Source organism: Anopheles gambiae, chromosome 3 (assembly GCF_943734735.2).
Source record: "Anopheles gambiae chromosome 3, idAnoGambNW_F1_1, whole genome shotgun sequence".
Classification (NCBI taxonomy): Eukaryota; Metazoa; Arthropoda; class Insecta; order Diptera; family Culicidae; genus Anopheles; species Anopheles gambiae.
Window position 1 is genome coordinate 51,265,077 of NC_064602.1, and position 72,089 is coordinate 51,337,165.

The window sequence follows — 72,089 nt, forward strand, 5'->3', positions numbered from 1 at the left end:
ATTTATTATTATTTCCCTGTCCTATCTCAATCCCTACACCGATCTCTCCTATTTCTTGGCTTCGCGGATGACATCGACATCATCGGCAGGACAACGGCGAAGGTGTATGAGGCGTACACGCGAAGCAGCAAGAATTGGATTGAGTATCAATGCCACGAGGGGTGGTCCCGTGGTACAGTCGTCAACTCGAACGACTCAATAACACGCCCGATATGGGTTCAAACCTAGAATGGACCGTCTCGCCGGAGCAAGGCTGCACGGTAATGAATAAAGTCTCGAAAGCCTGTATAGGCCAGCATGTCCGCGTAGGACGTTACGCCAAATAGAAGAAGAAGATCAATCCCAAATAGCCAGCTCGAACTCCATAGCTGATTTGAAGCTGTTTAACGAAAAATCGTTCCGATGTCATATTTTGTGGGTGTTCAAGAGATGAAACGGTACTTGGTGGAACCATACAGCTTTTTAAGAAACACACGATACTCTTTGGAACTTTGCGGCTGATTAGTACTATCTGTAGGGTTGACGATGGAACTTTAAGGATTTTTAAGAATGTGTACCGAACTTGGTGAAACTTTGTAGCTTTTTAATGCATGACATCGGTACAAGGTGGCTCTTGTCAAAGTGTCTGACAATTGAGTGAAGTGATGTTGATTGTACAGTAAATTATGTGAAATTTTATGTAATTCATCAATACAAAGGTGTTGTGGGCAGCCGTGCCGACCCCTGGACCTGCCGTGGCAGTTGCGCTGCCACCGGTCAACGTCCAGGGGGACGACAGTGTGTCACGCACACTGTCGCACACACTAAGCAGCGCAAGGCTTAGAGTGTGCCGAGCGCACAATTAGAGTGTGTTTGCGAGCCGATCGAGCAGGAGCTCTCGGCAGGGGCGCTAAGTGCGGCTGGTGCGCGGCCTCCGCACTTGTGGGTTTTAAAGTGTTGATTGTGTGTGTGTCATTTATATTTTATTTATTATTGTACAACAAAAGGATTAAAAAATATACTTATGTGCTTAAACGAAACAAATCTTGTTGTTTATTTCATCGATGTCGCTTGCTTGAAAATAAAACACAAAGAAAAATAATCCCTGGCGTTGGGGCAAAAGGAAGCTGCTTGAGCGCTATTTGAAAGACCCATCTGGAACTTTGATGTTGTTCATCTACTAAAAAAGGCGAATTCAAGCAGGGATCTTTAGCATGCCAAAATTAGCTGCTTATACTACTAGAGTCATTTTACTGTGAAAATTTTGTAAAGTACTGAACAATGTTGTATGTTGTGTTATGTTGTGTATGTTTTATATTTTGTAATTTTTTTTTTTTCAAAAAAATCTGTCAACTTTGAAAAGCTTTAACTAAAAAAGGTAGCGAGTTGAACCAATCTATGCACAGTTATAGAAACTGCACTAGTTTGTTTAATTTTCAATATTGCATCGATATTGGATTGCGCATTCAAAAGTTATAAGCTTCCAAAGTAGCTGGCTACCAGGGCAGCCCGGTTGCCTGGAATATGATGTTGTTTTGGTTGCCAGTGACAGGGTTAAATGTGTCCTGCAGTCAGTAAATACGTCTAAGTCAGGGGTCTCCAATCTTTTCAGTTGGCAGACTCCATTGCTTCACAAATAACTTTGTTGAGGACCATTATGGCGTTACCTTTAGAATGAATGAAAGTTCAAATCTTATTTTGATTAGAAAATACTAACTGCTTTCATGTTCAAGTGTCTACAGCTTTCTTTTATTGAACTAAAATCATGTTTTGAACGATTAGTAAAAAAAAGCTATTTATTTTAACATTTACAAAGCCATTACGGGCCGCATTACAGGCTCTTGAGGGCCGCATGCGGCCCGTGGGCCGTAATTTGGAAACCCCTGGTCTAAGGTTCTGTTACGAAAAATCAAATTAACTAGTTTACAAAAAAAAACACATTGACAAACCAAATGTACAACGAAACCCATAGCTTATTTTGAGTATAAATAAAACCAATTCCGATCATGGCAGGTAACATTCGTTCGGACTTCCAAGATAGGACGTTACGCTTTCTAAAAGTTCGTGTACCAACTTATTTCAAGAGTTAAATTATGTCCCCCTACCCAAGGTAAGGCTTCTCAACACCAACATTTCGAGTGAGGGAAATTCCTTCCGGGTTTCGATGATTGCCTGGACGATCAAATGCCGGGTTCAATGCAAGCATCCACACGTGAGGTCCAAAACAACCGAAGTCATACAAAATCGTGAGAAGTATGAGAAGATATAATCGCATGCTATCGGCTCTGCATTCGGGCATGGGCAGACCCGTGGGCGACGTCTGTACGCGGGCAATCAGTCCGCTTCGAACAGTTCGTTCAACCCGGCTCATGTCAGTTAAAACTGACACCCCGCTAAAAACGGTGCTCGACCGCCTCGCGCGCGTTCGATCACATTTCAATTTCGCAAAATGAACTATCAGTCGTCATCGATCGTTCATTGGAAACTGTACCTGAGTCTCTGATTAATATCAATTTAAAAGCTCTGGACAGAAGTGCATGTGCAGTGCATGTTCCACTAAAGTTCAAAAAGCTGGCATTAAACATTAACAAAACTTGTTACATTATGATGTCTGTGGGTGTACTGGACGAACCTCCCTCTATCGTAATAAATTCTGAATGCATCGAAAGAGTTGAACAGGCTAAATACCTAGGGGTAATCTTAGGTGACAGGTTAACGCTCACATTGACTGGGTTATCACTAAAGTGGCAAAGAAGTGTGATCTCGACTTCTTTGGGAAAATTCACCTCTACAAAACATCGGTATCGCCACACTTTGACTTTTGCTCGTCCATTCTGTTGTGAACTGCACTATTTGCACCTTATTTATACACTTAAAACTTTATTCACACATATTAAAACATACATAATAAATATTGATGAAACGTACAACACTTTAATACGTAGGCCGCGCGCCAGCCGCACCGAGCGCCCCTGCCGAGAGCTCCTGCTCGATCGGCCTTCGTGCACACTCTGCCCGGCGCTCGGCACACACTAAGCCTTGCGCGCTTAGTGTGTGCGACAGTGTGCGTGTACACACTGTCGTCCCCCTGGACGTTGACCGGTGGCAGCGCAACTGCCACGGCAAGTCCAGGGGTCGGCACGCACGGCTGCCCACAACATCTCCCCCTTTATTTATCCGGAGGGGTCGAACCGACACGGGATATTCCACTGAGGGAATACCGGTGTGGTGACACCCCCCGGCCGATGCTGGTGTATTCGGTGGATGCTGTGGCGCGGACGCTTCTGCTTGCCCTACGGCTACCGGCACCCCTTTTCCGCCCCGCCATCACCTTTAATCGCGCTCGATCATCATCGGCTACGATTACTTGCGGCGGCGGTGATGCTCCCATTCCAACCTGCGATGCTGCATCCAGGATTGCTGTTGTTGATGCTGGGCGGCATGGACCCTCGCCCTACCTTTACCCGTTCCTGCTGCTGTTGCTGCTGCGCTCTGCTACTGATGCTGATGCTGGGCGGCATGGACCCTCGCCCTTCCTTCACACGTTCCTGCTGCCCGTTGCTGCTGGTGCTGATGCAGATGCTAATGATGCTGCAACCAGGGCGGCATGACACCCTCGCCCTCTTGGTCACGATGCAGCCAGGGCGGCTTGATCCTTCGCCCTTCCTTTGCGCGTTGCTGTTGTTCGTGGTGCTGGATCCAGGGCGGCCTCCTTCCTTCCTTCGCCCTCTTTTAGACACTGTGGCTGTCTCCGGGGCGGCATGACAACCTCGCCCCCATAATACAGAGCAGCACCCGGGACGGCATGAGTCCTCGTCCCTTTTCCACACTGCATCCAGGGCGGCTTAGATCCCTCGCCCTCTTAAGACACAGTGGCTCGACTGCTGTTGTAACTGCAGGGCGGCATTGACCCTCGCCCGCTGAAGCTGTGGCTGCAGCCTGGCGGATGACGCTCTCGCCCATAGCCCGGCAGCAAGGCGGAAAGCTTCCTCGCCGATGACGCTGCCGGCGTTGCTTGGACTGCAGCCTGGCGACCTTCACACGTCGCCGAGAGTGTGCAGCGCTGCCCCTACGGTCCCCTTGATGGGACGGCAGCTGGGGGCCTCGGTCTTGGCGGTCGCGGCGGCCCAATCCTTCCCGGACCTTTGCCATCGCGATGGCCGCTACGATGATGCAGCGAAAGACGTGCCCAATCGCGATGGCGTCCGCGGGTTCGTACTGGGATCCCCCTTACGCAGGAGGATCCCATCCTCGTCGCCACTGTTGTGAACTGCACTATTTGCACCTTATTTATACACTTAAAACTTTATTCACACATATTAAAACATACATAATAAATATTGATGAAACGTACAACACTTTAAAACGTAGGCCGCGCGCCCCTGCCGAGAGCTCCTGCTCGATCGGCCTTCGTGCACACTCTGCCCGGCGCTCGGCACACACTAAGCCTTGCGCGCTTAGTGTGTGCGACAGTGTGCGTGTACACACTGTCGTCCCGCTGGACGTTGACCGGTGGCAGCGCAACTGCCACGGCAAGTCCAGGGGTCGGCACGCACGGCTGCCCACAACACATTCTATTTCTTGGCAACAAGGGGCAAATTAAAACGCTTCAACGGTTACAAAACCGCATTACCAGGTTAGTTCTGGCCCAAGCTATTGTATTTTTGATGCAGTACAAATGTTACACGCGTTTTCTTTATTCAGTTCCTTGTATGCATGACATTTCATTCGCTCCCTTCCTGTTTCGAGCAGTGCTGCTCGTTCGAGCAGTCGCAGAGCTGCCAACATGCCATAGCTGTCAATGTTGTATATAACAGCTCTTCCCCCGGAAATAAAGCACCTACTTCCGCTCTGCTACAGATCCAATCGTTGAGGAGGTTTGATGGTTCTTGTTGATCGACGAAGTCCAGAATCCGCTGTCAAGCCTGACGAACCGGAAGTCCCCTCAAAGGTGGCACACTCAGTAGATGTCGACGACTGGATCACCTTTGAACGCACAGGGACAGTTTGTATAGTCGGATGTGCAGAGTCAGAAACGTTGGTTGTTGAAGACTGTGTGTCCGTTAACGGGGTCTGGGTCGAGGGTAAGTCAGAGGTCACAGTCAAGTCTTCAGTGTGGCTATTGGGCTCTTCTGCGCGCAATAAAATTGAATCCTCGGTAGATATGGGAAGATTATCGCCCACACTACACAGTTGATCAATGTGCCGTTTCCAAATTCGACCGTCTCCAAGTTGTACTAAATAATGTAATTTACCCAACCGTTCTTTTATAGTGCCGAAGCTCCACTTGTTGTTATGTAGGTATTCTCGAGCAGCAACTTTTGAGCCAACTGTCAACTCTCGAATTTTATTCTGAATTTCACTCCTCTCAGGGTCATCCGATGGAATCATAAGATCCAATCTTGAACGAATCTGTCGACCAAACACCATCATTGAAGGAGAGAAACCAGTGGCAGGATGAATCATTTTGCGATAGTTTAAAAGGATATTGCATATTTCACTATGGACTTGAGAACGATCGCAATTTAAAGATTTTAATTTGGACTTCATTGTTTGTACGAACCGTTCAGCTTGTCCATTAGTGGCCGGATGGTATGGAGCAATAAGCTTATGTACTATTCCATTTAGTTTTAAAAATTTTGTAAAATCAGCTGAAGTGAATTGGGGCCCATTGTCACTAACAAACACAGATGGGATTCCAAAAGTACTGAAAAACTCCCTGCACACTCGTATTGTTGTATCAGTAGTTGTGTTGTTTACTACATAAACCGAAGGCCACTTAGAATAGGCATCGATTAAAATCAGATAGTAATATCCCATAAACGGTCCTGCGTAATCTGCGTGAACTCTTTGAAATGGTTCATTTGGAGTATTCCAACAGTGGAATGATGTTTTAGGAGGATTAGCTTTCGACACTTGGCAGGATTGACAATCCTTAACCACATTTTCGATGTCTTTATCAATGCCCTCCCACCAACAATAGCTCCTGGCTAGAGACTTAATTCTGCAAATCCCGAAATGTGTCGAGTGAAGTTCTTTTAAAACATTTTTACGTAGAGCAGGAGGTACATAAACACGAGTACCGCGGAGTAAGCAATCCTTCTGTAAACTAAATTCATTCTGATCTATGCCAAATCGGAATTTAGCATCAATGCTCTTTCCCATTCTTAAGGCTCGAAGCAATTCACGGACAGTATCGTCTGCAATTGTAGCTGAACTTTACTCATCAACAGTGAGGGGTAATGTTTCGATGGCATTGACTTCAATAAAATCAGGTTCTTCTATTTCATTCATGGGATCAGTCGTGCATGTCGGTAACCGAGACATGGCGTCGGCATTGCAGTGTTCTGATGAACGACGATGTCGCACGATGTAATCATAACCTTGAAGAAATGCTGCATAATGCTGCATACGTATAGTTGACATAGTAGGAAGTCCCTTAGTTTCCGAGAATATTTGACTGATCGGTTTGTTATCGGTTATTAAAATAAATCTACGACCATAAAGGTATTGATGAAATTTTCGAATACCAAAAATGATCGAGTACGCTTCTTTATCGATTTGCGAATACTTTTGTTGTGTTCTATTGAGAGTTTGGGACGCGTATTGAATTGGCCGTTCCGTACCATCTGGGTATTGATGACTAAGGACCGCTCCCACTCCGTAAGGCGAAGCGTCCGTTGCTAAAGTCACTGGTAGTGAAGGATCATAATGAACGAGAAATCGATCAGATTGCATTTCTTTTTTAACGGCTTTAAATGAACTTTCGCATTCCTTTGTCCATTGGAATGGAACATCTTCTTTTAATAAGTTATTAAGTGGGTATAAAGTCGTGCTAAGATTTGGAAAGAATCTTCCATAATAGTTTATCAAACCTACGTATGATCGTACTTGATCCCTGTTCTTAGGAATGGGCATATTCTGAATAGCGTCTATTTTATTACGAACTTTGTGAATGCCATCTTTATCAACCATATAGCCGCAATACTCGATTTGCTTGGCGAAAAAATCGCATTTATCCCTATTCACTCGCAAATTGTACTTGTCCAACCTTTGCAATACCGATTCCAACCTCTGTAAGTGGGTTTCACTATCTGGCCCAGTAACACGGATATCATCTATAAAAACTGTCACTCCTTCTATTCCTTGTAACACCTCCTCCATCAGACGCTGGAAAATAGCTGGGGCAGACGCAACACCATACATGAGCCTTGATGGCTGGAACAATCCTCTATGTGTACTAAGGGTGAGAAATTTTCTATCCTCTGGTCGTACTTCAAGTTGTAAGTATGCTTGGGATAGATCTATTTTAGAGAATGTCTTACCCCCAGCGACAGTCACAAAAAGTTCCTCAATTGTAGGGAGAGGGTGCTCATCCACCATTAAATTTGGGTTTAAGGTGATTTTATAGTCTCCGCATAACCGTACCTTACCACCAGCTTTTTTTTACCACAACGACAGGAGTCGCCCACTCAGAATGGTCTACGCGCTCCCATACACCATCATTTACAAATTGATTAATTTCTTTATCAACTGCATCACGAAGCGCAAACGGCACCTGTCTTGCTTTAATATACACAGGTTTTGTATGTTCCCGTACTGTTAGTGAAGCTTGAATTCCTTTTACTTTTCCAATTTCCTTACTGAATACTGATGGATATTTCTGAAGTAAGGCATTTAATGCACTGTACTTGCATTCATCATCCCTATCGCAGTATGAAACAGTGTGTGTGCCAGATTTGAAAATGCGATTAAAATCTAAATTTAATGCACGTAACCAATCACGTCCCAGCAAGGGGTGTTTGTTGGACTTCGTTACATACAGTGGCAATACGAGTTTTCTTCCCTCTACCACTACTGTGACCAATAATTTTCCCAACACACCTATGTCATTGTCCGAATAGCTTACTAGTCTTAAGTCCGTTTGCAAAATTTCTATGTCTTTGAGATGTTTTTGTTTGTCCTTTATGTTTATCAATGATACCGGCGATCCAGTGTCGACCTCGAATGTTAGTACACCTTGATTGACCCTCAGATTCAACAAAAACTTACCAGCATGATTCTGGACCGTGCTCACATGAAGAACATCCTTTGGGTCGTTTTCCTCCAAATAATGTGTGTTCTCCTGACGCCTGTTGTTGTGGCGAGACAAACACACTTTTTGTAGATGTCCTCTTTTCCCACAAGCGCTGCAAACCGTTTGCTTGTGCTGGCATCTATTAGCCATGTGATTTGTATCGCCGCATCTGTAGCACTTTCGCTGTTGACCGTTGTTTGTCGATGATATTTTCTTTGTATTGGCCGTAACTTGTTGCACTTCACATCTCGGGCTGGTTCCATGCATTTCTTCGGTCCCACGCAATGACATTTCCATTCCAAACGCAATGTCCTTGGCTTTGGATAGTGTAAGATCGCGTACTTCCAGCAATCGTGACTGTATTCCACGATTCCGAATGCCAAAGACAAATTGATTTCTCAGCGCTTTGTCTAAGTACGAATCAAAATTGCAGCTTTTAGCCAGCTTCTCTAACTCCATTAAGTATTCGCTCAATGATTCGTTCTCCAATTGCTTACGGCTAGTAAACTTGAAGTTTTCTAGGATTTCTAGCGGTGCAGGGTTGAAGTGATTTCTCAGGAGTGCAACGATTTCGTCGAATGACTTCGTGTAGGGATCGGCGTTTTGCAGCTTGTTGCATAATACGTCGTACGTAGGGCCGCCCATGTAATGTAGAAGGTAGTCCTTTTTATCGCTATCTCCAATTTGGTTGATTCTAAACCAAATTTTTAGCCGTTCCATCCATCTATCGAACGATAATGACACGGGGTTGAAAGGCTCGAAAACACACATATTAGCCATTTTTGCGTTGGTACCGGAAGAAGAAGAAGCAGTAGGTGTGGAAGATCCAGCGCTCGCCACGGTTTGTGGTTGCATCGATATACAAGCAGTAGCAGTCACAGCAACAGTAAGAGTAGTAGGAGCAGCAGTAGTATCTCCGGTAGTAGCAAAAAAATGGTAGCAGCTCGTCCCGTAATCAATCCAGCTGACGCTCCGGCAGCAGTAGCAACGCCAGACGTAGTACCGCCAACAGCATCAAAATTCACCGTATTCGTAGCACCGATAGAAGTAATAACGGTAAATGCTCCTTCTCACCAACGTAGGGAACTGTTTAAGTAACTGAAAACGTATAATTCCCTTTTCTCGTCGCCAAATTATTGTATTTTTGATGCAGTACAAATGTTACACGCGTTTTCTTTATTCAGTTCCTTGTATGCATGACATTTCATTCGCTCCCTTCCTGTTTCGAGCAGTGCTGCTCGTTCGAGCAGTCGCAGAGCTGCCAACATGCCATAGCTGTCAATGTTGTATATAACACAAGCGGAAATTTTCGGACGATAACTCATACACTCTCATAATTTGACAAACAATATATGACTGTATGTGTGGTTCTTCCATTCGAACCATTTCGCTCTCCAAGCCAAGCGTTGAAGCAGGTTATGTGTATTTCTTTTTGACTATTATGTTTAGTTTGCATTTAAATCAGTTGTGTTCTTTGGTATCGTATCATTCATATAAACACCAACAATGTAAAAACTATTTAACCTCAAAATGTCTAACGCTAGACGTGCAATGAAGATAGCAAATATGCCATTGCACGCGGTTGTGGTTAAGTGCCGAAAAAAGTCTGAATCTCGTACACTGTTTCGTTTGTCAAATCGTGCACGAAATGTCAATCGAAAACACAGCCGAAAAGTGATATTTTCACTCGCTTGGGGGGTGCAGTCGACGTACGCCGACCTTTATAATGCTAGATATTCCTTTGGGATTGGATTGGGATTGGGATTGGGATTGGGATTGGGATTGGGATTGGGATTGGGATTGGGATTGGGATTGGGATTGGGATTGGGATAGGGATTGGGATTGGGATTGGGATTGGGATTGGGATTGGGATTGGGATTGGGATTGGGATTGGGATTGGGATTGGGATTGGGATTGGGATTGGGATTGGGATTTAGATTGGGATTGGGATTGGGATTGGGATTGGGATTGGGATTGGGATTGGGATTGGGATTGGGATTGGGATTGGGATTGGGATTGGGATTGGGATTGGGATTGGGATTGGGATTGGGATTGGGATTGGGATTGGGATTGGGATTGGGATTGGGATTGGGATTGGGATTGGGATTGGGATTGGGATTGGGATTGGGATTGGGATTGGGATTGGGATTGGGATTGGGATTGGGATTGGGATTGGGATTGGGATTGGGATTGGGGGAAGTCGAAACCCTGGGCCGGCATAAAATACAACGCAATACCAACAGATAATATTTTGGTACGTGAAACGTTCCACATAGACACAATTTATTTATAAAACAATCAGCATTTGTATGCCTCCTAATATGTTATATCTTTTAATCGTTGTTGCTTTATTTATTATTTACGTTTCTTAGCGCGTAACACCTAGCTGATATTTAGATATTCGATTTTTTGTTCGATTATTGATTTTTCATAACATGCTTTTACAAAACATTGCTTGCACATCAAACATTCAAAGCACATACATACGTAATACTAGTTTATGCAATGTTTCACATTTTTTTAAATCTGTTAAACTTTTTAAACACATTTTAAATCATCTACCCTTTGTTATTCTGTTTTATTATGATGAAAACACGTAAAATCGTTTTTCACTTAGCTTTCCTGAAAAACTGACAACCATACGTGGAATATCACTTCCTAGTTAACCTTTTTTTAATGGCATCATTATAATTCGAATTATAAGATATAAGATAAGTTCGAATCAGACTCGTTGTCGCATTGAATGTTGCTTTATCCATCTGCCAAACCTTGTAATTAAAAAAAAAGAACAGGTCCTGTATTTGATTAACGAACTCACTAACTTTAATACATGACAGCATCTCAATTATCTCATTCTTTATATGAGTGGATTGTGTTCAGGATGTTACGAATTGATCATTTATACTTCACCGATTACTGCTGGCCGTACATACTCTTTGGGGAAAAATCCAACCTAAAAATATGAACAAAATAAAAGAATTCAATCATGCGTATAATTTTGCAGTTAAATAGACACATGATTTGTAATAATATATTAATTAAAAAAAACATTGTGTTCTGTAATACCTTTTCTAATGTTTTGCCACGCCACCAGCCTTTACTGTCTCCTTCTTTTCCAATTACAATCACCTGGCATCCCTGGCGCATTGGTAGTTGATTGAGCTCATTGGGTGCAAAATCATAGATGGCTACAACAATTTCCTCTTTAAAAGGCCATTGGAGAAGTTGATTTAGGCTGCAATTCATAATTATTTTTATTGAACTAGTTGAAAACATTAAAAACAGATTCTAATCAGTCTTTTACCCAGCAAAATTTTCGCCCAAATCGTTCCTTTCATAAAAAGAAACCAGTTCTATTATAGTTTTAAAGTATCTTCTTGTCGAAAGATAATAAAACACATTCTGGTGCTCTTTTTTCTGATAAATTTTCATATGCTTGATTATTTTCTTATCGGTTCTGAAAATAAATAGAAAATATTATTCGCGACATGATAAAATATCTTCCTCGTCTGAAAAGTACTGTATTTCGGTTGAAAAGTTTCGGTTTGCGGTACAAAAACAGTAAGTTTTTTTTAATTTTTACTGAGTTTTTGGGAAGCATGCGGGAAGTACAAGGTATTTTTTTTTAAATCTGGCGGAAAAGGTAAATATTATTGCAAGAAAGAAAATTGTTATACTATTACGTACATATTTGATGCCTTATTTAAAAGTCAATGAACTCATCAAGAATTGTCTAAACGACAATGGACAGTCATTTCGGAAATTAGCAATTGCAACGTCAACCTAAACTCTACTCGCCCGGATTCTACCAAACTCTACAGGACTCGTTCCGACTCATCGACTCTTCCGGACTAATCCGGACTAATCCGGACTGATCGCAAACGCTTCGCAAATAACGTGGCCCTCAGATTTTATCGTTACCTTTAGCTAATGGATGAACGTTAAATGAACGGAAAATACTAACTAAATACATCAAATTTAGACACAGCATTCTCTTATTGGAGCTTGATTTTCGATTTTTTAAAAGTAGATGTTAAAATTCCGATTGAGTTACTCAACAAAAAAGATAATTCTTTCGAATCTTTACAAAAAGCATCACGGGCCGCATTGGAGACTCTCGAGAGCACACTATGGTGCGACCTCGAAAAAACCGGGGCCATAAGTCATTTTTGAACAAATTGTGATATACTTGGACTGTACATACTGATATACTGTACAGATCGATTATTGTTTAAAATCTGTCACTGTACACCGTTTTTACAGGGGTTTTCATTTGTAACAAACACAATATGTTTTGCAACACAATATAGAGACATTCGGCCCAATAGCAAGGCTGAGCAAGAGAATCAGGGTCTTCATACTATAGAGAAAGTCTATATTTCTTGTTGAACACAATTAAGAGGGGGTTCAAAGAAAAATAAGAAGTGTACTTAACTTTTATTTAATTTATTACCAAAGATAAACATATTGTTTTTAATCCTAGTTTTTGCAGTTACAGGCGGTCCCCGAGAAGATACACGGTATCTTTTATATGCCGATTCAGAGATACGCGGTTTTCTAAATTTGACAATTCTTTGAGCAAATTGCACTGATTTGACACATCCATTGTCCATTTCAAAAGATTTATTCAGTCAGAATCATATCAAATAATTAAATAAGAGGTTAAAACAACCCCCTACTTACGAAATTATAGGAAAATTTGTGACATTTTGGCTGGAAATCCCGAGATTCGACTTACGCGAAAATTCAAGATACGCGATATTTTGCTGCCGTTTTCGGTCCCCATTAACTGTGTATCTCGAGGACCGCCTGTATATTATATTGGACATCGATAGTGAGAGCAGAAAGTATAATATTACTTACTTCAGGCTAAGCGCATATATTGTTTCACTTTCATGAGAGGCACCTTGCGGACGGACACGTAGCAGATAGGTTCCAATCTTTTTGTTTTCTAGACGCTGGGTAGCTGAATCTCGATTCATTGTACCAACAAACCAGTTGAACTCCGAAAGCAATCGGTCACATACCGGCGGCGGTGTTTGTTGCAATTGCTTGCATCGACCAGTTGACGAAATACAACCTCTGTGTACTACTATTTCACATACTTTGCATCGATAGCCTTGATGTATTTTTCCCTTCAAAAACTTCGAGCAATGGCGACAGATGACAGGCGTATCAAAAGTGTGTATAACAAATTTATGATCAGTATTCTTGCATCCTACGGGTTCCAAGGTTTCCCTATAGAAAATTTCAAATAAAAATAACAAGGGGTTCAACATAATACTAACTATGTCTCATGGGCATAATTATGCCAATAAAATGAACAGCATAAATGTCCTAAGCATATGATTATAAAATTCCCTTGGACTGAAAGATTATATTTCATACAACTAGTAGTACATTAACTACTTATTGTCAATTGTTTGGTTATCATAAAATAGCAAATTATTACCAAAATATAATTTTTATTTACTTTTTTATACAAATTTACTATTTGAAAATTTACTTACATTGCTGTTTCAAATGCTCTCTTCCATTTTTCGCGTTCTTCTTCAGTTTTCATATAAAGCGTGAAAGCAGTAGCTTGCGTTTTGCGTGCTAATAGCAGAGAATACTTCAAACGACCATCACGACCTAAAGTGCGACGAGAATTTAATATTTCTATCCTGTAATCCAACAAATTGTGAGCTTCTCGGAAAGAATATTGTGCTTCCTGTAAAGATAGGTAGAAATGAAGAGAATATTAATTCTAATTTAGTTCAGTGAAAAAATGGCCATGCTTTTAACATTTCAATCAAAGCTTACCCCGATCTTAGTATTGGAATTTTTTACCAGAATCATAACCTTTTCGAAGACAAAAGCATATCGATGCTTCATTTTTTGGTCTTCGTGTGCTTTTATATTAAGATCCCCGTCAAGTAATAACCGTCCATATTGCTCGAGATTGTTGCCGTTGGGAAGGTTCAGATCAGAAATACTTTCCTGTTGTTAATATGACAAAAATATTAAAAATTTATTTTTAATTTGAGGTTAGAAAAACGTATAAAACATCCAAACATATAAACACGTATAAAGTTAAACGTGTATTGTGAAACACAAACCTTTACTTTTTGTATCACTATAAGATGTTCAGAATCACGCTTTACTTCATTAGAATACTGTGCAACATCTACCATTGCTTCTTTGGCCCGTTCCAATCCTCTAAAATCGTCATGCGTCTGAAGTAATCGTAATAGTATATAGATATAGAGGTTAATAAAACACGAAGTAAATTGATTTAACTTTTAAAAACTTACTGGCACCGTTTCTTGTACAAGCTTATCTAACAATAGATGATATTTTAAAATTCGTTGCATCGGAACAGATAAAATGTCTCGAAGTTGTAATCTTCCATCGCTATGTTCTTTTTGGCTTTGCTGAAACATATATGTATATGTTTGAAAAAGGTATATCATTACCAATAATTTAATTTTAATTAAGGTCAATCAAATAAGAAGCAAGCACTTTTTCATTTATTTTGGAAATCTGGTATAGAAACATTTTAACGCGCCAAGGAGCGTTAGGCTTTAGCATTGACACCGTGGGAAAATTTAGCAATTGCATAGTCTATAACAACCACGCGCTTAGCAACGAAAGCGTGGTTGTTATAGACTGCACCTCAAAAGTTAACATCCTTCTCCTTTTCTCCGTTGCCATGGTGAAATACGGGATGCGCTTTCTATTTCTTGATTGGGATTCAGATTTTTCCTAGATTTGTTGAAATGTTGGTGTTAGTACAAATATATTTTCACTTTTTCAATACATTTACAGGGTTTTCAGTTTCGAATGTATATTAAAATGTATTGCGTTGTTATCCAACGCAGGCAAAATGTTGTTCCACATCGACCTGACATTTCATTTCCATCACAATAATTTTTAATTTCTACAGCATGATTTTCAACACGACTCAAGCTGGATTGAGCTTGACAGTTTTTTGTTATGTGTTGAAAATCATGTGTTGAAACTGGAATTTTGTTTTGAACCAAATATACCATTTGACAAATGTAGAAAAACATCTTGGATGCGGTGAAACAATATTTACATTCGAAACTGACTTGGAAACCCCTGTAAATAAGTACCCCTAAAATACAACTAATTACACTCAATTATTTTAATTCGCCTGGTTATGAAACATAGCAATGAATTCAACACATTAATTCTAATCGATTAATTTTGGGCCGGTCCCGTGGTCAATCTTAGAAGATGATGGTCAAAAGTTCAAGCCCCGTATGGATCGGACCTCCAATACGTAGGACTGAATATCCTGCTATGGGCACATCAATTTGGCACCAGATATCCAAGATTGGAGGCCTTTCCGTTTTAAGTTGGTAAGCTGAAATTTCAGCCTGTCAGTTGTTTGCATTGTATACCAGTTTTCGAGCAACTATCTAAGTGGGTATAACATACAGGTGGGCTTATCCCAAGATGTATGAATTTAAAATACTGATTTTTATCGCTTCTGCTTCTGAATGAAGATTTTAAGAGTGTTTTATGTATTCGTCAAGCCTCCAGAAAGTTTGTTTGAACAAAAGTTTTCACCCATCTTGTCAAAAAGTGATAGCGGAATTTGGGGCAAGTGTGCCATACGGGGCAAGAGTGCCACCAAGCATTTTTCCTTAAAAACTTTAGTTTAATGATCAATTGTGTATACAGTTGGTTGCTTTCCAATGACTAAGTATACTGAGCCGAATTTCATATAGACAAATCGATATTTCCCATTGTTTTGAACTGATTTATATTGAGTTTAAAAAATTGAGCAGAATATTATAATTTTTTAATCCAACCAAATAAGCTCTCAAAAATCATGCGAACAATCAACCGAGAAAATTTTTACACCACCGTATAGCTGAGGAAACGTGATTTTTTTTGTGGGGTTAGTTGAAAAAAACTTTCTTTTTGTCATTGAAAAATTCAATTTAAAAAAAGATACAACTTTTGGGGCAAAAGAGCCATCTCTATTTGGGGCAAGTGTGCCACCATCTTTCATAGGCGCGAGCTGTCAAAAATGTAAACATTGTTGTAGCGTTCAGCGGTATGGTGCGCTTTTACGAGCGGTTTCTACTCCGGAAAAACAGACCAGCAACAACCCATATTGCGATACAGTTTGTGATGAAAAGGGGTTCTTTGGTGACTCAAGACATGTAGGAATACATACACTAGTGGTACAAACGTAATAATTTCCAATTATCTAAGAAATACGGTTGTTTTAACCAGGTGGCCGTCTTGCCCCATACGAGTGGCACTCTTGCCCCATAGCCCAAAAAACAACGTTTTTTTCACCCTTTTTAAAACGCTTCAAAAACTGTTTTGTTTGCGCTTTTTTCAAGCGAAACTCATTTATAAGTGAGGAAATAGATGTAAAATGGTTATGAGATTTAAATTGGCTTTTGAAAAACACGTTTTAGTGAGTTATAACTTGAAATGCTTAAGGTGGCACACTTGCCCCAAATTCCGTTATTCAAATTTGGTTATAAAAACATGCTATGAGACCATCTGGACTACATACACTTTGATTCTAGATTCCACCACGTGATTTCTTTAATCGTCTTGTGTACGACCAACAAATTTTACGTAATCGTACAACCGCCTACCCGGGTAGGCCATACATTTTGTATGGAACAATGATGTTTTTCGTGGTTAAAAGAGTATATATTTTGAATTTCTTGTAAGATTTGAATGTAATCTGTAACATGATAATGTTTTATAACATATCGTAGTAAAATTAGAATTTTAAAAATCTTATCAAGATTTTTTTCAATCAATAAAATGTTCTAACTCCACCACCATAACTGGCCAGGCCGCATGTTTTAAGTGGATGATTAGTCTTTTTATAAGTTTTACTTACGTTTCTTTCAAAAGTTATATACATTTTTCAATTGTTTTGCTTGTTGTATAAAAATATATGTTGACGATCTATAAAATATGCTCATCATCTTTTATTAAAAACCGGCTCCGACCGGCTCCAGACAACTTCGGAACCTCCTCCACTCCAACCCAACGGAGCCGGCTCCGCCCCCATGGCTCCGCACCCACGGCTCCGAAGCTGACTCCGCTCCAGTGGCTCCGCACCAACGACTCCGCACCCACGGCTCCGGAGTCGGTTTTAACAGATTGCTAAAAAAATCCTTTTCAATAAAGTTTCAATGGGAAAGATCCGTAAATAGCTTAGTAAATAATGTTGTAAAAGAATTTATAAAAAAAATCGATAAATTTTGAACATCGTTCAACAATCACATCGCGTGTTAGCTTCTACACTTGCAAGAAGATAGATTCGTTTTTTAGACTATCATACAATGCCGTCTCTATTGAAACGTTAGTCCAGAGCCGTTGGTCCGGAGCCGTTGATTCACCACCGGAGCCATTGATTCATCGCCGACTTCGGGGCTGTTGGTGCGAATCCGGCTCCGGAGCTGTTGGTGTGGATCCGGTTCTGGAGCCGTGGGTGCAGAGCCGACTTCGGAGCCATTGATGCGCTCCAAAACACCCATCCCTATTCGGCAGTAACACTATGACTACAGTATGAATGTGTGTGTTAACTTTCAGCCAATTCTATTTCGTTTGCTTGTAGTGGTTGGTATCATTTTAAAAGAGGTGATTTCAGTGTTAATATCGATATATTGTTACACTGTAATACAACATTTGAAAGAAAAAAAAGGCCGGTTGGGGTGTTGGAGTTACAGCACATTTTTGATTGAAAAAAATATTGATAGGAGTTTTAAAATTCTAATTTTATAACAATATGTTATAAAACATTATTGTGACCCTAAGACAATTTTCATTCAATTCTAACTAGTAATTCAAAAGATATAAGCTTTTAACCTCGAAAAACATAATTCTTCCATACAAAATGTATAGCTTACACGGGTAGGCGGTTGTACATGCGTAGGGTATTTAAACTTAAATAATTAAAAAAAAAATATTTAACATTTTTGGTATTTTTTGCACATGGGTAGAAAACATATTTTCTGAGGCATTTTTAAAATTTGAAGTCGATACGATTTTTTAATCCAAAGTTATTTTGGAATAAAGATGCAAAACTTACACAGGTAGGCGGTTGTACACATGACGGTTAATGCACCTTGGGGTAAATGTAAACAACACCGTGTTTTGCCATTTTTCGAGCAGGTACTCGAATCTAATTCTAGCTTTGAGACTAGTATAATCTAGACTGAAAATTGCAGGCTAGTTTTGTGTGGTTTTGTATGGGGTGTTTACATGATTTCAGCCTCCAACTGTCAAACTCCATACAAAAAGCTGACTAGAATCGTGAAGGGCCCCATTATTATTGGCAAAAGTAGGCTTACACCAAAAACTTGGTTTGATAAGTAGATCTAAACTTGGAAATGATGCAAGAATCGGGGTATGATCAACTACCAGGATTTTTGAACGGGCCTCTTTAAAGATAAAAGAATTAGGAAGATTTATTAGTGCAGGGCAGGTTAGTGCAGCAGTTTCACAAAAACTGCTCGTACACTTACAATTTGTATTACTTTTCATGAAAGTGACATTAGTTTGAACGATAAACTATCGTATTATGTTGTGCTATTTTTTATTTGCCGATTTAAATGTATTTTTTAGAGATATTCGTGAAAATGCACTGGTATTGTTCCTATTTTCGGCAGTTTGGTCCTATTTTTGGCGGCTGTGCTCCTATTTTCGGCAACGCGAATACGGGTCGGTAAATGTTTTAATCAATGCCAATAGATAGACAAAAATGTTTAAAACAGTTTTACACTTTCATTTTCCTAAGATTTGTGTTGTAAAGTACTTAAATTATAAATTTTATGTTGCCCATTTTGGGCATTTTGCTGGCAATTTTTAGAGTCATTTTGATTTGAGTTACAAATAGTGATGGGCAAAACGGCTCCGAAGCCGGAGCCGGCTCCGACCGGCTCAAGGCAATTTCGGAGCCGGCTCCGGAGCCGGCTCCGCTCCGACGGCTCCGGAGCCGGCTCCGCTCCGACGGCTCCGGAGCCGGCTCCGCTCCGACGGCTCCGGAGCCGGCTCCGCACCAACGGCTCCGGAGCCGGTTCCACTCCGACGGCTCCGAAGCCGACTCCGCACCCACACCCACCTACGGCTCCGGAGCCGGCTCCGCTCCGACGGCTCCGGAGCGGGCTCCGCACCAACGGCTCCGGAGCCGGCTCCGCACCAACGGCTCCGCTCCAACGGCTACGGAGCCGGTTTTAACACAAAAGACCAAAAAAACTTTTTCAATGAAGTTTCAATCGAGGTAATCCGTAAATAACGGAGTAGGTCATGTTTAAAAGAATTTATCAAAAAAATATCGATTAGTTTTGAATATTGTTAAGAAAGACGAGACTAACGAATGCTACACAACGTCATGCATGCCAATACTGCAATCATATCGTGTGTTAGCTTCCACACGTGCGAGAATATATATTCATTTATGGAACGGAGGCGTGAGTGTAGAGCCCTTAGTCCGGAGCCGGCTACGGAGCCGTTGGTGCGGAGCCGTTGGTGCGGAGCCGGCTCCGGAGCCGTAGGTGGGTGTGGGTGCGGAGTCGGCTCCGGAGCCGTCGGAGCAGAGCCGGCTCCGGAGCCGTTGGTGCGGAGCCGGCTCCGGAGCCGTTGGTGCGGAGCCGGCTCCGGAGCCGTTGGTGCGGAGCCGGCTCCGGAGCCGTCGGAGCGGAGCCGGCTCCGGAGCCGTCGGTGCGGAGCCGGCTCCGGAGCCGTCGGAGCGGAGCCGGCTCCGGAGCCGTCGGAGCGGAGCCGGCTCCGGGAAAAAGTCGGAGCCTGCTCCGGAGCCGTTAGTCCGGAGCCGGCTCCGGAGCCGTTGGTGCGCTCCGAAACGCCCATCACTAGTTACAAACAAAGTAGGCACTGGAGAAATAAGACTGCCTGACGGCTATAGAGTACGGCAAATTAATATTTTTCTCTCAAGTTATTTGATTATTTATAGTGAAAATGGTGATATTTGATAGAAGAAATGTCGTTTTATGTGTCGACATACACATTGCAGTTTTCTGATCAAGTTATAAATGAATATTCAGCCAAATCAAAAGTGTATTTTTGTTTCAAGTCTCGGCAGGAGCCAACAGCATTGATCTGTCAAAAATCTACATTTACCGTGTACCTATTTTCGGCAGCATTTAATGTGAATAATTACTTGTTTTTAGTGATTTTAAAATTCCACGCGGGCTAGTATAAAATCTGCAACCAAATAATATTTCATAAAAACCTTTCATTGCTTTGGTGTTCTGATTCTCTTAAAAATGAAACTTGCCGAACTATTGCCTGACAGCAAATCTGCCAAAAAATTGTGAACTCCGCACATTTTGTTTGAAATTTTGAAAAATATGCAAGGAAATGATGTGATACTTCGTATATGAAAAACAAATGAGTATATCTCTTTTTAAAAAATATGTGTGGAGACTATTCTCAACGCGTTTTTGCGTAATTACACGTTTTTAGTTACCCTGCCGAAAACAGGTACACTGCCAAATACAGGTACAGTATTTACTTTTCCTTTTATTACTGGTACACTGCCAAATACTTTTTTCATATTTTTCTCGGCAAGCCATGAGATTTTTGTGAAATTTTCAAAACCCGGTTTTTCCATACAAACGCTTGCTTTTAATTGAGCTGTCAGCCAACTATCGAGCGTTCAACTAAAAAGCATGCCAACTAAAAAGCGTTCAACTATTGAATTCTTACGGTATTATTTTTCCTATGAAGTGATTGGATTATTTATCGTGAAATTGATTATATTTAATACAACAAATGTTGGCAGGAGCCCACAACATTGATCTGTCAAAAATCAACATTTACCGAGTACCTATTTTCGTCAGAATTTAAAGTTAATAATTACTTGTTTTCCATGATTTTAAAATTCCAAGCGGGCTAGAATTATGCAACCAATGAATCTTTCATAAAAACAACACTTTCATAGTTTTACTGCTATGGTTCTTTTAGTAACGAAACCTGCCGAACTATTAGCTGACAGCAAATCTACCGATAATTTTTTAACTCTGCACATTTTATTTGATATTTTGAAAAATAATAGTTAATTTTGCAATCGAATGTATGGCAATTATCGAAGGCATTTTTGTAAAAACCATGGCGTATGATATTTGATTTTGGTGTAGAGTATTTACTCATACTCTTTCACTGTTCGTACTTCTTAGTCCAAGTTACAGTTCTTATTTACATCATGGGACAACCTATCAGATTAACTCAGATTATATAAAAAACTATTCATGATTATTTACTTTTTCCAGTTCATTTTCACATGGTCCATGTTGTTATCAATTCTGTGGTTCGTAATTCCACTTATACTTTTTGGTTTATTCCCAAATTTTGTTATTACGGCACAATGGCATAGCTGTGCCAGGGTGTATCCTGATGTAAGGGAGCATGGTTTTATTTACCACACTTACTATCATGTTTCCTCATACTATCTGGTAAAATTCTGAAACTTATCTCTTTCTATATACCAGTGTAGAGGCAAATGCTAAAAAACCTCGCAAAAAATAACACAATAACCCTTTCTTTATCCCGAACATGGACAATCCATGTTCCACTTCTTGTGAAAGATTCCTTAAATGTCGTTCACCAATATTATTAAGCGTCCCAGTTTCTTTTGTTGTACTTTTGAAAATCTAAATAAAAAAATTAAAGCATAGCCGGATAGAATTGGATAATGTTTCTTTATCCTGCTCTTCTTTGATCATTATTGCACTCCAAAAATTAGACAAAGAACTAATTGTTTCTTTGATTTGGTAAAACACGGAAAACGATGAACAATAATGAATAAAAGAGTAAGAGAACAATAGGATAAGTAGAGCTAGAGAGAAAGAGTGCAAAAATGTTCAATGAAAAAAGAGAGATAAAGTAGTCTGATCAAAGTAGTCTGGTTAGGAGCTACGCTCTTTTGTTTCATAGTTTGCACACGCTACAACAGTCGTTACTTTTCAAGCGAAATTAACGGCAGTAACGCACCGTTAGTCGTTGCTAGAATTTGTATTATAGACTAGTAAAAATGGCCCGGTTACGGCAGCAACGTTTATTGAGAGGCATATGAGAATTGCGCTTCAATCAACCTTTTTTTTGGATCGTTTGTAAAATATGTTTGTGTGTGTACATTATGTATAGTCAGTCCAAAAAGTATTCATCTATCTGAATATTTTACAGAAAAAGACTAATTATGGCCGCAATAGGCATGGGACGGTAAAAGTAATCATGGGGTTCGATAAAGGGACTATCAATACACACGCACTGCTAAAAATAAGCATTTAAATAGTGCAATAACAATTAAACTAATTAAAAAACTAAAAAAGTCGTCTTTTTGGCGCGCAATAAGTATTCGTCTATCAGACTTTTTAATCATTTACGCTGGCTGGCGCTTTCCAAGACCGCATTATATTTTTGGTACTTGTAAATTTTATTTTCAAACATTCCTATGACCTTGACCTGTTTCCAGGGTATTCCCTCATTTTGAGATTTTAAAAGGTCTACTAAATGTGAGTCAGTGTATTTTTCGCTCATCCCAATTATCTTTACACGTGACAATGGTAAATCCGTTGCATACTCATCTCCCAAAATGTTTTCTACTTCTTTCCTGAGTTCATCTAATTTAACCTGAGCAGAACATTGAACATACACCTGACCGTCCTTGCCGTTACGGAATTCCGACACCTACTGCTTCCTTGGATCCAACTTAGCGCGAAGGTCAGCTCTTGTCTTATCACAAGATTGACCCACCTTTGGTACAATAACCAGAATCTTACTATTCTTATTTTTGTTTGCTAAAATGGGTCCTGTAACCTTGTCAGAAATCTTGGGCGTCGAATTAACATTCCCCGTGTCAAAACGATTAATAATGGTTTGAACATTACTGTTCCCACTATTCGTCCTTTTTCTTTTCTTAGTCTGTAGCCCATCTTTCATCCTCTACTGTTTCTCTGGCCTTAGTATCGTTAAAGGTTGCACGCAAGGCTTCCTTTGCCTTATTTGAGCATTCTACCGCACTCAAGCTTTCACGCAATGTTTGCTCCAATTTGCGTTCTACTTGTGCGCAGAGCTCAGTTTTTAGAGTCTCGATTCCCTTTTCCAAGGCACTCGATATCCATACACTCACATTCGACTCCAAATTTTTTATGGATTGTGTGAGTAAATCGTACGATCCACTCACATCTACATCCATACCCGCCAAGCCCGATTTGTGTTCTAAACATCTATCACACATATACAGCATATTCTTATTTTTATTAATTATTTTGGCCACTGTTTTCGACAGCGAGGGGGTAACGCAGCGACGATGAAAATTGCCACCACATTTCCCCGCACACAAAATCTGGTCATCGTTTATTCAAACTACGGCGGAGCATGCTAAACACTCCATGCCGTAAAAACAAAATTTAGGCGAGCTGTTTTAGAATTAAAAAATTTATCACACAGACATGAATAAAAGGTAACAACAAATGCACACAAACACTACTCTACTACAGCCTGCGATATCAAACGCTTACAATCGTGTACACGTCTTGACAAACGGACAACGATACGTATGTCTAGCATGAACAAACACATACCAAGCAAAGATTAATCACTTTCGACAACGCAGTGACGCTGTCGACCGACATACAGGCGTCCCCCGAGTTACGACCCCCTCGAGTTACGACGATTCGCAGATACGACGATTTTGATTTTGAGAGTTAAAAGTTGTCATTGACAAGAAATTGATGTATTTTTTTGAATATCTGGGCTGATAACCGTTATACACACATTTCCAAAGATTCCACAACTACCCTATCTTGTATATTTACATTGTGTACGGTTTTTAAAATATAATTATTACATTATCAAACATTATTTTAAATAAAATACACGATATCATAAATTCCGACTCTTCAACTTCGGTTATAAACTTAACATTCATAGATATTCAACATACGACTTTTTCGACTTACGCCTTGCTTTGGAACATTTTTTCGGTCCCAAATACAGTCGTATCTCGGAGGACACCTGTACTTCACCCGTGTTTTACATTCACAAAACAATAATACAAATACTAAACAATGATACCGCAGGTAGCACTAACATTAAGTAACAAGTAGAACAAAACAAAATAACACTTAGCTTTCTATTTCACAAGTTTTTACAGTTCACAAACGGGAGCTACACATTCACAGGACTGCACTTGTCACCATTCACCTCAAGGTCATTTTCAAGAATATCGCTATAAAATGCATTTGAAACGGCAAATAAAAAATAGCACAACATAATACGATAGTTTATCGTTTAAAATAACGCCACTTTCATGAAAAGTAATAAAAATTGTAAGTGTACAAGCAGTTTTTGTGAAACTGCTGCACTAACCTGCCCAATACTGGTACATTTACCCTATATAGATTTATGATTGCTTAATTTTCTTTTTTTAATATTTTATAAATTAAATTGTGGATGGTGTACCTTTTGAAATAAATTATTTATGTATTAAAATTCATACTGTTTGCGATAGATTTACTTTACATTTAGATCAGATATTCCAGGTAATATCAACTCGCGTGGTACCATGGTATACGCCCTACCTAATCCCGGAAATGTCGTATGCCGTATGTCGTATGATTCTCGCTGATGCAGAGCAGAAATTCTACGAACTTTTCCTGCTCTTGAGCATCTTGAATAGTCTGGGCTGTCAACACACGCATGTTTTCCCCCTTCTTCCCGCAAACGCAATACCCTAAACGCGGCCCGTGGCAACTTTGTGAAGGTCAAAATAAAAAGTTAATTATTGTGAGTGAATTGTTTTTTTAAAGAAAATGTAATAGTTGCTTTTTAGAGACGTAGACCAAGCTGAAAAAATAGAAAGCTATAGAAGTTTTGTATATTATGTTAGTATTTTCTCATAAGGACGAAATTTAAACGTCCGCATTAGATACATGCAACGGAAAAATGACCCTCAACACCATTATATGTGAGGCAATGCGGCCCGCGAACTGAAAAGTTTGGAGACCCTTGTTCTATAAGACTGTTCTGCTTATGGATGTCTCGTTTTATAAGACCAGTGATGCCTGTTGCATCAATTCAGCCTGTACTGACTATAAATGGATGTAACAGGAACTGTTAGCGTCCAATGTGGAGTGTAGCGTACGTCCCCCGGTCAGTAGCAGTAGTTCCACTGCGATTGCAATTTTTGATTAGTGACATCCTAGAATAGTTTCGAGCCTAAACGGCTTCCCAGTGTCACTAGGTCCATCAAGGAAATATATCGGTCCTTTGTGTGTCTCCTCTCGGCTGGATTGTTCAGTCTAACTGTAGCTGTCCACTGCTACGGTATTTACATCGTACACAGTTTGTTGTTCGTTGTTCAATCGAATCACGTTTACTAATATACTGTCCAGCACATCGAAAGCATAAGAGTGCTCCACGTCCACCAGGCAACATATTTCGTCAGCGGATACGGCGCATTGTAGCAGGTCTGGCTGTATCTGCACACAGTCGGCTAAATACGGCATACTCAGAAACATCGTCAGCGCCTTCTGTGGCGTCTCTTCACACAGGCACTGATTAATGAGTCGTAGCACTTTGAGGTTCTCGACAGCTCGCAGTAGCCAATTCTGTTCAGAGTCTTTAACGATGTACTGATCGGTGACAAAAGTGGTTCATGTTTACGTCCTAAAAATAACAGAGGATTCTGGAACATTCCCTTCGACAATTTTTTTTTTCGAAGCCCGCGCCCGCAGAAACGTGTTTAACGATCCAGCCAAAGAAATGAAAAGTCATTCTAACGCGGTACCGCGGAAACGCAGACATGCTCATGCTGGATATCTCTGCGGAACTGTTATTCAGCATCTTGAACAGTCTGGACTGTCTGCACACGCATTTTTCCCGTAAACGCAATAACCTAAATTTGCCCCACAGCTCTGCCGGATGCACTGCTGCAGAACCTAGACGTTGGTATCTGTCGAAAGTCGCCACATAGCAACACCACCTTAACACCGAACTTTTGGCGATTTCCCATAACGTCCTGCAAGGCGTGATCGATGGCGCGAGCTTCAAGAGCATAGCGGCTACTCATGGATGTTTCGTTCCATACAATCAGTGGTGGTGCCCACTGATCTCAGCGTATGTGTTCCATCCTTGTCAAGGGGGAATGTAACCTGCTCTTATTTCAAATGACACAACCAAACGATCACTGAAGCCTGTAGCTTCAATTCAGCCTGTGCTGACTGAACACGGATGTTACATGAACTGTTAGCGTCCAGGTTGAGCGATAGCTTGAATTTAGAGTGTAGCATACGTCCCCCAGTCAGCAGTAGAGTAGCTCGAAGTTCATTTCGCTGTATATTTCACCTCATGTGTCCTCACGGTTACACAACTTAACATATGTTTGGGCGATTTTCGTTCGTTTGACAAAAACATGGTTGTCGTTTTTCGTCCAACGCCTACATCGATGAATCGCTATGTGCACCGAAGTGTGCAAGAAAACCAACACGGTATAAAAATCATCTAAGCTATCCGCACCTAACATCAACTCCCTAACCTAATTATAGAGTGAAAAAGTAACGCTCTATAGCTAGAGATTGAAAATGAGAACCTTTTTCTAAAATTTGTTATAGGATAGATAGATAGAAGATATGCAAAAAAAAGATGTGAAAGTTTGTATATAGAAGTTTTTTATATTATGTTAGTATTTTCTCATAAGGACGAAATTTAAACGTCCACATTAGATACATGCAATGGAAAAATGACCCTCAACACCAATGAATGTTAATGAAAATATGAATAACAAATGACCATATATATGCGTTGAGTCAATTTCAACATGTTTTTGCGTTGCGTTGAATATGCGTTGATTCAATTTTCAACATGTTTTTGCTTGATTTCACGTTTTTAGTTACCCTGCTGAAAACAGATACAAGGTCGAAAACTGATACAGTTGCCCTACAACTTTTTCAGATGTTACACTCAATTTTGTAATTAGTAATTTTCTAACTCCCATACAAGAAGCAAGATTGTTGTTGTACAGTGTCGGACAAATCAATAGGACCACTTAATAATGTTTTATTCACTTATCATATTTCATTACCTAAAGTGAATCAATATTTACCAAATTTGCATGAAAGCACTTTTCGGACGTTGGCTTAAAGTCTGCTTTTAAAGTTTGGTAAAAAGTTAACAAACAAAAAAGTTATGATAAGAATTGTTAAAAAAAACCCAAAAATCATGCGACAAAATAATAAGACCAGTATAGATTTTTTTTTTATTTAAACCATTTATCATTATTCAATAACAGCTCCGGCTTTTATTTCGCAATGTGGCCAGCACGTTCATTTGAAAAACTAAAGAAAATAACAAAACAGCCTTATCCTGGGCTAACTTGGCAGCATTTAATATTTGGTAGCATGCCCATTGTTCCGGATGATAGCTCGCATCCTTTTAGGCATGGATTCCACCAAATCTTTGCAAGTTGATGGCGGAATGCTGTACCAAGCATTCTCTATATGCTCCCACAGTTTCTCTTTAGTTCGAGAACCTGCCGGTGGAAGCTTAGCTTTAACAATCTTCCACAGGTTCTCGATCGGATTCAGGTCAGGCGATTGTGCAGGCCAATTCATGACGTCAATTTTTTTATCAACAAACCATTTTTTAACCGCTTTTGCAGTATGTTTTGGATCGTTGTCATGCATGAATTGCCATTTCAATGGCATCTCCCACTCTGCATGAGGCAACATGACCGTTTGGATGATGTTTAAGTATCGGTGTTGGTCCATGATATCTTTTATCCGAAAGATAGGACCGACACCGTACCAAGAGAAACATGCCTAAACCATTATGTTGCCTCCGCCGTGCTTCACGGTTTTTAAAGTGTACTGTGGCCGGTAGGCGGTATTCTTTGGACGACGCACAAAGCGTTTCCCATCCGAACCTACCAAGTTCACTTTGGACTCGTCCGACCACAGTACATTTCGCCACTTGTTCAGGTTTTACCTGCCCAGTCGTAGTGCTCTTGAGCAAACTGCAACCGGGCTTGAACGTGGCACCGTCCAAGCAACGGCACTTTGCGGGGATTCCGGCCGACCAGGTTGTTTTTAAATAGGCGACGCTGCACTGTTCGATCACTTTCGGACAGTTGCAGCTCGTCCCTAATTGCCCTGGCCGACTTGAAAGGATCAGCCTTGCACAATCGCGTCATCCGAGCATCATCCCTGGCGAATGTCTTGCGTGGCCGACCTGTTGGTATTTTCGTGCCCGTGCTATGCAGCGCGTTATACACGAATGTTTTGGATCGGCCAAGTATTTCCGCGATTTTTCGCTGGGAGTACCCAGCAGCGGACAAACGTTTGATATCTAAACGCTGTTGTTGTGTGGAGTGTGCACTACAGCCCATCGTTGGAATTCCTTCAATCAACCGCTTGAAGTAGTGCACCCAAAAATACACGAGCTAATTGATCGTGTGAAGTGTTCTAGGCAACGGCTAAGAACACAGTGTAAGCGATCCAGCGCTGTGACGCGCTTTTATACCCATAGACGAAGGTACTCACCACTATTTCGTCTCTCAGTGCAAAGGGAGCTCAAAACCCTTAAGCGAGTGCCGTAATATTCTCGCATTAGTAAATTAGAGCATGTTAATTAAAGACACAGCGAATTGCCACTGCGCTAAGCGTTTCTACAAAAAAAAAATGTACACGCCTTTGTTCATTAATTTAAGTTAAGTTATCCGACAACTCAATAACATCGAAAAATGTTATTTAATAATAATAAATGATCATTATTTTCAAATTTTCTGAACTGGTCCTATTACTTTGGCACATGATTTTTCGGTTATTTTTACATTTCTTATCATAACTTTTTTGTTTCTTAACTTTTTACCAAACTTTAAAAACATTCTTAAAGTAAACATTCTAAAAGTGTTTTCATGTAAGTTTGGTAAAGATTGATTCACTTTAAGTCATGAAATATGATAAGTGAATAATAAATTGATAAGTGGTCCTATTGATTTGTCCGACACCGTATACAGCAATTTGACACTCGGTGTAAGGTGCCTAGCGGTTTAGAGTCGATGTAAAGTTCCCACCGGTTTACGATGCTATCTCAAATATCCCAAGTAACAAAACAGAGATTTTAGATTTTAGGTTTATTTTAGTTATTTGAAAATAACTAGGTTTACCGGGCCAGCTAGTAATTTATTAAAAAAAAATTCAGTCCCATCATGCAATGAAACATTTACGTAAAACATTGTTCTTCAAATTCAAAAAATCGACCAAATGTTTTAATTTTATGATAAAGGAAAGTTACTTACCAAGACGGTCTGCTCGACTGTATTCGATTTTTTGCACGCCTCTCTCAAAGTTTCAACTGCGCTTGTCATACTGGAACAGTATTCGCCATAAATTAGAAATGGTTCTCTAAATTCCAGAAAGGTTGTACTGAGCTTGAGCTTGGATCCTGGACAAACGGCCTCATGCAATCGATCCAAAAATTTATTATGAATTTCGACAAGTTCCCTAATGCAAGGGAAAATGGCTCGTATCTCTTCCTTGGATAGAAGCTTTTCGAGAGGTTGCATAAAGATGTATTTCAATGCATTCAAAGCTTCGAGATAATTTTTCTCCGTATCGAGCAGTTCCTTAATTACAAAGTCTCGCTGTTCTAAGTTGTTGGATGATGAAGCTAACTGTTTGGCGATAAACAAGGGTTAGAAGGCACATATAAGAAACATTATTTCGTTTAAAATTATGCACACTGCTACGAACGTCAAACATTAAATCGTTGAAATTATTATTATTATTTTGAATTTAACATTTAAAAAAACTGTTGAATAATCGATTAAAATAAACAATAATAATAGAAAACATACCTGGTTACGCGAAGCATTCTGTATCGAGCATAAATCCTGATAGACTTCTTCTACTTTCATATCATGCTCATCGTGACTGCAATATTCTACTGGATTTGATGTACTATAGAATTTCGATGCGGAATGCAACGCACAGTACAATGGGCAAAAACATACGGAAAAAAGAAAACAAAACAAAAATTCCAAGCTACAATAATTTCTGATTTATGAGCATTATCGACAATAATAAGCTTGGGCAAAAATTTAAGTAGCTTTTTTGACCGATTTGGAAGCGAAAATGGCTGAAATACTTGAACAACATATTTATCTATCAATTACAAAGCTTTTTCAGTCCAGTTTAAGTTAAAAACATGGACATATAACATATTTTCTGAAGCGACTTCAAACTGTTTGGCAAAATGCTTCGGTCAGTCGCCGCCAAATTCACTAAGGCGTCATTAATCAATTATGTAACGCTGATAGGGGGAGTGGAGGGGGGTGTCGTCAAACGTTACGAATTGTTACATGGGGGAGAGGGAAAGTTTAACTTTTGTTACGTAACGCAAAATAAAATGATGGATTTTTTTCGAATAACAAATGAGTAAAACACGAGGTGCCGGTTAGTGCCGGTCTGGACAGTCGTCAACTCGTACGACGTAACAACATGCCCGTCATAGGTTAAAGTCCGGAATAGACCGTGCCGCCATAGGCTGACTATCCTGCTATGGTAACAATAAGTCACTGAAAGCTAAGCTCACTTCACTAATGGTTACAGGCAGGCCTTGACCGACAACGGTTGTTGTCGAAAATGCAGCCAAAACTCTTGCAAACATTACCGATTTTGTTCGTAAATTGCAAGACATGCGTAACATATTAAACATCACATGTTATGTGAAATAAAATAATCAATTTGATGATGATACAACATCTAAAGCCAAAGAACATTTCTGTAAAAATAGACATATTTATGAAAGAACAGGAAGATGGCATGATGAAAAACGCTTCTAATGATGGTGATGCAAGCATGTTGCAAACTGTGCTGAGGATTCGATTATCAGAATCTTTTTGAATTTGATTGCTACAATGAGTATTGCTTTATATAAAATATAATGTAGTTTTGTTTGGTTAATTTAAAAATTTGTGAATATACCAGAAAAAAAAAGAAAAAGTCACAAAAAATCTGATTTCGTTCAATAAACTAAGCTATTTAAGGGGGTGGGGTCTATCTGTTACGCAATTTGGGGCAGGGTTTTTTTCCAACGTTACAGTTTGTTACACTCGGGGAGGAGGGGGTCGAAAATTTGAAATTTTTGCATTACGTAATTGATGGATGACGCTTAATGAGAATCTAAATTACACTAGTGATTATCGACAAAGTACTCCAGCCTTAAAACTGAACTTGCTCTGAAATATCTTATAAGATGTAGAATAACTTACAGAATGAAGCCTTCTCAAAACTTTTACATTTTTTACGAGTTTTTCAATCTAATACTCCTACAGTAGCCTTTTCAAAAACTAGCTTTTTTTCTTCTATTTCGTTACATTTCTCGTTCATGCATTCGATTTATTCAATGTGAAAGCAGTGATTGTGACGTAGACGTCATTTGCATTGACTTAAAATTTAAAATATTGAACGAAATAACCCGTTACAAGAGTATTCTTAGCTGTTTAGCCATAATCTAAACTATTATGTATGTAGCAAATATAATAATAAATGACGTAGGATAAAAATTACGAAAATCACATGATCATAAAGAAAAAATAGATAACAATATATGCAGCGATACACCATGCCAAATGTCTGACGAACAAACAAGGTATAATTAGAATATTTTTTTTAGGAATGTACATGTATCATACAAAAACAATGCATAGAAAAGCCCGAGTACATTGTCCGTATTCGCTACTGTAATTTCGACTTTCACTAGCGCATCTGGCGGCAGCTGGTCAAAGCATTTTGCCAAACAATTTGAAGCCGCTTCTGAAAATATGTTATTTTTCTATGTTTTTTACTTAAACTGAACTGGAAAAGCTTTGTAATTTATAGACAAATATGTTCTGCAAATACTTCAGCCATGTTTGAATAAAAAACGACAAAAATCAATAACAAAGTTTTTCCAGTCCAGTTTAAGTAAAAAAACATGGAAAATTTACATATTTTCTGAAGTAGATCCAAATTGTTTGGCAAAATGCTTCGGTCAGCCGTCGTCAGATGCGCTAGTGTAAATCTAAATTACACTAGCGAGTACGATCAATGAATCCCGGCATATACAGTGGAACTCCTCATAGTGAGTATCCTTTATAACAGTATCATTCGCATAACGAGCAAATCTAAATGCTCAACAATTACATATCTGTAAAGAGCAAAATCTCGCACAACGAGTAACATCATTTGTGTTTATGGTGCGTTTTTCGGTGCCTATAGGAAATCAAAATGGAAATCGGTGCCTATGGGAAATCGTTGTAAACGTTGATCTTTTTTCAAATTTTTATTATCGTTCAGATTAATAAGTACTTTCATACTAAGCATTCGTTTAACATAAAAATATTCCCACGAGGAAAAGTGTCATATGATATTGTGCGGCACAAGTATGTTATGTTGTAGGGAACCTGGGGCAATATGGTTAGGTGGGGCGAAATGGTGACCTGTATTATTGGCAGCTTTAAAAAAATGTTAAAAAGAAAAAAAATAAAATGTTTGCTCAAAAATATATAATTTTCACCGTCTCGAAAATAAGCTATCGTAACACATAATTAGAGTTAAAATGGAAATGGATATATATTCATGCACATGATATTTATATATGACTAACGTGAATACAGTAACTATTTTACTTTAAAGTAAAAGTTAGTAGAATGATTGGAAAGAATGAGCAAATGGACGTTGCAGTTTGGGATACAATGGTCGGTATTTTTTACAGGAGCAACATGATGAGGCTGTGATGTAAGCAAAGGTCGCCACAATACAGGGTTTTCGAGGATTATATAGACATGTTCAGCGAGTTGTAGATTCGTTCAGGCATATAATAGACTCTTTCAGCGAGATATACACAGCAAATTTTCTCATCCTGCTTCAGTAAAGTTTTTTACTGAAACGGTTCAGTAATAGAATATTTTACTGATTTTCAGCATGAATGTCATGTTTTTACTGACTTTCAGCAAAATAATTTACTGAATTCATTTCAGTAATACGCATTTTACTGAAAATCAGTAAAATAAGTGTCAAATTAGTCGTTTCACTGGATATCAGTAAAACAAATTACTGAAAATGCAGCAATTCATTCTGTCAAATCGACCTGTCAGTCAGAACATCAAAACAAAACAATGCGGTAGCCACTTGCTCGTGATGTGCAAAAAGTTGATTTTGTAGGCGCTTACAGGCACCCTGGTGAAATTTCAGGTGGTATTTCGGCTTACGGGAGTAATTTAAAACAATTGGCAGCCGTGTTGGTGTGTAAAATGTTTACTACAATCCACTGTGCGTGCTGAAATTACGTGGTGTCTGTGAGCGCTTACTGAACCATCTACACTTGCGGCGGCAAAATACAGTATAAAAACTGTATAAAACAACACAACACATGTATGAATATGAACTGAGGGACTGGCAATATCTGCGCATCAATAAAAACTCAATTTAAAATAAATATTTCGTCATTTTTTAATCGCTACCAACTACTGAAAAATCAGTAATATGAGAATGGCTTTACTGGGATTTCAGTAAACGAGCTGTCATTTTGGTGAGCACCCGACATTACTGAATGATTCAGTAAACATTCTTTTTACTGAAAGGATTACTGAAACTTCAGTTAAAAAAATTTCAGTAAAATTTTACTGAAGTTCAGTAAAAAAAGTTTTCTGTGTAGAATTGTTCGGAAGTAGGCGTTGACATATTCGGTTATACTGTAGAGCTGTCACTTTCGCACCCCTTGTACTGCAGCTTGGATCATTCGCATCAGGAGGTAAATAAACGGTGTTCGTAAAAATATGTTTGTTTTAACTAATTCATGTATTAAACAGCTTGGGGAATGATTATTCTTACTTTTAGGACTTTTAAGAATGAAAAATTGAACCCTGCGGTACAGTGTGTAAACAAAACAAATGACAGCACTACAGAATCGCTGAACATGTCAACGCCTACTTCCAAACAATTCTATATCTCGCTGAAAGAGTCTATAATATGCCTGAACGAATCAACAACTCGCTGAACATAGCAAGACCATTTTACCCCGCACAATAATTTTCACAGCTTTTGACATTTGCTATTAATGAGTAAACTTCTGTTTCATGAATAAGACGTTGAAGTATCGATTGCCGTCAAAATAACAAAGTAAAGTGGTTTAACCGTCTTGTGTACGACCAAAAAACTCTACGTAACCGTACAACAGCCTACCCAAGTAGGCCATACATTTTGTATGGAAGAATGATGTTTTTCTTGGTTAAAATCGTATATCTTTTGAATTACTTGTTAGATTTGAATGAAAACTGTCTTGTACATGTGAAGGGTATATATAATTAATAATTAAAAAAAAATTAAACATGTTTGGTATTTTTTTTATTTTTTGCATATGATTAGTAAACATCTTTCCTGAGGCATTCTAAAAAATTGAAGTCGATACGACTTCCTAATCTAAAGTTATTTTGGAATAAAGATGCGAAACTTACCCGGATAGGCGGTCGTACACATGGCGGTTAACCAATAAGATACAGACCAAAATCTTTAACAAGTCCATTTTGCCTCACTTTCCCCTATATGTTGACAAGTGTTCTACGCGTTTTTTCTCGATCTATTTGCTCACGAAGGCGAGATTTTGCCCCTGATAATTACTGCCGCTTGTATAACTTAAATATGACTACATAAGTGTTCTGCACAAATTATATGGATAAACATCATCAGCATAACGAGTTTTTCGTATAACGAAATAGTCACTGGAACAGATTAAACTCGTTATGAGTGGTTTCACTGTATTTGACTCTCCAAACATTAAAACATTCTTTATTATGACTGTCTGGATTATTTATGGACTAACCGTATCGCTGCATATTAATAATGCGATGAAAAACACGCAAAAGCTTATCACAAGATTAATTCTTTCTTTGCTAACCTGAGGCAAAGTTGATGAGAATGTTACATAGCAGAGATCTTCATAAATCTTTTCCTCTTCGCGCGCACTACAGTCCGGAAAACTTGATAGTTCGTTGCAATGACCGTAAAAGGAAGTTTCTACAGTGTTAAGGACATCAGTTAATATATGGATATTTGTTAGAAAAGAAAATGTACACGTAATTATTGATATAGCCGAAAACATATATAAATTATTAACACACATATCAATTCTAACCTTGATTACGGCAAGGAAGCGAATCATTAATTAACACGATCTCTTTGTTATCACACCTTAATTCCGAATCCAACAAACTTTGGCTATGAAATGGTTGCATGAAAATACATACAAGACGAATTAGTAGAATTACTTTATTTAGAAAATGAATTCCTTTCCGAAATCCTCTAGCAGTTGTAAACAGTTAGATGAAATCGTCAATTTATACTGTGAATAATTATTGGCTGAATAAATCTATGGCATACATATTGCTTTACTGTTTTCTACTACTATTGACAAGTTGGGAAATTAGAAAACATATTCAATAATTTATAGGCACATTAACGCTTTCCACTCACCTTGCATGCAGATCTTTGTAGATATCATCGTCTAAACTAGTCCTCTCTGTCTGTACAGAATGAGTTATGAAGCCACTATAAAACAGAAAAAAAAAACATTTAAGTTAACATAACAACAGTAGTTAAGTATATCTGGTCGATTATTTGTTAATTATTGTTTTTTTTTGCTGAGATAACGAGAGTTTGTTACAAACTAGTTAATTTATCTATATTACGGGGCTACGCATTATTATTTCGGGGGTGTATAACCGCTTCTCAGTCTCGCAATGTTGAAAAATAAGTAAAAAAAATGTTTTCTAATTGATTTCATTTCAATCTGAAAATTTAGGATAATGACATTCATAGGCCAGGGTTGGCTATGCGAAATAATATATTTATGCTTCTGTGTCTGAATGAAGATTTTAAGTATTTTGTGTATTCGTCAAGCCTCCAGAAAGCTTGCTTGAGCAAAAGTTTTCACTTGTGATATCAAAAAGTGACGTTTACATCTGGTTATAAAAAAAACATGCTATGAGACCACATGGTCTACATACACTTTGATTCTAGATTCCATCACCTGATTTCTTCGCATGCGGTCCGTAGTTTGGAGACCTCTGATCTAGACCGAAAATTGCAGACTAGTTTTATGTGTGGTTTTGTGCGGAATGTTTACATGATATCAGCCTCCAACTGTGCTTGATCTCAGCCTCCAAACTCCATATAAAAAGCTGACTAGAATCGAGAAGGGCCCCCATATGTTATTACAGTAGAACGTCGATTATCCGGGCAGCTCGGGACCGGACCAAGGTGTTATAAATGACAAGGTGAAGTTGTTCAGAGCAAAATGACATTTCTCGACTTGACATTTCTCTTCCGGGGGCTCCGGTATAAAAATCGGGGAGGGCTGGTGCGGGGTAATGAAATTTCTATGCAGAGAGTGACAGATGTCCCCCACAATGTCGCCCAGCAAAAGCGATAAAAATCAACCTTCTAAATACATTATCCTTGGACCGGACGGTTGCCGGTTAATCGATTTGCACGGATAATGGTCCAAGAAATGTCAAATTCATATAAAAATTATGAAATCCATTAATTTTATAGAAAATTCACCTTGAATCAATCGATAAATCGTTAGTAGAATATTATTTTAATCAATAATTATATGTTTAACAACTTTTCATTACCAAAAATGAATTTCGAAAATACCACTAGACACTACAGAGCTGCAAAAAAAACTGGTTGTTCACTTGACTATCGCTGCAAAAGTACGCTATACGTTTGAACAGCTGTCACATTTATGAGCACGGTTAAGCCGCCCGCCGGTTACTCCGCCCCCGGATAATCGACGTTCTACTGTATTTACTGTCTTTCCCCGAGTTAGGCTGCGCTCTGGCAGCAATAGAACACGACATCGAACATGAAAATTGTATGGGATTTGACATGTTCGATTTAACCGTATTAATACACGATGCGCAATCTCAGATTGCGCATACAGTAGACCGTCGATTATCCGGGCAGCTCGGGACCGCACGGTTGCCGGTTAATCGATTTGCACGGATAATCGTCCGAGAAATGTCAAATTCATATAAAAAATATAAAATTCACTAGTTTTATGATTAATTTACCTTGAATCTATCAATTAATCTTTAGTAGAATATTATTTTAATCAATAACAATAGGTTTAACCACTTTTTACGAACAAAAATGAATTTCGAAAATACCACTAGACACTACAGAGCTGCACAAAAAACTGGTTGCTCACTTGACTATCGCTGCAAATGTTCGCTGTACGTTTGAACAGCTGTCACATTTATGCGCACGGTTAAGCCGCCCGCCGGTTAATCCTCCCCCGGATAATCGACGTTATACTGTATATTCGTTTTATCAAAACATAAGTCATTTCGCGTAGCCAACCCTGAGCTATAAACGTAATTTCCATACATTTTCAGATTGCGCCAAGATTGCGCATAAATCTTCAAGATTATATGTCCGAGTTATATAAAATTTTTTGACAGATAAATATATCAAACCGACCCGTTTGACAGATAAATATATGCGCAATCTGAGATTGCGCATCGTCTATTGCTACGGCAATAACCAACAAATCAAACATGTCAAATTCCATACATTTTTCACGTTCGATGTCGTGTACGATTGGTGCTAGAGCGCCGGGTTACGAGACACTCGAGTTATGCGAATTTGAGTTACGCGAATATTTATTTTAGACAGTTCATACGACAAATCAGTACAACTTTCTCCAAAAATTTTTAAGTGAAAAATCAATTACAATTTTTCCAAAAATTTCAATTAACTAAAACAACAGAAATAGTCGAATTTTCTACACGAATTGAATTAAATAAGTAATAAAGTGCATAAAAGCACTATTTTCAATCAATAATAATTATTAAACAAGAGTATTTTGGCAGCGAAACGTAATATTCGACTTACGTGAATATCTCCGGGACGCATTATTCGCGTAACTCGGGGAAAGATGGTACACCAAACGGCCCAAACGAGACGCTTCATTCCGGGATTTATTCGGAATAAGGTAATTTTCGAAAACACACAGCATACGAAAAATGGTTCACAGCTGCTATCGAGAGAGTAATCTTAATTTAAATTTTCATTAGGGGAAAGAGGGTCAAAATGGGCATGAGGGGCAAAATGGGCACCTTCTATTTAAGCATTATTTCACTACAAAGATACTTTCCAATCCTCAAAATGTATTCATTAGAGTGTTCAATGAACACCATGTAAGCTGTATAACCCTTTCACATAAAAAACCAAGAAAAATGCAAAATAAGATTTAGTAGCATATTGATGTAATTTTTGCCACTTCGAAAATAAGCTTAAACCAGTGTCCAGAGAAACTTGGAAGTCTTACATGGTATATTTTTTTTATCTCATAGTGGCAACTGCCCACCAAAATGACAGATTGAAGTGGCGTATACCAAAATTGAAAAATAGTGGTACGATTTCCTATAACAAATTTTACAAAAAGGTTCTCATTTTCAATCTCTCACTATAGAGCGTTACTTTTTCACTCTATAGTGAGACGATGTTGCTTAGTGAGTTGATGATAGGTGCGGATAGCTTGGATGATTTTTGTACCGTGTTGGTTCCTTGCACACTTCGGTGCACATAGCGATTCATCGATGTAGGCGTTGGACGAAAAACGACAACCATGGTTTTGTCCAACTAACAGACGAAAATTGCCCAAACGTATGTGAAGTTGTGTAATATTTATGAAGTGATCTAAATAACATAAAGATTAAATAAATACAGGTAAGCTTAAAATGAATTGCAGCAGCTTCCGTGATATGGTACGGGTAACCAATGGATCGCACGCAGCCGCCAGACTGATATCGTTATTGTCCGCCTGGTGTACTGTTGTTGTCCGGATTAATTGAGGACGACACCAAAATATTCAAGACCTTACATGAAGCAGTCTCATTTCAAATGCTCAATCACTGCGTCACCTTACTTACTTACTTATCCGGCGCTACAACCGCTTTGCGGTCTTGGCCTGCCTCAGGAGTGTCCGAAACCGCTCACGGTCTCGCGCCTTCGTCTGCCAGTCCGTTATCCCGGCCTTAATTGCGGACGCCTCCACGCCATCTTGCTACCTCAATTTGGGCCTACCAAACTACACTGCGTCACCTATTTGCCCTTATATTGGTGGAGGAAATGTCACATTATCCTCTCTTATTGTAGAACGCAAACGTGAATCACTTTTGTGAAGATTTACACTCAAACATCAAAATCAAAAATCAATACCAGTACACCGTCGAAGACTCCGAACAGAATCAGATACTGCGAGCTTTCGAGAACCTCAAAGCGCTGCGACTCATTGATTAATATCTGTGCGAAATGAAGCCGCGGAAGGCGCTGACTCGTGCCTTATTCGCAGCCGAAATACTTTCCCTGGTGGACGCGGAGCACTCTTATGCTATCGATGAGCTGGACAATATATTAGTAAACGTGAACCGATTGAACAACGAACAAGGAACGGAGTGCGATGAAATTACCGCAGCAGTGGTCAGCTACGATTTGACAGAACAATCCAGCGGAAAGGAGACACACAATGGACAGGTTTTTTCCTTGATTGACCTGGTGGCATCGGAAATCCGGTTATGCTCGAAACTATTCTTGCATTCAATAGAAAATTGCAATCGCAGTGGCATCGAGTGGAATTGCTACGCTGCTGCTAACCATGGAAAGCACGCTAAAACTTTCAAGCTATCGCTCACCTTGAACGCTCACAGTTCCTATAATATCCGTGTACAGTAAAGGTCTGCAGCAGTGTATTCGGCGGAGCATGATTTGGGGCAAATTTAGGGTATTGCGTTTGCGGGAAAACATGCGTGTGCAGACAGCCCAGACTGTTCAACATGCTGAAGAGCGGAAAGAGTTCGAGAATTTCTGCTCTGCATCGGCGAGAGTCATACGACGTGCGGCATAAGACATTCTCGGGGTTCGGTAAGGCATATGTCAAGATACCACGGGACTCTTTATATTACTTGGAACATCTGATCCGAAAGGTTACGTAAATTTATCGCAAACAATGTGAATTTTGATACATAAATTATGTATTTCAAGTGGTACACGATCCACAATATAATTTATAAAATATTAAATAAAAGAATTAAGAAATCATAAATCAATATACTGGAATATATGTTATAAATAATACAGTGGAGCGCCGTTTATCCGGGCTTCTCGGGACTTGACCTCGCACGGATAAGCGAATAACACGGATAATGAGTCAAATGATATATTTAACACCAATTCTTGATTAATTTTTGGAAAATTATCTTATTTTTTGATAAAAATAACCCAGTTTTTATTAACTTCATGCTTTTTCCTCAAGAATATTTGAAATTTGAAATATCCTCCTCATAACGAAATGTCACCATTGTATTGAACTGTCATTTCTCAACAGCACGGATAAACGGACAGCCGGATAAAAGGTACCCGGATAAACGGCGCTCCACTGTATAAGCACACAGAAAAAAAATCTTTCACAAAGGATCCAAAAACAAAATGGTTTATTGAAGTGCAATTCTTATATGCCCTCGAATAAACGTTGCGTAGCCCTGTAACCGGGCCATTTTAACTAGTTGAATACAAAAATGTTGTGTTTTGAACTGGCTTTACGATTGGTCTAAAAAATATAGAGTCGTCGCAAAAAACGCAGAGCTGTTACAGAAGTCTCGATTTGAAAACCGCGAAAGCCGAGTCAAGCCATTTACAAATCCGCGTCAATACGAAAGCAACTACACCGCTCGTGTAGCCTGGCAAGAAATGAAGGACGAAAAACGGGAGAAGGGAAAACCGATATCCTTCGAACGACACGCACACATGCATTTGCATGCGAATTTTGCTTGACCGGGACTACCCATCTCTCTCGATCTGCCATGATTTGTCTGCTATCGCGCTCATCCAGGTGTTAGGCATCCTCAGTCTGTCCAGAACTTTTGTTGTGGTAGAATGTGCTGGAAGGATGCGTGATTTCTTGTACCCCGTACTTTGGTCGTCTACGTTTTGTGTCGTCTTCCTTCTTCTTCAAATATGGAATGATTTACAGGGTTTTCGAGGATTATATAGACATGTTCAGCGAGTTGTAGATTCGTTCAGGCATATAATAGACTCTTTCAGCGAGATATAGAATTGTTCGGATATAGGTGTAGACATGTTCGGTTATACTGTAGAGCTGTCACTTTCGTTCCCCTTGGACTGCAGCTTGGATCATTCTCATCAGAAAGTAAACAAACGGTTTTCGTAAAAATATGCTTGTTTTAACTAATTCATTTATTAAACAGCTTGGGGAATGATTATTAGCTACTTTTAGGACTTTTAAGAATGAAAAATTGAACCCTGCGGTACAGTGTGTAAACAAAACAAAAGACAGCACTACAGAATCGCTGAACATGTCTACGCCTACATCCGAACAATTCTATATCTCGCTGAAAGAGTCTATAATATGCCTGAAATGCACGTCTACACTCTTAAAAAAATATGCCGAGTCTCGGTTAAAAATAACCCTGATTCGCACAACTGAGATCTCGATAAATATAATAATGAGATGATGTAATTATGGGGCCCTTCACGATTCTAGTCAGTTTTTTGTATGGAGTTTGACAGTTGGAGGCTGAAATCATGTAAACACTCCATACAAAACCACACAAAAAACTAGCCTGCAATTTTCAGTCTAGATTATTCTAGCCTCAAAGCTACAATTAGATTCGAGTACTTGCTTGAAAACACGGTGTTGTTTACATTTACCCCAAGGTGCATTACATAGATCACGTGGTGGAATCTAGAATCAAAGTGTATGTAGTCCAGGTGGTCTCATAGTATGTTTTTTAAAACCAAATTTGAATATCACTTTTTGACAGGATGGGTGAAAACTTTTGTTCAAACAAGCTTTCTTCAGGTTTGACGAATACTCAAAACACTCTTAAAATCTTCGTTCAGAAGCAGAAGCGATAAAAATCAGCCTTCTAAATTCATACACCTTGGGATAAGCACACCTGTATATTCTACTTACTTAGATAGCTGCTCGAAAACTGCTATACATTGCAAACAGCTGACAGGCTGAAATTTCAGAACATTTAAGAACATCAGCTTCGTCAGATTTTGAATAGGGAAAAGCGAGGCAAAAAGGGCATGTTAAGCAGTTTACTGAATATTCCTTTGAATATTACACATCACACAAATTATTCTTACATTACAATTACAAGCCTCTACTATTTATCTATAAATTAAAATTGCCACATAGCCTGAAAATAACTTCAATAAATGTTAAATAAAAGTTTTTCTTTTTAAAGATAATATTTTGACACGCAGGGCAAAATGGACATATGTAAACAAAACGAGAAACGTCAAAACACTGAGGCAATATGGGCCACAACAACTGCTCTTAGGTAATGGTCTATGCTTTTGCGCACGTTTCGTAAAATATATTCTCGTCCTATCTTTTGTTTTGCTGTTCAGGAAAACCCTTAAAATTCTTCCAAAAATATGCAATCAAAATTAAAACAGTTTTTACTCGTTCCACTCTAAAAAATCTAATCTTTTGAATCTATGCCTGTTACCATTATTGTGTTACCCCTATATATCCAAAACATCTGCCCATTTTGCCCCAAGTTTAAGCGCCGTGTCTGTGCTTCATCGCATGCGATTTTATCGCACGTGCTGTCAAACGCTTTTTCGTATAATATTACAATTATTTGGATGATTTTAAGAATTTAACGATTGTCCATTTTACCCCAAGAGTAACTGCCCATTTTGCCCCACGTGAAGCATTTTTGTATTTTTTGTTATATTAGTAAAAATACTCATTCGATTGCCTTACTTTCTTCTGAAAAATATACCATGTAAGACTCCAAGTTTCTCTGGACACTGGTTTAAGCTTATTTTCGAAGTGGCAAAAATTACATCAATATGCTACTAAATCTTATTTTGCATGTTTTTTGTTTGTTTTTTTATATAAAAAGGTTATACAGCTTACATGGTGTTCATAAAACACTCTAATGAATACATTTTGAGCATAGGAATGTATCTTTGTAGTGAAATAATGCATAAGTAGAAGGTGCCCATTTTGCCCTGCTTTCCCCTACTCTGTTTTTAATCACTTTTTGCATCGTATTGCATTCAAACAAAACCAGCTTTCTCATTTTGCTCATTAGAACCATTAATTAATTAATTATTAGATTTAACTTATGTACATCCCCCCCGGTACAAATATATTGTGAATTAATAAATGAAATGAAATACTTTTGCTGCCACCCTGTATGAGCATCAGATACAAAGCTGGAGATGATTTTGTTATGAGTTTATAATATGCCGATTTTTTGTATCACGAATAACTTTAATCATAGTAACCTATGATTCACTGTGGTTATAAGTTTTCTATTAAATACATTCATTCTGTTCCTAACCATACAATACGCTGGTTGTTTACACTACTGCCAATAGGTTATGGACCCAGAATAGTACGATATTTGAAGAAGTGTAATTTTCAATCAAGTGACAAGAAACCGAAGATGAATTCAAGTTCCACTGGATCCTCAAGCGCTGCAGGTAGTAGCATAGTTTCGTCGAATCTTCTTGGCATCGAACGTCTTACCGGTAGAGAAAATTGGGACACTTGGAAGTTTGCGGTACAAACCTTCCTTGAGATCCGTGGATGCAGACAAGGATCGCAAAGCAAGAGCAAAAATCATCCTTCTTCTTGATCCGCTGAATTATGTGCACGTCAAGGAAGCAACGACAGCAAGAGAAGTTTGGGCTAAGTTGGAGAGAGCTTTTGAAGATTCTGGTCTTACTAGAAGAGTCGGACTGCTCCACAAGCTGATAAAAACAGATTTGTCGTCTTGCGAATCCATGTCTGAATACGTTAACCGCATAATTTCAACGTCGCATCAACTCAACGGAATAGGCTTTGCGATTTCCGAAGAGTGGATTGGAACGCTTCTACTGGCTGGTTTGTCTGAGCAATATCGTCCAATGATAATGGCTTTGGAAAATTCAGGTATAGTCATTACTGGAGACGTTATCAAAATAAAACTTCTACAAGAAATGCCAGCCACATCCAGCGTTTGTTGCAAAAAGGAAAGTTTCTGGACAAAAATTTAAAGAACAGAATCCTCCGAAAGGGCCGAGATGTCGGAAATGTTCCAAGTACAGCCATATAGCAAAGGATTGCTACAGTTCGAAAAAGGAAAATACGTTTTTATTTATTTATTTATTTATTTATTTATTTTTATCTTATTAATTGCTCGGCCACGTTGGGTTACAGCAATAGTGCTTACTGACTATAGTATACAATTATTCACGAAGGAGTTGGAAGGAGTTTATGGTACGGAAAAGGAGCGAAGACGGGATCGGTAGACAGGATAGGATATGTTGAAATCGAACAGATCAGAAGTACTATTAAAAGACGACATAGCTCTTACAAAAGGCTCATTGCGAGCAAAACGTGTACGACATATAGGTAACTGGAGACGAAAACGATAACGTAAGGTGCGACAAGGTGCATACAAATGTAAGCGCGACAGAAGTGAAGGAGTATCAATCGTATTGAGCAATATGCCAGCGACGAAAGAAGCCTGAGCGACCGAGAGGCGGTGCTCCAACTTGGCAAGGCCTAATAGATTGCATCTATCGTCATACGAAGGAAGCGGAATAGAGTGATGACCCAGCGACCTACGAAATACGATCCTTGTAAAACGTCTCTGGATCCTCTCAATCCTTTGGAGCAGAGATAGTTGAACAGGAGACCAGATGACACAGGCATATTCCAGTACGGAACGGACCCAACAACAATAAAGGGACTTAAGACAAAAAGGATCACGAATTTCAGTGGACATGCGACAAATATAACCAAGACTTTTGTTGGCCTTGTTGATGACATAGTCCGTGTGCTCCTTGAAAGAAAGACTCGGGTCAAAGAAGACGCCAAGATCCTTAGACAAGGACGCACGGGGAATAGGGGCATCACAGACACTATAAGCATGAGTTATACTTGTGGAAGATCGGAAGAAAGACAAGACAGAACATTTTTCAGGGCACAGGACTAAACCGTTAGAAGCACACCATGTAGAGAATTTACAGAGCCAGGATTGAAGGACTAGACAATCAGCTGTAGAAGATACAGGAAGAAAAATTTTAACGTCATCCGCATATAGCAAGAAGCCGTTAGGAGGAAGGATCGAAGTACAGTCATTGAGGAAGAGAATGAACAGTAAGGGACTAAGGACACTACCTTGAGGGACACCCGAAGAACTAAGAAAACATTCAGAGAAAGAGCCACAGATTTTAACTGCATATGAACGATTCTCAAGATAGGAGTTGAACCACGGCAATATAGAGCCACCGAAACCTAGTTTTCGAAGCTTAGCAACAAGTAATGATAGAGGTATACTGTCAAATGCCGCTTTGAAATCGGTATAGATAGTGTCTACTTGCTTACCACTAGACAGATAGTGATATAGAGAAGACAAAAAACACATTAGGTTGGTGGACACTGAGCGATTGGGCATAAAGCCGTGTTGTTCCGCAGAAATATAATTTTTTACACAAGGCATTACAGATAAATGGACAATTGACTCGAGGATTTTAGAACACGCACAAATAATAGAAATGCCTCTGTAGTTTGATGCTAGTGTGCGGTCACCTTTCTTATAAATGGGAACAAGCCAAGCTAGTTTCCATTGACTAGGAAAAATCCCTACACTAAGCGAGCGAGAAAAAAGACGAGTGAGAATAGGAGTGAGGGTATTGCCACATTTTTTCAAAACACAGGCAGGGATGCCATCGGGGCCTGGTGAAAACGAAGTTTTAAGTTTGGATAAAGCGGATTTTACTAGGCTTTCACTTACAACGACTGAATTACATGATATCACATCAGAGGGCGTGTAAGACAAGCCTACGTCCAAAGGAACCTTAAAAGTACTAGGATCGACAAATACACTAGAGAAATGTTTGGCAAACAGGTTACATATATCAGGATTGGACGTAGCAGAGGACAGATCAAGAAACAGGGTGGATGGAAGGCTAGCAGAGCCTCGCCGAGAGTTCGCAAAACGAAAGAATGACCCAGGATCAATAGTGAAGCGCATTTGAAGACGCCTAACGTAGCGACGATACAGATGGCGATTAAGAAGACGATAAGCCTTTTGCACAGTGCTTTCTACTATCGGGACAGCCAACGGCGAAGATTGGTATTTTGACTCGGGAGCTAGTGTTCACATGACACGAAACGCGGAACTCCTACAAAATGTGAAGCCATCCAATGGTACTGTGGTAGCGGCTAACGGCGGTAATATGAAAATCACCGGAACGGGATCGTACATAGCGAAGCCTTCGTGTAGCAACGATGAGATTCCTGTTTGTGATGTTCAAGTATTACCAGACCTATCAGTGAATCTATTGTCCGTCAACCAGATCGTCCGGAAAGGATACATTGTCGTTTTTAACAACGATGGATGCAAAGTGATTGGCAAAGATGGCAATGTGGTAGCTACCGGCAGCCATGAAAACGACCTTTTCAAGCTTCAAGAACGCAAGCAAGGTAAGAAAAATGCTTTGGCGGTTTCATCTACAGGAAGCTTGGAGTTATGGCATCAACGGATGGGACACCTAAACATCAACGGTGTGCGCAGCCTCGCCAACGGATTGGCAGATGGAGTCAATATCGACGGAGGGAGCATGGCCGACTGTAAGGTGTGTCCGATGGGCAAACAGAGTCGCCACCCGTTCAGCAAGGAAATAGGGCGTCTGAGATATTAAATTTAGTTCATATCTGCGGACCGATGGAGGTTAAGTCACTAAGTGGAAACCGTTATTTTATTGTCTTTATTGACGATAAATCCCGCCGGATGTGGACATACTTTTTAAAAACTAAATCGGAATCTGAGGTTGCGCAAATTTTCCATGATTTCCACGCAATGGCGGAACGGCAATCCGGAAGAAAGCTTAAGGTCCTCCGAACAGATAACGGTAAAGAGTACGTAAATGCTACATTCAAAAAAACATCTGAATAAGCACGGAATAGTTCATCAAAAATCCAATGCGTACACCCCGGAACAAAACGGTATGGCGGAACGAGCGAACAGATCGATCGTAGAACGTGCAAGGTGCATGCTTTACATGGCTAAGCTTGCAAAACATTTTTGGGCGGAAGCTGTGGCAATGGCTGTATATTTGCTGAATGGTTCCCCAACCAAAGGCAACGAAGTAACTCCGGAGGAAGCATGGACAGGAAAGAAACCCAACCTTTCCCATTTAAGGATATTTGGAACACGTGCGATGGTCCTAGTACCAAAACAATATCGAAAAAATGGGATCCTAAGTCAGAAGAGTGCATTTTCACCGGAATTGACGAACATACCAAAGGGTATCGATTGTTCAATTTGAGGTCCAGGAAAATTGTCATCAGCCGGGAAGTGAAATTCATCGATGAAGGTGTCGCTATTCCTTTCGAAGAAAACTCGAACGTAAAATAGATTATTCTTTTGGAACACGAAGAGACGATTTCTCTTGCACCGAGCATTCCTTGGGCTGAAACACCGTCGAGTGAGGAAGATAGCGATAACGATGCCTTCAATGAGTTTTCCAATGAGGTTGGAGATTTTAGCGAAGATTCCGACGGAACATTGTTTGATTCTGATGATGCTGCTGATATTTCTATGTTTGACGTGACCACCGTGCTCCCACCGCGACAAAATTCATATCCACCAAGGTCACCGGTGTTGAGGCGCAGCGGTCGGGAGCACAGATTGCCAGGCAAGTACAATGATTTTGTTATTTCAACAAAAGGATTGCCTAGTTCCTTTCCTTCTCAGCATGAATCCAACAGCTGCCAAACTAGTGGTTCATCGACAGCGATCTGGAGCCAGGAAGGAACAAACAATGCTGAGGAAACAGAGGAAAGCAGTTCACGAGCAGCTAGAGAATTTAGTGGTATTGCCATGACCGAATCCAACGCCAGGAGGGAAGTTAAAGATGACGATCCTGTTAGCCATCACGATGCTTTGTCGCGTAACGACTCCGAACGATGGAAGGTAGCGATGGAAGAAGAGTACCAGGCGCTGATGGAAAACAACAAGTGGAGTTTATCAGCGCTGCCAAAAGGAAGAAAAGCAATTAAGTGCAAATGGGTGTTCAAGACCAAGTATGATGCTGCTGAAAACATCGATCGCTACAAGACACGGTTAGTGATCAAAGGATTTTCTCAGCGAAAGGGGGTGGACTACGACGAAACCTACTCCCCAGTGGTACGTCACAGTTCACTGAGATACCTTTTTGCGCTCGCTGCTAGACACAATCTTATGGTAGATCAGATGGATGCCATCACCGCTTTTCTCCAAGGTGATCTAGATCAGGAGATATATTTGGAGCAACCCCCATGCTTTGAGCAGCATAATAAGCGAACAATGGTGTGCCGCCTAAACAAAGCTCTATACGGGCTAAAACAATCAAGCCGGGTTACAACAATCAAGCAGGATCAATGTACCAGACCTGACATCCTGTTTGCTATCAACCAGCTGAGTCGGTACAACACCAACCCCGGATCAAGTCACTGGCAGGCCGTCAAACATTTGATGCGGTATCTCAGAGGGACATCTTCTATAAAGTTGAAGTATTTCTCATCTGGTGATAATAAGATCGTCGACTATTCAGATGCTGAATGGGCCGCTGACGCAGATGATCGTAAATCAACAAGTGGATATATATTCAAAGTCCAAGGAGGAGCGGTTTCTTGTAGTTGCAAACGACAAGCAACTGTGGCGTTATCCACATGTGAGGCAGAGTATATGGCATTATCTGCAGCTGTACAAGAAGCGTCCTGGTGGCAGGGACTCTTAACGCAGTTTGGTAAGCATGACCCAATCAAGTTGTTTTGTGATAATCAAAGCACAATAAGTATTGCTAAAAATGGTGGATACACACCAAGAACCAAACATATTGACATTAGACATCATTTTATACGATATGCGTTGGATCGAAAAATTGTGCAGCTCGATTATGTGAATACCGAAGATCAGGTTGCAGATGGATTAACGAAACCACTACAACGCATTTAATTAGAACGTAACCGGACATCGATGGGTATTACAAAATAATCGGCTTTAGGAGGAGTGTTATGAGTTTATAGTATGCTGATATTTTGTATCACGAATAACTTTAATCATAGTAACCTATGATTCACTGTGGTTATAAGTTTTCTATTAAATACATTCATTCTGTTCCTAACCATACAATACGCTGGTTGTTTGCACTACTGCCAATAGATTTGAATGCATCGTTTCGTTCTACTTAACATAATGACGATTTTTAGGCTATTTTTTCCTTGTCGCAAAATCCGCACCAATAAAGAGTAAGGACGCGCAAAATCCGCCAAAAAAGCAAATTCCGCGCAAGCTGTAACAGCTCTGAAAATGTTATCAATGCCCGGTTTTTATTGATAAATTCCCGTTTTTCCGGCTTTTCCACGAAAAATAAAATTCCCTGCTAATTTACGGTTTCCCGGTTTTCCTGGTTGAGTGGCCTCCTGGTTATACGAGTGCCTTGACCAACCGGATGCCGAATATACATGGTTTTATGAGCAGCAGTAAGAACCCTTCCATGAACGTATCGTCCAATACGACGCTGTTTCGTATGATGCCGCTTATATTGCCGTCAATACCATCCCGCTAGACCTCTTGATGTAGGGGGATATCCGCTGCCAAGACAGAAAGGTAGTGGTGGTATATCATCGGGCATCCGTCATCGAACACGGGCTGATTCACTGACCACGATTCGCTAGGACCCGACTAGAGATGCAGTAGCCACTACATCGTCTCGGAGATGTGCACCAACCGCGACACCTGGTAATCCGTAGGCGCTTCTGACAGGACATCGTCTCCACGCAGCAAAGAAGGAATTTGGACCAGCCACAGCCGGCTCCACAAACGTCACCATTGTTTTTTTAACTTAACTAGTCCCTTCTCTTCCTTGCTATTCCCTGCTTCCCTATCCATTTCCTTTTAATGTTTTTCCTCTTTTTATCGTTTCTTTTCCTCTAAGATATTTCAATTCAGGAAAGCTGTGGTTTGCCTGAAATGGATTGAGGCAACCCGCCAACAAAAATGCTGGTTGGATTGAGGATAGAGCCCGAGCTTCATCCCGGAAGGCTCAGAAACGCAAGTATAGAATCGTTGCAGCCGATATGTGTCGGATACCTGGATGCACCGCACGCACTCCACAGCTTGAAATAATATACCTCACCGCGAATCGGCAGAATTAGGATTAGGTCGAATTGTGATAGCCTGTCTGATAGGACATTGGAGTCACTCTTGGTACATTTACATTTAGTTGTAGAATATAAGAGAAGCTGAATGGTGAATTGGTTCTAATTTTAAGTGAACTTACGGTATATTAGTTGCAGTTTGCACTTTTCTGCATGTTGATAATTTGGATAGAGTTAGAAGCACCCGATGAAAGTTGGTAAGGTCGTACAACATGGTCGGTTCGAACAGATCCGCTTCCTTCAAGCCAAAGTTGGTTTTGCATGCTTCTAGAAACAGTTTAATATTTTGTATGCAAAGAAACTAAAGAAAATACTATTAATTTGAGTTTTATAATTTAAACTCAACAAGATACAAGTGGAAATTTCGTTTGCCATATCACAGCATTTTAGAATACATACGTGTGCCATTTGAGGTTTACGATTGAAATCTTTTCTATCGAAAGACGACGGATCGAAAAAATTTGCTAAATTACACAGCAGCACTCCGTCTCGGAGAATGGTTGCGAGGACTTTAATATCCGAGTCTAGGTGATTGGCACGGTGGTCATTTGGAATTATATTGCAGCGCGTGAGCCAGGCGGCACATTCACGCCACAACTCGGCAACCATCGTGTTGGAAGTAGCAGTAACTGTGGCCATCACATTACACAAAAAGATATAATATAACTTTGTCGCCCACGCCCAGATATTCTTTGATATCAGCAGAGCCTTTCTTCAGACGATGACAATTGGGAAAGAAGGAAATTGTGCGCGAAAAACAGAAGAAAATGTAAACAACGCACTACTTTAAACGTAAACGAAATAGATCCATAATGATATGGAAGTGCGAGCGATATTGTTCCATTCCTATTTGTTTCCACTTGTTTTTCACAATCTTCTTCGTTGCTGCGTTTTGTTGTTTTGTGTAGCACATAGGAGTGTGTTTGGTCATATTCGGTGAAAGATGGTTTTTACAGGGTTTATGGCAACCTGTGTGGCCAGATTATTTTTGCCGTTTTCGATAGGTGCATCAAAATTTTATCGGTAGTTTTCGGTAGAAGTTTAAGATTTTTTCGGTAGTTTTCGGTAGGCTTTGAAGTGTTATGAGGGGGGGGGGGGGGGGTTGTCGGAGATGGAAGCTAATCTGTCGAATGAAGAGCAGCACGAGAAAATACATCTTTCATTTATTTAAAGGAGATAGTTTAGATTAGGTTCATAGCGGTCACATGAGGCCTTTCTAAAGTGTCGATCTGAAAATTTTACTAGGGAATCTAAGGCAGCGGTCTAATCTTGTTGCGCGCAACATTGTTGCTCGGCAACATATCGCTGAGGTGGTCTATGAATGTTGCTGGCAACATTTAGCTTTGACATTGTTTAGCGTAAAAAAATTGCCAATTAACAGCTCAGAGTTTATTTTTTATCATTCACTTATTGAATGAAGTGTTGAAAAAACAAAATATACACCAAAAAATGTATTATAAATGCTTAAAATCAAGGTGGAATGTATAATGAGGTGTAGTTATAGCGCTTTTGGCGATCCCCCCCCTGGGCTCCGATTTTGACAGATGGTTTTCCGCTTGTATATGTATTGATGGATTGTTTACGTTTTGCATGGTCAATATTTGGTGGAGATCAATTTGGGTGAATATTTTAGTTTATTAGAACACAGTCCGTAATTTAAAATGGATTTTTTTCTTCGAGAACTTGAAGCGTTCGCCAAAAGCGGAAAACTAACTGTCAGTTTTCTTCGTCGATTCTTCTTCCACCTAGCTGTCAAAACGGGCTTATAACTTGACCTGATATCTTTACGGTCCTTGCCAAGGTGGAATGTATAATGAGGTGTAGTTATAGCGCTTTTGGCGATCCCCCCCCTGGGCTCCGATTTTGACAGATGGTTTTCCGCTTGTATATGTATTGATGGATTTTTTACGTTTTGCATGGTCAATATTTGGTAGAGATCAATTTGGGTGAATATTTTAGTTTATTAGAACACAGTCCGTGATTTTCAATGAAAATTTTCCTTGGAGAACTTAAAACGTTCGCCAAACGCGGAAAACTAACTGTCAGTTTTCTTCGTCGATTCTTCTTCCACCTAGCTGTCAAAACGGGCTTATAACTTGACCTGATATCTTTACGGTCCTTGGTCCTTGCTTAAAATCCAAATTTAGCGGATGTCAACAAAACGCACACTGCTGCTGTGTCATTTCATACACCCGATTACCATGGCCAAGGTAAATAGAAAATGTTGCCAGACAAAAATCAAATTGGTTTGATTTTGGCCGGCAACAAAGTTGCGCTAGCTGTCAAAATCCATACATTTTGCCAGCAACAATGTTGCGCGCAACAAGATTAGACCAGTGCCTAACCCAACAAATGATTGGGACGCTCTAACAGCAATCGAACGCGACATCGAACATGAAAAATATATGGAATTTTACATGTTCGATGTGATAACCCGAACAAATCGAACATGTCAAGTCCTATACATTTTTCATGTTCGATGTCGTGTTCTATTGCTGTTAGAGCGCCGGCTTACATTATCTGTCAAATATCATATAAAAGCCTAACCCGGCGCTCTAGCAGCAATCGAACAAGACATCGAACATCAAGGTGGATTAAAAATATCAGATGGTGGATTAGGGCCTTTGGGGGGTCGCCATAGTTGATGGACTTTACGTCATTTTAGAACCGTTACCGTAGCAATAGACGATGCGCAATCTCAGATTGCGCATATATTTATCTGTCAAACGGGTCGGTTTGATATATTTATCTGTCAAAAAATATATATATATCTCGGACATATAATCTTGAAAATTTATGCGCAATCTTGGCGCAATCTGAAAATGTATGGAAATGACGTTTATAGCTCAGGGTTGGCTACGCGAAATGACTTATGTTTTGATAAAACGAATATATGCGCAATCTGAGATTGCGCATCGTGTATTAATACGGTTAACCATTGGTTTCCGGACACAAAGCTTAGCAAATAGAACAGATTTCTTTGTTATTATGTGCATTTTTGTGTGTCTATTGATTGTATGTAAAAAATGAGATATATTAACAAAAGAATTGATTAATTGTTTATGCACGAAATTTAAAATCATGTGAGTAAGCGTTCTTATCTCACGTAAATTGTCCATGCGTCTAGTAGATAATGAGGAATTAATGTGAAAATTGAGAAAAATAATGATTTCTTAGTTTTTATCACCAAATATGTCGAAAACACAATGAATGTTAAAATAAATTCACGGGATAACACAAAATAACACACTTTAATCCATGTTTTAAGGTTAAATAAGAATTCGCAAAGTCCAAAATATTCCGCGGCCGCGAAATTCCGATCCGTGTATTTTCGGCCTAATATATTAAGTGATTTGATAAATGGTTATATGACTTTTTGGTCAGTTTTACGAAAAAATCTGTGATTTTAGATAGGAAAAATGATCGGTAGGAATACAAATACAGTAGAACGTCGATTATCCGGGGACGGATTAACCGGCAGGCGGCTTAACCGTGCGCATAAATCTGAAAGCTGTTCATGCGTACAGCCAAGGTGTGTTTATTAAGGAGGTGAATTGTTAGCGCGTTTTCCGGGCGCCATCATTGAGTATTGTTATGTCAAATCGCATACAATTTTCTATACCCCCCTCCAGCCCTCCCCGATTTTAATACCGGAGCCCCCAGTATTGTTATGTCAAGTCCTGAAATGTCAATTTGCTCTGAAGCACTTCACCTCCTAATATCCATACACCTTGCGTACAGCGAATGTTTGCAGCGATAGTCAAGTAGGTAACCAGTTTCTTGTGCAGCTCTGTAGTGTCTAGGGGTATTTTCGAAATTCATTTTTGTTCCAAATTGATTATCGCTGCAAACTTTCGCCGTACGTATGAATAGCTGTCAGATTTATGCGCACGGTTAAGCCGCCCGCCGGTTAATCCGTCCCCGGATAATCGACGTTCTACTGTAGATCAGATTTCTTTGTTACTTCATGTATTTTTGTGTGTCTATTGATTTTATCGAAAAAATGAGATACAATAACAAATTATGTGATGATTTGTTTCGTCACGAAATTTAAAATTATGTGAGTAAGAGTACTAATCTCACTTAAATTGTCCATGTGTCTCGTAGATAATAAAGAATACATGTTTAAATATGAAATATAAATTATTTCCTAGTTTTTATCCTGCTACATGTCTAAAACACAATGAGTAATAGTAAATAAGAGTAGTAGTAAAGAGTAAATTCACGATATAACATGAAATAACACACTTCAATCTATGCTTTAATCTTAAATAAGAGCTCACAAAATTCAAATATATTTTAATGAATATTTAATCGAAAAATGTGATAATTCAAATATATTAACAAATGTAAAAAATATGTAGACAACGTTTGAATCCTGGGGATCTTACGTCAAGTGACAAATTGTCAAAATGCTCTAGATTCCACCACCTGATATTTTTAATCCACCTTGGTTCAACATCAGCTGAGAGAAAAATAACAACAAATCTTTATCAGATAGCCCAGTGTTGTAGCACCGCTTCATGCTAAACAAATAGAATAATATTTGAAGGTTGACGAGTTAACTACAGTAGGTGACACATTTAGTTGGTGTTTTACTGGAGTTTTTTTAACTGGAAGTTCGCTAACCGGAATGATTCTCGGTTAAAAAACACAGAAATGTCAAAACATGAAACATCCGGAATCTTACGAAGAGGAATTCATAGCAAATGTGCAGTCTTCTCACAAATTTATCCTCTCAGTTAGCGGTCACCTACTAACATATCCTTTTCATAGAATCGATGATCAATAACACACGTTCGTTAAAACAGATTTAAACAATGATTAGCATTAAAATAATATCTATATGATCTGACTAGTCCGTGTGATACGTTTGACGGTCCTGACACATCTAGGGTTCTTGGGGCAGTGTATATAAATACTTAGCAATCAAGCAACTCAATCCGCACTCAGTTTTGGTGGAGTGATCACAGGATTAATCGTATCTGATTGAAACTATCGGTGAAGAGTGGTGTTTGTGGTGTTTGATTATAAGGGGGAGTTGTGTGAAAGCTTTGCAAACAAAGTAAGATGACAAAATAGTTGCATATGCAAAAACAAGAGCTAGTCGTGTATGTAAAAACATTGCTGTAAATATTTTGCAGGAGACGAAAAAATCGTCATTGAATCGATTTCTTACCATGTAAGCTATTTAGCAATGTGGTTTAGTTTATGCTTCAAATTATTTTGATAGATTCGCCAACTGGATAAGTGTTATGTAAGAATGCCGGATTCTGCCCAAACGCGTACAATTGTTGAATATGTCGAACCACAACCTATCGATTAATTTGAAAAGTCTATCGTCTATGCAAAGTGACCATTGTACAGTAATTGTGTATGTTGTTGCCTTTCTGGTGCGTGGTTAGCAACAGAATGATTCCATATAAACATTAACGTTATCGATCGTAAATGAGCCAATATTGATGTGCTTATTTACATATTCAATTAATATCAACCCACGAAATTTAGTCTATCATTGTTAATGAACTCTATTGTATTTCTGTTAAAATATGAAATGCCATGAATCCGTCGCACAGGTTGAACAGAAAAGCAGTGTAATATATATTATAGAAGTTGTTTTTCTTGTTTTCAGCAGTTTCCACAATGGCTAGCAGTGGCAGTAACTCAAAATCTTCTATGGTCAATGGAACAAAACAGTTTGCGTAAGTGATTTACATTATCTGTATCAAATGTGTATTACAAAAGGATGCATGATATGTACTATTCAATGTAGTCTATAATTGATAGTAGCATCAATGAGGCTGATAACAAGAGGTAGATTACTATTAAAGAAAGCAGTATCATATAAACATGCCATGTAGCCGACAGATAAACGAGCTCGTTAAAGTTAGCGATTTGGAAACAGGAGTGCCTTGGCAACAACTCGTTCGTTTATCAATACAGGTAGATACGTGTTTGGTACATTTTTAACATGTGCCTTTGATTAATATGTCTGTAATTGTATCTTGTAATTGAACGATTGAAAATCTTCTTATTTGCCTTCTTTATTGCGAGAAGCCCTGAATTTTCATTCTCGCCTGCTCTGGCCTAAGAATATCTCTAAATATATTACAAATTCCTTTTAATTCTTCTTCTACTTGGCGTAACGTCCTACGGTATTCCTATATACAGGCTTTCGAGACTTATTCAGTTCCACGCAGCCAGATAGCCTATCCTTGGAACGGTCCACAGGAGGCTTGAATCCATGACGATCATGTTATTCAATTGTACGAATTGACGACTGTACCACGGGTTCGCTTCTTTTTAGCAAAATACTTTTTAGGTTTGAAAAACGGTTTATTCCACTATAAAGCAGTATATCTCCATCATGTTAGGTATCTGTGTGTGTGTTTTTTTAAATCACTTGCTATCAATAGCAAGATACCAAAATCTTCATTTGTCGTTCATTGAATAAAATATGTTATATTGGCTGCGCTTTTTTCATTTATGATTATGATATGATATGATTTACTTTTAAACGCCGGTTAGAAAAAAAGTGTTTGGAAACTAATTGAAAACTTGTTGTTATTTACTTGTTTTGTTATTTATTATTTTTTGTTATATTATTTATTTTACACATAACGTGTTCGTATACCGCTTGAGCAATGTTTTAAACATTTAGGATAAATAAGTGTCAGTCTTGTTAACTGTTTCTGAATTTTCACGGTGTTGCATAACAATCAGTTTAAGTCTACGCTTGGCATTTTTCACGATAATCAGCACTTTTTCTTTTCAGCCTGTTACCAAAAATCATTAATGGTGGTATTGCCGGCATAATTGGTGTTTCGTGCGTTTTTCCCTTGGATCTTGTGAAGACTCGCCTACAAAATCAACAAGTTGGACCTAATGGAGAAAAAATGTACAATTCTATGTAAGTTAATAATTATCAAGAATAAGTTTGGAAGAAAAATATTCGATTGTTATGTAACATTTATTGTATTATTATTTATTATACTCTTCTCTCGTGTATGTGAGTAAAACTGCGCCTAATCTTTATAGAAAGCAGTTTGTATTTTTTAACAAAAGGCTATGATTGCTCCACTCCTTATTTTTTAATTATTTCGGATTATTCAATCGCATCATAGAAAACAGGTCGATGGAAAAGTAAATCAGCGATGTAAATTACATCGAATTATTTTCGTCTTTTTATGTTATCTGATCTGATCAATTATTTAAGTTAATGATAATAGTGATGTGCACTACCGCAAGCAGCTGTTCTATTCGGTGAATTGATTTATACAGTGCATAAGCCACAATTGACGATTGTTATGCTCTTATTAGATGTACTGATGAACTGTTTTCAACATGTAAACAGTTTGAACGTATGAATAACATTATATCATATATTATAATGCATCAATGTAGCATGTTTGTTTTGTTTTGTTTTGTTTTGTAATGTTCTTGTGTTAACAACCGTTGTATTTTATTTTTTTGTACTTAAATATTTTCATTATTTGAAACCCTTTTAGTTTGATTCAGTGAAACTGATGGTATAGTTCCACGATTTTTTATTTGTGTTTTTTTTGTTGTAATCTAGGTGATAATTACCTAACATGAAATAAAAAAGTTTTTAAATGCGAGAATTAAATTGTTTGTCAAATTATAGGCTTGACTGTTTTAAGAAAACCTATCGTGCGGAGGGATATTTTGGTATGTACCGTGGTTCAGCAGTAAATATATTGCTAATTACCCCTGAAAAGGCTATAAAATTAGCAGCAAACGACTTCTTCCGACACCATTTAACTACATCCAATGGGTAAGTAGCTGTTGTTGTGACAATAATAATAGAATAATAATAAGTGTTTTTAAATAAATAACAACAAAGAAAAAGCATGCCATTGCTAAATACGCACATGTCATCGTTAGTTCACAACAAAATAATGTTTTAGAACCATTTTTAGTTATCTTTACTCTCAAGCGGTATGCGATAAAGGATTTTCCTATAGAACTCAAGACCGCAGGACACTTTGACGAATTTGCGAGAGTCAATCGCAAAACTGCGGAACTAGACATGGGCAAAATGATTCTTTGTGACGATTCGAGTGAGCTGACTCTTTTGCTTACTGCGAATCACGAGCGAGCGGTGATTCGTCCGCTCACGCAACCATACCTTTAATTGGACAGGATATATAGGTGAAATCTTTCGTGAGGATTTGGATAATTAATGCAGTGTGTTCTCGAATAATAGGGTTTAGAGCTAATGGCGAGAAAAATCAATACACACAAACACACATTTTTTACATCTTAGATGGGAATAAGTAGCAAAACAATCACTGATGAGTTTTCATTTCTTTATTTGTACCCCCCGTTTTTTGCATCCGTGGCATCCGATCATTAATGAAATAATTATCTTTTTTAGACAGTAGCAATAATCAGGCAGGAAGAAAAAACAAAATGTCACTCTGTGAACGAATGTTCACAAATCATTATAATAGTGAGTCTTTAAGCAATATGGCAAAGCCCTCCTGTATAAAAAACATAGCGTGAGGCAATTGAAATACAATAAAAAATATACCTTGCTTTTTATCAGCGGCTCTACAATCAGCTCGCGAGCGCACTGTCTATCAAAAATACGTAGCGAGAAGAACAAGGGAGCTCGCGAGCCCTCCTTTTCTTCTCACTACGTATTTTGTCCAGGCAGCGCGCTCGCGAGCTAGCATGATACCCTCACTGATTTAACATGATCCGCACTCCTTATGCATGTTGGCGCTCGCGAGTTAGGCTGTTTTTTCTGAATGGATTTTAGAACCACAGGTCGCTCGCAGCTACCCTAATCTTCACTCTACGTATTTTGTACAAGCAGTGCGCTTGCAAGTAAGGCTGTTTATTTCTGTATGTTTTGCACATACGATGCGCTCGCGCTTAACGATGTTTTATACGTGTTTTTCGAATAGGCAGTGTGGGTCGACGGTAGTAATTTTTTTTATAAAAAACGTTAATTTTAGTGTTAGTTTTACTTGACCACAATAAAAATATTTGCCATCTTTTCACGCAGTTGCTTACATTCCGTATCAGCCCGACAGTGTTATATATTTTATTTTTTTTTCTCGGGGCAACTAGTTTCAAACGAGCTTTTTTGATTTTTTATGCGAGCAGGCGAATCATATTTTTCTAGAATGAAGAGCGACGAGCGTCTTACTAATGGGAGCGAGCGAAACTTAAGATTTCCGCTCTCCTTGCCTCTCCGCTCTCATGTCTAAGCGGAACGATACGTGAAAACGTTGACGATACCGGGATCTGCGGATTTGTATCGCAAGACTGCCCCAAGCTCCCGACCACGTTGGTTTTCGCAGTTGCAATGCAGTTTGATTTTCCAAAACAGTGGGTGCTAGGTGGATTAAAAATATTAAATTATTAATAATATAAAAAAAATCTACGAGACACATGGATAATTTAAGTGAGATTAGAACTCTTACTCACATGATTTTAAATTTCGTGACTAAACAAATCATCCAATCTTTTGTTAATATATCTAATTCTTTCGATAAAATCAATAGAGATACAGAAATGCACATAGTAACAAAGAAATCTTTTTTATTTGCTATACTTTGAGTGAAGAAACCAATGGTTAACGGTTTAAAAATGACTTAAAGTCCCTCAACTATGGCGACCCCGCAAATATCCTTTTCCACCATCTGCTATTTTTAATCCACCTTGAGTGGGCGCCTCAAAATTTGAAATTAAAAAAATATGTCCCTGCGAGGCGATAATATACCCGAAAAAGTGTGCTACAGTCTTGATATACAAATCCGCAGATCCCGGTATCGTCAACGTTTTCACGTATCGTTACGCAGTCTTGCGATTGACTCCTGCAGATTCATCAAAGTGTCCTGCGGTCTTGAGTTCTATAGGAAAACCCTGTGATAACCCCTGTTGAAAGAAATTATTATTTGTGATACATATTCCTTAGCACCCTGCCAATTACTCGCCAGATGGCTGCAGGTGGGTTAGCTGGATTGTGTCAAATTGTAATAACAACTCCTATGGAACTCCTGAAAATTCAAATGCAAGATGCCGGTCGTGTGGCTGCACAGGTTAGTTAAACTAATGTAACTTTTATTGCTTGGAGTTTAGACGTGATTGTAACAATGTGTAAAGGAGTTAATTCTAATTCGTTTATGGACACATTTTCCAGGCCAAAGCTATAGGTAAAACTATTCCGAAGGTATCCGCTACTTCCATAGCGATGGAACTGATCCGTACGAAAGGAATAACAGGATTGTATAAAGGAACTGGTGCAACAATGCTACGCGACGTTTCATTTTCAATTGTGTATTTTCCATTATTTGCCACTCTTAACTCACTCGGTCCGCGTCGGGATGACGGCAGTAATGAAGCTGTTTTCTGGTAGGTGCATGGTAATAATCTTAATGAATGATGATCAATTGAATTCTTAATCGCAGGTGTTCATTTTTGAGCGGCTGTGCCGCCGGTTCGATGGCAGCTCTAGCTGTAAATCCATTTGATGTTGTGAAAACGCGTCTACAAGCTTTAAAAAAGGTTGAAGGCGAAATGCAATTCAATGGTGTTGCCGATTGTATTGGGTAAGCTGATTGAAATAGTATTCTAATTTTAGGTCATAAATGTTGTTCTCATCTACAATTTTGTATATTTTCACAGAAAAACTCTAAAGTACGAAGGTGTGACTGCATTCTTCAAAGGAGGATTGTGTCGTATGATTGTCATTGCACCTCTGTTTGGTATAGCGCAAATGGTATATTTCCTAGGTGTTGCCGAAGCCCTACTTGGCGTTAAATCCGGTAATAAGTAAAGCTGTTTCTAACGTCATGTATTTTTTTTTGCTGTGGATCAGTTTGTTTCAACTAGATGCAATACTCAAAGTTTTTGTTAATATCCCAGAATCAGAACATTGAATGCCTCACAATGACACTATTGTCAAGCCGATTAATACCGAATAACGTTTCTGTGTCCGTTTCGATATTCCCACATGTATTTTGAATTGTGTTTTTAAATGAGTTTGTTTTCATTGTGTAATTATTTACTCGATTTTGTTGTATAGCATTAACTTTGGTAGAATTTTCGTTTTAAAATTGTTTGCGTATGACTTCTGTTTTGCAGTGGGCATGAGAAACTATGTAATTACGTATATGATATGTTTGGACAGTGTTGTTCGTATGAATAACTAATGTTGTTGTTGGGGTTTGACTACATGTGCATATCCAGCTTAAAAAGAAAATTCAGAAAAGCTGTAAGATAACTCTTTGCAAATTCAATGCTTATGGAAAGCCAGGAGGAGGGAAGGAGGTGATGATATATTAGAAAAGAGCGGTAAAGTTTCATAAAAGCTTATGAATGTGTTCAATATACAATCTCATGATTTGGATTCTTTATGTGGGTATTTCATTTACATGAACCAAAAGTATTAGAAACATGCATTTTGACCGATTGATAATATCCTCAACATATAATGTGGTTGTATAAATATTATCTTAGCGGATTCCCGAGTAACGAGTGCTAACATCCAATGAATGATTTAAAGATTGATGGATTTGATACATGAAACTAACTGTGAAAAGAAGCATGATTTCCGCGAGCCTCACAAAAAAATAACTTTAACACCCCTTTGGTTAAATAAAGTCGAGTAAACCGTAAAGTTTTTGAATGCATGTATCCTGAAGCATTGATCAATAACATAATATGGCTACAATGTATAACAACGGCAAATTTTTAAAGAGTTGCATAAAAATATGTAAGGTTGTACTCTTATTAATATTGATATTTTAAAATATTTTTAATGTCTCGTACAAAGCCTTCACCTACATATTGTTTCCTAAGAAAAGTGAAGAGTATGCTAGAAGCAGACAGAATGCTTAAATGAAACTGATGACAATAACGAGAAATAGAACTGTGTGTATGATTCAGCGATGTATCTGGATGTCATGAAATAGCAAGAACTAACTACAATATGGTATGTAGTATGACGCATCATAAGAATTTCAATTATATGTAACTATAATCAATTAAATACCAATACTGCTTAAAAGCATGGTAAAACTAGCCCAGCAAACGTTGTTTATTTTTTGTGTAAGATAACAACCAAGACATCTGATAACGCATGATCCTGAATATTGCTGGTATATCATACAATAGAACGTCGATTATCCAGGGGCGGATTAACCGGCGGGCGGCTTAACCGTGCGCATAAATGTGACAGCTGTTCAAACGTACTTCGAACATTTGCAGCGATAGTAAAGTGGGCAAGCAGTTTTTTGTGCAGCTTTAGAGTCTTGTGATATTTTCGAAATTCAGTTTTGTTCATGAACAGTTGTTAAACCTATAGTTATTGATTAACATAATATTCTACTAACGATGAATCGATTGATTCAAAGTGAATTTATTATAACACTAGTGATTTTTTTAATTTTTATACGAATTTGACATTTCTTGGACCATTATAGGTGCAAATCGATTAGCCGGCAACCGTCCGGTCCCGAGCTACCCGGATAATCGACATTCTACTGTATTTATTTTGTTAACCATATCATTTTAGTCTGCATTGTTGACCAATATGTTCATTTCATAATTATTTTGGTTTGCAATTAATAAAACTTTTATTTTACTAGCTGTTACGGAAAGCTTAGTTATTCACAAAAAAATAAAAAGATCCATCTCTGTTTTGTTACTTGGGAAAATTGGGTAAAAGTAACCGTTCAAATAGACATTGAGCGACAACATCGCGCGCGACAAATTGTCGCTCTATCCCCAGGCTCGTTAACGAATTATCCCCGAAAACATCAACTATATACAGACCATTTTCGGGGATAGTGAACACACGTGAAGAATGAACCCATGCAAAAAAGAGCTAAATATATAAATGAACATTCGGATTTACTCTCTCACCCCATGCTCCAATTCATGCTCATGCTTCATCCTTGATGCTACCAACCACATCGCTAGTTCTACTTCGAATCACTTTGCCAATTGCGCCATTATATTATTATTCATGATCGGGCTATTTGCTGGTTTTGTTGTATGAAGGGGTACTGACACTAAACAAATTAAAATAAATAAAGAAAAATATTTAAAAGAAAAGATTGAATATAACACATGCATTTCTAACAACGAGTAAAGAGGTCTGAAGTTACTGGAGCTGGATGTTTTAAAAATAATATTAAACTTTTTTTATTCAGGAGTAACGGTCCAAAAAGGCCGTATTGCTTATAATATTAAACTTTAAATCACCAATGAAAACAATAAAAAGAGGATTTTGCACGCAAGCGGTGGATTTGGATACAACCATACTTGTAGAAAAAATAGTTTTTTTTTTTTTGCAATAATTTCAACTCTGCTCTGTTCATCAACACTGTTTTGTGTAGGTTGAGGTTTTTATCAATCGCAATAATTCTTAGAACACCATTATTTTATCTTCACACTGCTGTTATCCATGCTATTAGAGTACAGTTGTTCGCAATGTTGTTTGTTTCCCTATCAAAAGACCAATGGCACCGGCATGCGGGAAAGTTTGCTGGCAGGCCCTGGGGCCTGCCATCGGGCTGAACGTGTTAAGTAATAAAGGATACCAAAGAACACAGCTTCATAACAATTTGATAAGTTCCGTCGGCAGTTTCGAGTCGATGAAGCTTAAATTGGTATAATTTACTACTTTTCCGAAAAATAAAGTGACTTTGCGTTTTTTTTCTTAATTTTTTTTATAAGGCCAAATGAAGGTCATCACCTTCGAAGTAATCCCCTTCCGATGCAATGCACCTCTTCCACATCTTATCCCACTCCTCGAAGCAGGAGGAAAACGCGGATGCTGGTATGTCCTTTATTTCTTCCGTCGCTGCGGCTTCTATCTCCTCGATAGTGCCAAAACGGTGTGCCCGAAGCGGCCGGTTTAGCTTGTTGAACAGCCAGAAGTCGTCTGGTGCCAAATTTGGCGACTACGACGGTTGCGGAACAATGTGGGTGCCAGTTGTTGCGAAAAACTCAAAATGATGGCCGTTGGGGAGCGCGCATTATCGTTGTGCTAAAACCAGCTGTTGTTTTCCCCCAAATCCAGCCGCTTTCGCCGGATGGAGGAACGCAACCGCCGCTTAAATTACGCTTAGATAGTTCTGTTTGTTCACCGTTTGTCCATTCGAAAGAAATTCCTTGTGAACCAACGCACGGTAATCAAAGAATCCGTCAGCATCGCCTTGATTTACGACCTGCTTTGGCGCGACTTCTTGGGCTTCGGCTCGTACCATTTGTACACATTTTTCGTCGACACATATTCTTTCACGAAGGATTTTTATAACATTTGCATGTAGAGTGCAATAGCAGTGACAGAGAGGGACAGCATATACAAGTAGGGAGAATAGGTTTACAGTTGTTATTGAAACACCGCCGAAGACGGGCGAATAATATAACACCGAACCAAAATTCTACCATTGGCGCAGCCGGTACGATTTTTTTTGTTGGCGGTGTGAAAAACGGGCAGATATAAGATGATAACGGAAAAGCGCGAGCCTGGAAAAGTCGTAGCGCGCAGCTTTTAATGAAAGAAAGGCAAAATGTGAGTTCGACAAAATCCCGACTCTGAATGGGAAAAGAGAATGCGAGTTTGGTTTGAAATGTACAGGGCAGTTTGGCACAAAAAAAGAAGAAAGAATATGAGAAATCGAGAAGAATGCAAATACGGTTAAAGACCGTAGTGCATAATGTAAGCCTCGCAAACGTTCACGCTCCTATCGAAGAGAAAGAGGAAGAGGAGAAGGAGCTATTTTACAGCCGCCTCGCTAGAACCATAGATGCGTGCCCCAGGCATGACCTCATAATCATCCTGGGGGACTTCAACGCAAAAGTCGGTAGGGAGCCAATGTACCGCCAATACACTGGCTGTCACAGTGTGCATGAGCACAGTAACGATAATGGTAGTCGATAATGGTCCAGTTCGCAACAGCGAACAATCTGGTTTTTGGAAGTACCAAATTTGCGCGCAAGAAAATCACACAAGGTTACATGGGCGCACCCGGTTGGATTAACCTTCAACCACATCGATCACGTGTTCGTAAGCCGCCGACGACAGTCGAGTCTGTTAAATGTCAGAATATATCGAGGAGCCAATATCGATTCCGATCACTACTTGGTTGGCTTAGTGATACGTTGTCGAATTGCCCGCCCCCGCGCCAATGGGTGCGGAGAAAACACGCAGCCTCGGCTCAACACGGACTCTCTAAGGGACACTACTGTCCAACAGGAATTCAAAGCCGCTTTAGACGAGTCTCTACTACCAGAAAACAGTTATGAAAATATGAGCGAGAGGTGGAACGCTCTAAAAACAAAAATAATAAACTGTGCAAGAAACATACACCCACCACGTCGTGGCAACACCAAATCTGGTTGGTTCGACGATGAATGCAGACAAGTGACCGAACGTAAGAATACTGCATACCGAGCAATGCAGCAACGGCATAGAATGCGGGCATGCGCAGAGGAATATTCACGGCTCAGACGCGAAGAGAAACGAGTTCACCGTTCCAAGAAGCATGCTTTGGAAGAGCAAAACATGCGGGACCTCGAGCAAACCAGAGAGGCGTACGGACCGACATGAAAGTTTTACCAAGCGATAGCAGGACACTGAAACAACGTTGTACCTAAGGTAACCTGCTGTCGCAACAAGGATATAGTTCTGGTTAGTAACCAGCCAGAGGTCCTCTCGCGGTGGGCTCAGTACTTTGATGAATTACTCAACGACCAGTTTAACGAACAGCTAGAAGCGCCACTAGCAGATAGTGTCATGCTACTGCCACCTAGCATAGTAGTAACTGAAAGACTATCCGTCGGCAAAAGGCTAACAAAATAACATAAAATCGGTAGAATTGTTAGTCATACATTTATATAAACAATTAGGATTTACTTGTAAACCAAATACTAAAACATCATGACAGAATTGAGACTCAACCGAAATGCACACGATGATAGATCAACGTAAAAAGACTTGATTATAAACTATGGATCTAGCTATTGGAGAATGAAAAATAATGAAGTTGTTGATTTCATGAATCGTTATTTTCTTTAACCAACAAGACGTAGTATTTTAAGAATGCAGTTGCTATGGAGGTTTGCGGTAATAATAGAGTATGTGGAAAATATTAGAAGGAATCATTATTGTTTGATTGTTTATTACTCGTTCAATGGATAGCAATGGATCCGTGTGAATGTTCTTAAGTCTAATATTAATTTAAGATAAGTAGAAAGGTCATCTTAATAATTCGTTTCTAAGGCAGTGTTTAAAGGATTGCACTGAGTTTCGAAAATCAAACAAATGACGAACTTCGTTAAACACCCTAATCATGAAGTTGAGGGGGTCTCTAGATCCATATCCAGTTCGACTACGGTTCAGGGAAAGTAGCGGACGAGAACGAAGCTGAACAGCAGGCGCGTAAAGGTTTAACTGCTGGAGCAGGGATGAACAGTCGATGTTACTTTGCAGTAAACCAGCCACAAACAGTTGTTGCGCGGTACGGCGTCTGATATGGAGCGGTTGCAGTCCGAGAAGCTGAAGTCGCGTTTCATAAGGTGGTAACTGACTGCGAGGTGGCCAAGGTAACAAGCATGTTGCGTATCGGGATAAGCGACGCTGTATCGATTCCATTCTTTCGGAAAGTCTTTGGGTTGAGGGCTTCCAGACAACACAGGCGTATTCGAGTACCGGGCGGATAATACCGCAGTATAACGCGTTGATGCAGACTGGGTCTTTGAAATCTCTTGTTATCCGAAACAACATGCCAAGCAATTGATTACCTCGGGTAATCACCTCCTCCGTTTGCTGGTCAAATGACAGCTTTGAATCAAGTATGACTCCGAGGTCCTTCATAGCATTAGTGCGTTCTATAGGTTAACCGTTAACTGTGTAGCTGGTGTTCCTAATTTCTCGTGCTCGTGTGAATGAAATGACTCGGTATTTTTCAATGCAAAGGCTCAGGCACTTCCGATTGCACCATTGGCGAAAATCGAATAGGTATTGCTGTACCTCGGAGTGGTCTGTGTCATTCTTTATCGTCATGTAGATTTTAATGTCATCTGCATACATTAAATGATTCGCTGCTGGTACTACATACAATAGGTCGTTGATGAACAGTACGAACAGTAGTGGACCCAAGTTGCTACCTTGTGGCTTACCAGATGATGCAATGAAAGACCTTGAATGGCACCGTTGGAAACACACAGCATACGATAGATTGACAAGGTACGATTCTAACATACTAAATATTAAATTTTAAATTTCGCCCAAGTCCCAACTTATTCATCTTGGCTAAAAAGATGTTGTGATCGATGCTATCAAAAGCAGCCTTTAAATCCATATAAACTGCATCTGTTTGCATCCTGCTATCCATGTTACGGAGACATTGTGATGTAAAGTCAACAAGGTTAGTAATCGTCGACCGCTTTGGAACGAAACCGTGTTGTTGAGGGCTGATATAGTGGTATGAAACCGTGAGTAAACTTGTTTGGATCACTTTCTCAAAATCTTCGGCCCCAGCACAGAGTGATGTTATGCCTCTATAGTTGGCTGCATCTTCCTTGTCGCCTTTTTTAAATATGGGGACAATTCATGAACTTTTCCAAATAGAGGGGAATCCTCCTTGTTGCAGTGAAAAATTAAATAATTTGGTGAAGATCGGCGCTATGGACTCACAGCATCGACTGAGAATGACGGCAGGAATACCATCTGGGCCAGGACTAGCTTTGGGCTTGACTGCTTTGAGCACATTTAGAACAGATTCTTGTGATATATTAGTTAAATTTTTTGGGCAGAGGTATTTGCACAATAAATGAATAATTACAGAGCGTTCACAATACAAAATAATAGGATCGAGTTTATTCACGTCTTAACGAGAACGAGAAAAAAGGAAGAAGAAAATGATGCGCACTTTAGGCCCGTCACACCGCATTGTTTATCTGTCAAACAGATGATGTTGGCAGCTCTGTTATGGCAATCAGGATTATGGCAAAGATCAGTTGATGTTGCAACAAAATTAAGGTCGATGACATCATTAGGAGTATTAATTAAAGCGTTGGTGATAATATTGTCGTCAGTAGTTGAGATTGTGTATGCCTCCTCGAATCTACACGCAAATATGTCACAAATATCTGAAGCAGTTGAACCACCTCGGTCATTGTGGTAAATAGATTTAGGTGTCACATTCGTATTACTGCGTTTCTTACGACAACTCCAGAGAGCTTTGGGCCTTTTGATGAAATTCTTCTCCAACCGAGACAAGTACCCACCGTAGCGTATTTTATTGTAACTACGGTACAAGCGAGTTGTTTCATTTAATATGCATTTGTTAACATGTGATCGGTTCTTCGTATATTTTTTTAATGCAGCTGCCTTAGCTCTTTTAAGTTTTTTTAGGTGGCGGTCAGACCAAGCAGGGCCGCTCATTGGTGTGATAATTGGTACACATGAATCAAACGAGGATAAAAGAAAGCGTATAAATATCGATACATCTTCATCAACAGAATTAAACTGGCTAATTCTGAACTGGCTATTAAAATTGGTTATGAGCTCGTCAAGCCGAGTAAAATTGGTTTTATAAAAATTCATCCTAGATCTACTTGCCTGAGTCAGTGTAGGATTAGGCATTGTGCTTGGAATTCGAACCGTTAAATCGATGACTGGATGGTACAGGTCAGGAGAGATTAGTGGTGTTGGGCAGGGGTGCAAATCGATGCAGTAAGATGTTGCAATAAAATTTGCGAATACTAAGTCAAGCTGCCGGTTAAGCGAGTTTTTGATCTCGCTTTTTTGATTAAGATCGCTAGCGTTAATTTCATCCAAAAACCTGGATCTGACCGAGGATGATGAATTTGCCACATAATGCGCGAACGATGATGAGTGACCAAATGTTTGTTGCGATGGTGACCATGATACTGCCGAAAAATTAAAATTTCGAAACAGAAATATTAGATCATTAGTTTTTGCATGGTTTACTATTGCACTTACACTTTCAATCACAGATGTAAGAGTATTTGTGTCGTTAGCTCGATTAGGAGGTATGTAAACAGTCCCGATGAATATCGTGCAAGATGAAAGGCGAACGGTAACCCACACTTGCTCAAGTGAGTTACTAGGTAGAGTGAGTTCACGGGTGTTCAATAAGAATGAGCATGCGATCAGTGCGCCACCACCACGAGTATGCATACTGTTGGACAAGCTACGATCACATCTATACACCGAATAGCCCGGGTCAAACAGTAGCGATGATGGAATTAAATTGTCAAGCCAGGTTTCGGTGAGTATTGTTATCTGATATTTGGCGTCCAATGTGTTCAATCCGAATTCTGTGAGTTTGGTACGTAGTCCGTAATCCTTTCATTGTGTAATTATTTACTCGATTTTGTTGTATAGCATTAACTTTGGTAGAATTTTCGTTTTAAAATTGTTTGCGTATGACTTCTGTTTTGCAGTGGGCATGAGAAACTATGTAATTACGTATATGATATGTTTGGACAGTGTTGTTCGTATGAATAACTAATGTTGTTGTTGGGGTTTGACTACATGTGCATATCCAGCTTAAAAAGAAAATTCAGAAAAGCTGTAAGATAACTCTTTGCAAATTCAATGCTTATGGAAAGCCAGGAGGAGGGAAGGAGGTGATGATATATTAGAAAAGAGCGGTAAAGTTTCATAAAAGCTTATGAATGTGTTCAATATACAATCTCATGATTTGGATTCTTTATGTGGGTATTTCATTTACATGAACCAAAAGTATTAGAAACATGCATTTTGACCGATTGATAATATCCTCAACATATAATGTGGTTGTATAAATATTATCTTAGCGGATTCCCGAGTAACGAGTGCTAACATCCAATGAATGATTTAAAGATTGATGGATTTGATACATGAAACTAACTGTGAAAAGAAGCATGATTTCCGCGAGCCTCACAAAAAAATAACTTTAACACCCCTTTGGTTAAATAAAGTCGAGTAAACCGTAAAGTTTTTGAATGCATGTATCCTGAAGCATTGATCAATAACATAATATGGCTACAATGTATAACAACGGCAAATTTTTAAAGAGTTGCATAAAAATATGTAAGGTTGTACTCTTATTAATATTGATATTTTAAAATATTTTTAATGTCTCGTACAAAGCCTTCACCTACATATTGTTTCCTAAGAAAAGTGAAGAGTATGCTAGAAGCAGACAGAATGCTTAAATGAAACTGATGACAATAACGAGAAATAGAACTGTGTGTATGATTCAGCGATGTATCTGGATGTCATGAAATAGCAAGAACTAACTACAATATGGTATGTAGTATGACGCATCATAAGAATTTCAATTATATGTAACTATAATCAATTAAATACCAATACTGCTTAAAAGCATGGTAAAACTAGCCCAGCAAACGTTGTTTATTTTTTGTGTAAGATAACAACCAAGACATCTGATAACGCATGATCCTGAATATTGCTGGTATATCATACAATAGAACGTCGATTATCCAGGGGCGGATTAACCGGCGGGCGGCTTAACCGTGCGCATAAATGTGACAGCTGTTCAAACGTACTTCGAACATTTGCAGCGATAGTAAAGTGGGCAAGCAGTTTTTTGTGCAGCTTTAGAGTCTTGTGATATTTTCGAAATTCAGTTTTGTTCATGAACAGTTGTTAAACCTATAGTTATTGATTAACATAATATTCTACTAACGATGAATCGATTGATTCAAAGTGAATTTATTATTACACTAGTGATTTTTTTAATTTTTATACGAATTTGACATTTCTTGGACCATTATAGGTGCAAATCGATTAGCCGGCAACCGTCCGGTCCCGAGCTACCCGGATAATCGACATTCTACTGTATTTATTTTGTTAACCATATCATTTTAGTCTGCATTGTTGACCAATATGTTCATTTCATAATTATTTTGGTTTGCAATTAATAAAACTTTTATTTTACTAGCTGTTACGGAAAGCTTAGTTATTCACAAAAAAATAAAAAGATCCATCTCTGTTTTGTTACTTGGGAAAATTGGGTAAAAGTAACCGTTCAAATAGACATTGAGCGACAACATCGCGCGCGACAAATTGTCGCTCTATCCCCAGGCTCGTTAACGAATTATCCCCGAAAACATCAACTATATACAGACCATTTTCGGGGATAGTGAACACACGTGAAGAATGAACCCATGCAAAAAAGAGCTAAATATATAAATGAACATTCGGATTTACTCTCTCACCCCATGCTCCAATTCATGCTCATGCTTCATCCTTGATGCTACCAACCACATCGCTAGTTCTACTTCGAATCACTTTGCCAATTGCGCCATTATATTATTATTCATGATCGGGCTATTTGCTGGTTTTGTTGTATGAAGGGGTACTGACACTAAACAAATTAAAATAAATAAAGAAAAATATTTAAAAGAAAAGATTGAATATAACACATGCATTTCTAACAACGAGTAAAGAGGTCTGAAGTTACTGGAGCTGGATGTTTTAAAAATAATATTAAACTTTTTTTTATTCAGGAGTAACGGTCCAAAAAGGCCGTATTGCTTATAATATTAAACTTTAAATCACCAATGAAAACAATAAAAAGAGGATTGTGCACGCAAGCGGTGGATTTGGATACAACCATACTTGTAGAAAAAATAGTTTTTTTTTTTTTGCAATAATTTCAACTCTGCTCTGTTCATCAACACTGTTTTGTGTAGGTTGAGGTTTTTATCAATC

At 39.1% G+C, this 72,089-nt stretch overlaps 3 protein-coding genes and 1 pseudogene across 16 annotated transcripts; 1 reads left to right on the plus strand and 3 right to left on the minus strand.

The window, feature by feature from the left end:
- Window positions 1–7,401: 7,401 nt before the first annotated feature.
- LOC133393625 (uncharacterized protein K02A2.6-like) lies at window positions 7,402–8,717 on the minus strand. Its single transcript, XM_061659282.1, has one exon. The coding sequence runs from the start codon at window positions 8,699–8,701 to the stop codon at window positions 7,409–7,411; it is 1,293 nt and encodes a 430-aa protein (XP_061515266.1). The 5' UTR covers window positions 8,702–8,717; the 3' UTR covers window positions 7,402–7,408.
- Window positions 8,718–10,305: 1,588 nt separating this feature from the next.
- Window positions 10,306–51,347, minus strand: LOC1279719 (protein vav). Of its 6 annotated transcripts, XM_061655533.1 has the most exons (14): window positions 50,753–51,283; window positions 50,476–50,654; window positions 35,578–35,652; window positions 35,240–35,322; window positions 35,003–35,121; window positions 29,364–29,738; window positions 14,353–14,472; window positions 14,158–14,274; window positions 13,862–14,038; window positions 13,567–13,769; window positions 12,920–13,294; window positions 11,361–11,513; window positions 11,123–11,291; window positions 10,306–11,009 (listed from the first exon to the last, which is right to left on the minus strand). In XM_061655533.1, the coding sequence occupies exons 1-14, from the start codon at window positions 50,990–50,992 to the stop codon at window positions 10,956–10,958; spliced, it is 2,439 nt and encodes an 812-aa protein (XP_061511517.1). In that variant the 5' UTR covers window positions 50,993–51,283; the 3' UTR covers window positions 10,306–10,955. The 6 variants fall into 6 exon arrangements, with proteins under 6 accessions (XP_061511517.1, XP_061511518.1, XP_061511519.1 ...); XM_061655534.1 differs by lacking the exons at window positions 35,003–35,121; window positions 35,240–35,322 and adding an exon at window positions 29,922–30,024 and having other exon boundaries at window positions 50,753–51,347; XM_061655535.1 differs by lacking the exon at window positions 12,920–13,294.
- Window positions 26,153–26,242, minus strand: LOC133394135 (U6atac minor spliceosomal RNA; annotated as a pseudogene).
- Window positions 51,348–54,787: 3,440 nt separating the features above from the next.
- LOC1279721 (mitochondrial glutamate carrier 1) lies at window positions 54,788–62,410 on the plus strand. 9 transcript variants are annotated; one of them, XM_061663041.1, is made up of 9 exons: window positions 55,254–55,418; window positions 55,498–55,610; window positions 55,989–56,055; window positions 57,129–57,263; window positions 57,999–58,148; window positions 60,303–60,426; window positions 60,528–60,739; window positions 60,796–60,936; window positions 61,013–62,410. In XM_061663041.1, exons 3-9 carry the CDS (start codon window positions 55,997–55,999, stop codon window positions 61,161–61,163), a joined length of 972 nt encoding a protein of 323 aa, XP_061519025.1. In that variant the 5' UTR covers window positions 55,254–55,418; window positions 55,498–55,610; window positions 55,989–55,996; the 3' UTR covers window positions 61,164–62,410. The 9 variants fall into 9 exon arrangements, with proteins under 9 accessions (XP_061519021.1, XP_061519023.1, XP_061519019.1 ...); XM_061663038.1 differs by having other exon boundaries at window positions 55,498–55,535; window positions 55,986–56,055; XM_061663036.1 differs by having other exon boundaries at window positions 55,498–55,535.
- The last annotated feature ends 9,679 nt before the right edge of the window (window positions 62,411–72,089 follow it).

Bases quoted from the DNA above. Each gene is read 5' to 3' on its own strand.
- LOC133393625 (XM_061659282.1), bottom strand. From the start codon at position 8,701: ATGGGCGGCCCTACGTACGACGTATTATGCAACAAGCTGCAAAACGCC.
- LOC1279719 (XM_061655533.1), bottom strand. From the start codon at position 50,992: ATGGCCACAGTTACTGCTACTTCCAACACGATGGTTGCCGAGTTGTGG. The intron at 29,739-35,002 runs GTTAGCAAAGAA...ATCGCCAAACAG, and splicing joins TCTCATCAACTTTGCCTCAG to TTAGCTTCATCATCCAACAA. The intron at 11,514-12,919 runs GTAAGTAATATT...ATTTATTTTCAG, and splicing joins ATATATGCGCTTAGCCTGAA to AACCGATAAGAAAATAATCA.
- LOC1279721 (XM_061663037.1), top strand. From the start codon at position 55,997: ATGGCTAGCAGTGGCAGTAACTCAAAATCTTCTATGGTCAATGGAACA. The intron at 57,264-57,998 runs GTAAGTTAATAA...GTCAAATTATAG, and splicing joins GAAAAAATGTACAATTCTAT to GCTTGACTGTTTTAAGAAAA. The intron at 60,740-60,795 runs GTAGGTGCATGG...TCTTAATCGCAG, and splicing joins AGTAATGAAGCTGTTTTCTG to GTGTTCATTTTTGAGCGGCT.